Consider the following 72,089-nt stretch of genomic DNA (forward strand, 5'->3'; position numbering starts at 1 on the left):
AAGTGTGCAAAATAACGTACCTGGAAGGGTCCTGTTGGGTAATGACCTTAAAACTCTTGGAGTTGTGTCCAGCACCCCCAGGGCCCTCAACAGAAGGACGAAGGAGCTCACAAGGTTTGCAAGGGAGAGAACCTTAAGAGGCTCTCGTGGGGACATGATAGACGAAGCTATCACCCCAAGTCCACAGGACTTACTTACTGCCATTGCAGGCCAAAAAAGACAAAGGGGAAACCTAAGTCTGCCAACAAGAAAACAGCAAGCACTCCTGTGCCCAGAAGGACATCTCTGAGACTGTCCAAAGTCACACCTGTGACTCCGACACCAGCTGTGGCTGAGTGTGAGGTTCAACCCTGTATGGTTAAACTAGATACTGAGGAATCAGATCTAGAAGAGGCTCTCACCTTGGTAGGAGATCTTGACCCTGTTGACCATCCTGAGCTGCAGTCTTTACTGGCAGAATGTGGACCGAACAGGGAAGATTTCAGTAAGGGACAAAGAGAGAGTCCTACCTTGGAAGGTCTTCACCAACAGGCAACTTCTCAGCTCAATGGGACTAAGCCTGGGAAGTATAGGTTGCACTTGGAAGATGGCCTCTTCTACAGTGAACCAACTGAGTCAACCCCTGGAGACTACAAAAGACTTGTAGTACCTCTAGTGAACCGACTCCAGTTTCTGCAGTTAGCCCATGAGGTACCTTTGTCTGGTCACTTAAGTTTTAAGAAGACCAAAGTAAGGCTATCTCTGCACTTCAACTGGCCTAAGATGGGTACAGAAGTAGACACATTCTGCAGAGGCTGCCACACTTGGCAAACCTCTGGCAAGAGTGTATCCAAGAATGTGGCACCCTTAGTGCCTCTCCCAGTGGTGGGAATTTCTTTTGAGAGGCTGGGGATTGACATTGTTGGTCCTCTTGATCCTTCCACAACTTCAGGCAACAGGTTTATCCTGGTTGTAGTGGACTATGTCACTAGAGTTCCTGAAGCTATATCTATGAGGAGTGTTACGGCTCTGGCTGTGGCTAAGGCCCTACTTGGTATTTTTACCAGAGTAGGATTTCCTAAGGAGGTGATATCTGACAGGGGATCAGATTTTATGTCCCACTACATGCAAACCATGTGGAAAACCTGTGGAGTCACCCACAAGTTCTCAACTGCCTACCACCTCCAAACCAATGGATTGGTAGAGAGGTTTAACAGAACTAAGAAGAGCATGATAGGTGCTTTAGAAGAACCCCTTAGAAGAAAGTGGGACCTTCTACTGCCATGCCTTCTCTTTGCATATAGAGAAGTCCCTCAGGAGGAAGTAGTATTCAGTCCCTTCGAAATTCTCTATGGCCATCCAGTCAGAGGTCCATTGGCCCTGATTAAGGAGCGGTTGGAGAGTGCTCCTTCCCCCAAGCTAGTCAGAGTGATTGACTATGTGATAGGTCTCCGGAGGAGAATGTCATACATGATGGCAGAGGCAAGTGATAACATGAGGGCTGGTCAAGCTCTGGTCAAACATTGGCATGACCAGAAGGCTAACAAGGTTGAGTTTACTCAAGATCAGCTTGTTCTTGTTATGGTCAACACAAGGCAAAGTGCCTTGCAGGACAAATGGATAGGACCCTTCAAGGTTGTGGGTAAACTTGGAGAGGTGAACTATCTGGTAGACTTAGGCAATCCTAAGGAGGCTCCCAGAGTCTTTCACACCAACCGTTTAAAGGCTTATGTGTCCAGACCTGACATAGGAGCTTTGCTTCTAGCTTCAGCTCAGGAGGAGAAGAAGAGTGAACCTCTGCCTGACCTCCTCAGAGGCTTACATTTAGATGAGCAAGGGGAAGGAGTTAATCTCTCTTCCAGTCTCACATCTGACCAGCAGGATGAGTGCAAGTTACTGTTAAATCAGTTTGCCTCCCTGTTCTCACTTTCACCAGGCTTGACCCCTTGGGGCCAGCATGACATACTGACTGGAGACTGTTTCCCTGTAAAAAGCAGGGGGTACAGAATGTAATACAATGTCAGATCCCACATAAGGAATGAGGTCAACAAGATGCTTGAACTTGGGGTAATAGAACCCTCTACTAGCCCATGGTCCAGCCCAGTTGTGCTTTTACCAAGGCAGGATCCAAGGAGTTGAGATTCTGCGTGGACTATAGAGCTCTAAATGCAGTCACCACGACTTGCCTAGGACAGATGCGCTGGTGGACAAACTTGGTGCAGTCAAGCACCTCAGCACATTTGACTTAACGTCAGGCTATTGGCAAGTAGCCTTGACAGATCATGCCAAGGAGAAAAATGCATTCTCCACCCCAGCTGGCCTCTACCAATTCAAGGTAATGCCTTTTGGATTAAAGAATGCACCTGCTACATTTCAGAGGATGGTCAATCAAGTTCTGAATGGGATGGAGGACTTCTGCATGGCATACTTGGATGACATTGCAGTGTTCAGCTCTACATGGAAAGAACATGTTGAACTCCTAGGTTATGTATTGCAGGCTCTTGAACAGGCCCATCTAACCATCAAGGCAAGCAAATGTCAAATTGGTCAGAGTTCAGTGGTCTACCTTGGACATGAAGTAGGAGGGGGTGAAATAAGGCCTAGCAAAGTACAAGCTGTACAAAACTGGGCCACCCCTACTACTCAAACCCAAGTGAGAGCCTTCCTAGGTCTCACTGGGTACTGTAGGAACTTCATAGAGAACTATGGGACCATAGCTTCTCCCTTGAATGTCATCTCCTCTCCCAAATTTCATAAAAAGGTCAGGTAGAATGAGGAGTGCCATCAAGCCTTTGAAGGTCTAAAGAAAGCCATTTGTCAAGCCCCAGTCCTAAGAGCTCCTGACTATCACCAACCCTTCATTGTACAAACTGATGCTTCTAATGTAGGTATAGGTGCAGTCCTTAGTCAACTGGATGAGAAAGGTAGGGAACACCCCATTTATTTCATCAACAGGAAGTTAAAGGATCCTGCGACAAGGTGGGCAACAATAGAAAGAGAATGCTTTGCTATTGTGTGGGCACTGAAGAGGTTTAGACCATACTTCTATGGGTCTACCTTCACCATTCAGACTGACTACCAACCCTTGAGATGGCTGATGCAAATGAAAGGGGAAAACCCAAAATTACTCAGATGGTCAATCTGCCGGCAAGGCTTTGATTTTTCCAATGAGCACAGAGCAGAAAGTCAACTCCAAAATGCTGATGGTCTCTCTAGGATGTTTGTAACCGACTAGAGGTATGAGGTCCATCCAGGAGTGGATTAAATCCTCCTGTCCCTTAGTCTGGAGGGGGCGAGTGTTAGGGAGAATTCTCATCTATGGCAAATTTCCCTCACCTAGTGAGTCCCCCAGCAGCTTTGCTGGACGTCTGGAGTTTATTTTTCTCCACTTGGTAAGAGTGGGAGCTTTTCCCCACTCTTACCTGCGTTTTTGCCATGTGTTTCTACCTGTTTTTGTGATTATGGACTCTGAAGTACACCACTTCAGTAGCCCCCTTCTTGTTGTGTGTCACACAACACTTTCAGTGCCGTGGCACAGGGTTGTCTTAGAGACCTCCCTCGACTCCATTTCTGAGGCAACTACTGTCCCCTAGAAAAGGGTAAAGTTACCATTAACTTTACTTAGTCAATCTACCACAGATCCACTACAGCTCATCTTCCATGGAGTACTGGAAAGTGTTAATTTGTATCCCTTTTTAACTGTACCTCTTAGAGCATTGTTTCACTCTTTTAACATTTAGACTTAGCTGGTGGCAGTGGTACCTACCCTAACTTTTCTACCGCGATTATATTAGATAAACGTGGTACTGTTCTTGGCTACTACATTAGCCTCGAACACAAACCCGCTTGACCAAATCGTCTTTCTTAATGGCTCCGGTTAGGTTTATTCACCATTTCTTTTTGTTAAAGTCCTTCTTGTGTCTTACTTTGTGCAGCAAACTAGGTTCGCCTTCTTTGTTCACTGTCTTTTGGCGGGCTTCTGCTCAGAAGCCCTCCTCAAGGCGCCTGAGTGTCTAGGTGGGCTGAATGTGAGGGAGGGGTGTAGTCACCCCCTACACAGGGTATCCCAGGAAACCCAAGTCACACGCATGATTGGCCCTGCTGGGTGATTGACAGCCAAGCTGTGTGAATGGGGGTTTTTCGCATAAAAGGCAGGTCTCTTGGCCTAGAAGTCAGAGAGTCGCCACTGGAACTAAAAGGAACCGAAAAGAAGAGGAGAAGCCCTGCTGCAGTCCTGAGCTATCTACCCTTCAACGACTTAGAGAAGATCCAGTCCGGAGTCTTCTTCCCTTGAGCTTGGTGGGGATAACAAGCTCACCTTCTACAGCCAGATGATCCTCTTCCTTGGTCAAAATCGTTGCACGCTGCTGTAGTGGTCCGGATAGCCACCTGAAGAACCTCTCCTATTTTTGAGCAGAACACCTTTTCTTCCTCGTTGCTGCTGCCGGCTTCATCCCTGTGTGGTGCAGACCCCCTTCAGACGTCCTCCTTCACAACGAAGCTCCAGGAATCGTGGGTCTGCGGGAAACCATCAGGAACAACTGCCAGGGCACCAGCTGCACCATTGGAACAAGGTACTGTGTTCTACTTGAGGAAACTGGGTGAATCCCTTTTCTTCATTTCCAAGGCTTTCCCTTGTCTTCCCTCCTTCTTATAACTTTTGCTTCCGAACACTGACAATATCGAAGTACTTTTGGCTACGTTGAAATGTGAACTGTCTGACTGTGTGATCTTCTGCAACAGGCCCCAGTGTCTTTCGACCCTGGCTCCGGCCCTTGACTCTTGAACTCCTGTCTCTGATTGTTTCTTGATTTTGCCTGCCTAACCAAAATATTGCCTGTGATTTTTGCTTCCAACTCCCTCTGGGTATCTCAGAGGCTAAGTGTGTTTTTGCCCCGGTAGCATTTCATGTCACGGATACGCGTTTATTTAGTAGACCGAACTGTCAAAAAGTGATCGCAATCGTATTTGCGGTAATGTGTTTTGTTCGTAACACCGGTTCATTCAAATACAGGGTACTTACCTTGAGACTTATTGTACAAAGTGAATTGGTTAGTTGTGGTATATTTCACATGTGGTTTTTATTTGAGTTTAATAGAAGTGTTGTGTTTATAACGAATGGTTTAAAAATAAATGTACTTATATTTTTCTACCTGAAACCTTGAGTCAGTGTTTGCTTGAGTCACAGTTATTGTGGTCCCTTTGTGTAATATCTGCTACTGCTCATATACTCTTGAGATAAGCCTGGCTGCTCCGCCACTGCTACCACTCTGGCATAGTAGTACAGGCTTGTACCAAAGGTAAAACTTGTATTGCCACCTGTAGTCTTAATTGTGTGTAGTGGTCCCTAAGGGCACTGCACAGGATTCTGCCTAACACTTGCCCCATTTATTACTAACCTTATCAATGCTTCCTTCAAAACTGGAGTATTGCCTGATTACTTAAAAGATGCTTGGGTCATTCCTCTGATCAAAAAACCGACTTTGACCCAGCCAACCCGTCTAATTACAGGCCGATAACAAGAGTACCCTTTTTTACTAATAATACTAGATAGAGCAGCCTACCTGCAAATTCAGGCATATCTAGAATATAACAATCTACTGGGACAAAGGCAATCTGGTTTTCTGACCAAGACACGGCACGGAAACTGCCTTGATAGATCTCACCACTCAAATTCAAGCATTAAAAGACAATGGTAAACTAGCACTCCTCCTTCTGCTTGACTTATCAGCAGCATTTGACTTGGTCAACCACCAAACGTTATGCCACCATCTGAAATCTGCTGCACATGTCTCCGACTAAGCCACATCCTGAATCAGCTCCTTCCTGGCGAACAGAACTATGAGGGTCTTTTCTCCTACTGGCTCTGCTGAACCCTCCTCGGTACTCTGTGGGGTGCTGCAAGGTTCTTGTGTGTCCCCCACGCTCTATAATGTCTTTACAAAGCCCCTATTTGATATCCTTGACTATCTGGGTGTCATGTATACTAACTATGCGGATGACACCCAGGTACTCATTCCCATCTCTGGAGATTATGGAACAGACAGCAAAACCCTCAACGAAATCTACTCAGTAATACAAGCATGGATGGCACAACATGGTCTCTGTCTAAACGACGAAAAAACTGAGCTGCTTAACCTAGGCACACATGCTAAACTGAAAAAAACTAAACACTGCCATCAAAGCATTTATAATAGATGGCAACTCCATCACTGTCTCAAACAACACTAAAACTCTTGGCATTTACCTTGATGACACTTTATCATTCTCCAAACAAATCAATGCGGTAGCAGCGTCATCCGCATATACTTGTAAACTAATCACCGCCTGCAGGCCGTTCATTTCCACACCCAATTGCATTACACTTGCTAGAACCCTTGTTCTGTCCAAAATTGATTATTGTAACACCCTTTATTTAGGTACTAGCCACAAAAACATTAAAAAGTTACAAGTAACACAGAATAATGCCATCAGGGCTGCCCGCAACATCCCCAAGAAGTCCCATATTTCTGAGACTTGACGCAACCTGCACTGGCTCCCTGTAGAGCACAGAATATCTGTCAAAACTCTTGCGCTAACACACAAAGTTAGGGCTAGTCTTGCCCCAGCCTACCTCACGAACCAATTCACTTCTCATACGGCCTCAAGACCACTTAGAGTGGCTCAAGCAAACACAATGTCCATACCGAGATTCAAACTCCATAACTCGGGGACGGTAGTCGCCTCAGAAATGGAGTCGAGGGAGGTCTCTAAGACAACCCTGTGCCATGGCACTGAAGGTGCTGTGTGACACACAACAAGAAGGGGGCTACTGAAGTGGTGTACTTCAGAGTCCATAATCACAAAAACAGGTAGAAAAACATAGCAAAAACACAGGTAAGAGTGGGGAAAAGCTCCCACTCTTACCAAGTGGAGAAAAATAAACTCCAGAAATCCAGCAAAGCTGCTGGGGGACTCACTAGGTGAGGGAAATTATCCATATATGAGAATTCTCCCTAACACTCGCCCCCCACCCAGACTAAGGGACAGGAGGATTTAATCCACTCCTGGATGGACCTCATACCTCTAGTTGGTTACAAGTAACCCAGGCAGCAAAGCTATGGAACACACTCCCTTCTTCCTTCAGATCAGAACCCTCCTTCCACTTATTCAAGCGTAACACTAAGCGCTGGCTTCAGGATCTGGATACAACGAGAGTTTAACTTCCCGATTTTAGGCCTGTCGTCTGACTTACTGTATTTATAGTAATTACTATACTGTACTATTTAACTGCATCCTCCTCATTTTACTCTATTTAACTGTAACTTGTATGTCTCTGTAACACATATGTATCTGCCTTATCGATTGTATGTAACTGTAACGCACTGTAACCTGCTTATATTGATGCTCCCGTATGCCCCTGGGCCCGGTTGCACTTTATAAATAAATAAATACAAATATACAAATACAATGTGCCAGCTGTACATACTGTAAATATCTTAAACCATGTATAATTGTATTATGTCGCTATCATGTATCTGAATAATATGTCCTACTTCATGTCTGTCCAGAGCCCAGATATCTACTGGTGTGGCGTGCTTTACAAGTGCCAAATAAAAAATAAAGTACCAGCATTACACAGCATCGGCCTATCAGAACGGGGAAACGAGGAGGGTATCAGTCTCTGTGTCGTTCAGTGTTCAACTTTCACTGCAGGAACAAGTATGTCCTCCCAGTCTGCCGTTACAGGCAGTGGCAAAAGTTGCCTAGCAGCTCGGTGTGATTATCTTCGGTGAAGTTAGGTGATTGATTTGGGTGTTAACATACCATTCAGAAGTAAACATTTGAAACATTGGAACATCTTTCCATGTTGTGTTATTTGATGGATTGTGTATTTTAGAATGCGGCGGTAGTGCCAACAACTTATGATTTGTAGTTCCCTGTGATGCCAGTGTTATTTTTTAAACTTTAACAATCCTACATCTTTTTGGTCACAGAATGTTGTCAAGTGTGCACCAGTTATTGTATTAGTGTATATATGGGATGAAGTACCCTATTATGCTATTGCAAGTCACAGCGGGGTGTCCTGACCAAACAGAGGAATGTTGCCGAAGTGACTTGCAATATCCGTTTTATGTATGTACGTGAGTCATCCATTTAATACCTTGGCTTTTGCTCAGTCTAAAGTAAACGCAGCACAGCATTTCCGGCAAGCTCTTGCATCACGCTGGTCTACGCCCTGCGTACTGAAAATCCCTGCACGAACTACACAACAATGCTGCTCTCACATCTGAATTTCTGTACCTTGCTTTCAGGCTGCAAATGTGCAGTTTGCTCCACATCTGAATGTGAACACTTGCTGGGAGCCAAATCTCTTAGTTGCAGTGGTTTGCACCATGAAACACTTTGAAATACAGATGCCAAATACGTATAATACTCTACGAGCCCTCAAACTCCTTCGGCCACACATACTTTTCACTTCTGCAAAACATGTGCAAATGATCAAAGAAAGGGGCCATTAACTGCGCAGAACAGCACGTTATAAGATTCCACAAATACCTCCATTTAACTGGGCTCAGCAGAGGCACATAAAAGAAGAGGTCTGCAAAATGGCACAATAGCGAGTCCCTCTGTGATTTCGCCAGATTTATTTCCGTTTGATGAATGCTCATGCGGTGCTGCCGGCCCTCTCCCTCAGGAGTCGTGAATGAAAGGTTGCATTCTAATTTGTTTCTTTGGGGCTAATAATAAAAAAACTGCGCAAGAGCTTCAATAAATGTGCACAATGCAAAAATATCACCTACGCCGTTTCCAGAGGATCAAACACTGCTGGAATTCAAACACTCTTTAAAAAAAAAAAAAGATCTAACCGCGGTGATGACGCATGTCAGGGTATTAGATCGCATACTGCACTTTTGGAGCGAGACACTTCTACAGCACATCTTATTCTGAAGATTTTAATCACTGACGCGTCAGTTTCATTTTTACACGTCACAGTAACTATTATAATCTAAGCCTGGTACAACATGTATATCGTTTTATCTAAACAAAAACAGGGGGGCAAAATAAGAACATAATTAACTTGGCGCATTAGCATACGCAACCACACGCTTAGAGCGGGAGATGATCTCACCTAAGTCTTGCAGTGCGCACATTTCCTTCTGTGTTATAGAAATAGCTTGGTCATGTTTTGTTCAAGAACTGAAATATAATTAGTCAGAACATTGATTATGCGGTTCTTCCTTGTAATTGAATGTTACAGCATTGTGATTGGGCGTTGCTTGGATACGTATCTGGACGGAATAGTAAAGTTCACAGGCTCAAATGAGTTTAACGTAGTCAAGAGGAGCAGCGTGACCTATGTACCTGTATAAGCATAGCACAACGTGCCTCCTTATGAGTTTGGTGGTAAATCGGCAGTAAATCTGACGATTTGCGACCCGACTCGTTTAATGTTACCAACACTAGGTCCAGTGGAATTACCACACGATTATGAGTGATGATCTGGCAGCGTAAATGCCCATTTTAGCAGTACGTAGAACTCGATGGGGAATTTTGATGAATTTGCCGCGAACGATAATACTACACATAAAATCCACAGGATTTTTCAGGGAAAGTGGAGGATTTACAGCTAGCATTTTGCTGGAGGCGAATACTCCAATTTATCTCCAAATTCTGAATGTGTGTGGTAAATGTGGCTGTAATCCCATTACCACCAAAAAACATGTTTTTTACTGCACCACCAAACTCATAATGAAGTTATCTGTGCAAAACACGAATCACAAGAAAATACTCACAAGAACCACATCATATTACTGTTGAAGAAAAGTGTAAAGCCATTATTTGCCAGACCAAAGCTTAAGCATTGATAAGTTCAGTAGATTTGGCTTTTGTATAGGCATTGCATAGGAGTGCCCCCCTTCTTCCTGGTTAACGAGAAATGGGAAAACCAGTTATCTGGTGCTGACCTGTACAGCGGTATACCACGCATGTGTGTGAGTGTTTAAATAAATAGTGATAGGGTAAATAAATGGCCTTAATCCAGGGCCTAGGGAGGAGTAGTCCAGATGGCTATGTGACTGGTGCCTTGTCGTTGGGTCTAGTAACAGGGATGACTTCCCTGATAGATATGCTCAATTAAACAGAACGGTGTCAAGATAGAGACATTCCAAAGGAAAGTGTATATATAGACGTGCAGCAACCTGAGAAGGGGGTGTGTTTCCCACTAACAGCAACGTCTTAAGGGAGTCTGTAAATCATGCCATTTCGCCCTGAGAAGAACTGATCCATTTTTATTGCAAGAATTCATACATATGTAAACATACTCTCATGCACGTCACTTTACGCATTGTTCTGTGCTAGTGCAGCTCACTGGGGGCCTTATATCCTAAGGTGATAAAACACTTTCCTTTTACGTTTGTTTCTTCTTTCTTCACTATAATATGGGTGACGAACTACCCTCTTCACGTGTGTTCTTTAGTGTAAGTGTGTTTTTCTCTTTCACTGAGGTATCTGTCTAAGTGATAACGGATGTATGTCCCATGTAGTCGCATCATACGATGTTGTGTTATGTTGAGACCACGTTTAACCTGGGGCATTCCTTCCCATCCCCCTATCAAGGAGCCCTGCAATACTCACTTACATTTTTTAGCACTGGCCTTACTGAAGACTCATATAGAGTCATACAACCCCCCCCACCCCGTGCCCACAGTGAGCCAAGAACCAGGCCAGGTGTAGGAAATATGCTTGTATTTATTTTAATTATGGGTAATATAATTCACGCTAAACTATACACACCACCTTCTTTGTTGCTCACTTTTAACTTCTTGTTACACAAGTGAATCATACCAGTGGGTTAGGAAAAATACAAAATACAATACCTTTCTTTCTACAATTTTCAAATTAAATGGTCATCAACATCAACACCGTTACATGCATAAAATCACTTTACATTTGCAATGCTGTACAATTTTGATGTTCCTGCGCCCTTAAAAGTCTAGCAGTTCGGTTACAGATTTGTACAAATGCATAGGACAATTAGGATTTCAACCACATCTTTGCTTAAAATAAGCACAGGGTGATTTAGCAGTGGGCTTTTCAGACCTCCCTACTTTGGTCTGTGTTCATGTTAATGTTAAGGGATATTTGTACCGCGCACTATCACCACCAGAGTGGTCCCCTGGCGCTCTGGAGGCTCTGAAAAAGAGACAGGGGGGGGTGAGTTAGTGGGAATGAGCTGGAAAAGTGCAAAATAGCAGTGATGTGCTGTTGGCAGCCTCATCCCGGTGGGTCCGTTGGCTGGGCTTGGGGTGTTTTTCGGTTGGTCGTCGTCGTGTGCTGTTGTGCATGTCTATGCGTAGTTTGTTTTGTTGTTGCAGTGTAGTGAAGTTTGTGCGGTTTGCTGCGTTTAAGACTTGTGGTTGTGTTTGGTTTGAGTTTGAGAGGTGTAGGCAGAGGAGTGAAATTGTTAATGGGTTGGTTATTGATTCATGATTGCACGCTTGGTCTAGGCTTGGCAGGAGAGTCGTATATCAATCATTGAATAACATCTTTATCTAGATGCGACCCAGGCTACGTTGAGGATTCCAACTAAGTGCAGCATATGTTGACATTTACAATTCTATCTAGATGTGGTGCATGCTAAATTTATGAGTTCCCTCTATGTGTGCAATTGCTAACATTCACAATTATATCTAGATGTGAGGCAGGCTTTGTTGAGGACCCCAACTAAGTGCGGCATATGCTGACATTTACAATTCTAAATAGATGTGGAGCATGCTAAGCTTAGGAGTTCCCTCTATGTGTGCACATGTTAACATTCAACATTCTATCTAGATGCAACGCAGGCTACATTGAGGATTCAAACTAAGTGCAGCATATGCTGACATTTACAATTCTATCTAGATGTGGCACATGCTAAGCTTAGGAGTTCCCTCTATGTGTGCACATGCCAAATGATGAAATTACAACAGCCACTAGCCTACTCCCAAAAACAATGTAGGGTTCTAGAATTACCTGGTGTGAACATTTGAGAGTGAGAGCCTTAACCGGGATCCAGGACTATATATCATGTAACAGCCAGCAACAGGGGGACTTACTGATTTGAACAAGTGTACATTTGTAAGATATATAGTTACTTGCTTGACTACTGGGAAGATTGCTGGGAAGTGTCGAACCTAATGGACAACTGTGTGTTGAGGAAGTCACACAGAAACATTGCGATGATTGATGAATTTTGGATTTCAGACTAGCCTCCATTTAATGGCCTGTTTTGGGGAAGGTGCACAGCAACAATTGGGGTGATTTCAGAATCCTGGGATTTCAGACACCCCCCTCTACTTAAAGGCCTGTGTTGGTGAATCCGAATAGCAAAAACTGGGATGATTGGAGAATTTTGGGATTTCGGACCCCCCTCCACTTAAAGGCTTGTGTTGGGGAAACTGGCAGTTTAGGCATTTGTATTGTTTAGGGACAAAGACACCTCTTATGAGATGTGTTAATTTTGAATTTTAACAAAAATCACCCTGTGGTGTTTTGCTAAAGGGAATTAATTAAATTAATATTTTTCATTAATTAGGATAAGGATCTACACAGTTTTGCCCCCCACCCACTATAAAGGGAAATTATTTAAGGCAAGTAGACTCCCCCAACATTTGGTTTCCCAGGGCTCATTTCTACTTTCACAGAAAGCCTCTGTTTACTGTTCTGGAAAGCCAGCTGCAATTCAGGTCTCACTTGAAGAATAAGGCAGGTATCTGGTCACTCCACACTGAAGGATGGCCCCCACCACACCACCATAGGACCCAGTCAGCTCTTAGGCTTCCCAGAAACATACAGCTCCACCCAAATGCAATCTCAGCAATTTCCTTTGATGATTCTTTGTGGCTGTCTTATGGTAGGTTTCAGCAGCTCTTTTTCCCACTCTCATAGCGCATCTACTTATATAGCAGAGATGAGACCATCAAGTTTACAATCTCCTCCCACCTCCAGCCCACGTCTAAGGATTGGTTTAGGAGTCTGGAGCAGATGTATGGCAATTCCCATTTGTAACCACCATTTTGCATGGCCGTTTGGCAGTTTTCCACCATTCTTACCAAAAGCATAATAATTAGGAACATGTAATTTATTACCCATATTCATAATTTTGCATTCCACCGGCACTCCAACTCTCATATTTGGAACATGTTCAGATCAGCCAGAAACCCAACTTAGATGGCCATTACAGTTCCCTAACTTGCAGATAGATGAATTTCATATCACCAACAGCGCATGGAAACTATCTAAAAAATTAACATACATGTAATCATTATGACTTCTGGTTATTGAGAAAAAGGCCTAAGTTATAATAGTTCTTTTAAATTAATAGTACATCTTCATTTTGGGTAAATGATAGCTTTCCTGCATCCAGGCCATGTGTTTCTCTGGGCCAGCCTGTAATCAGAGTTGTTATTAGTCTCTTTGTGTTTGAATTTTTGCTGTTTGAAGTTGGTGGCTACAGATTGTAAATGGGGGATGCATTTGCTACACAGAGACCCCCCACTGTAGATAAATGAGCTGGGCCTGCTTGTGTCTTATCTGAAGGGGGCCACCATTTTGATCTGAAAGACTTGTATGTCTTTCAAAGTTTAGCTCCACTTAATTGTAGCCCCATTTTCACACCTCACCTTCACATTCTGGGTATGCCCCAGCCAGGGCCATTTTTCTCTGCACGGAGCCCAGCCATCAGGGACAACACCTTTCAGGCATGCCACATTTTATTGCAGTTGTAAACAGCTGGGGTGCAAGCCAGGCTTTCATTGGGGGAAGTCCTTTGTGAAGTTTTCCCATTGTCCCACCATTTGCCCTTGGCTAAAGGGAAGTCACAGATTGCAATTTCTAACATCAGCCTTTATTCTTTGACATACAGTATGTTTTACTGATCAGGGCTCACTTTGCTTTTGCGCTGAAAGTGCAGGGCTGTTTCTTTCAGTCATTAATAAAATACACTTTTTTATTATCCGCTTTTCGTTTTTCTGCTGAAAAGTGGGTCTGAATTGTCACAGTGTACACTCTTTTGATGGGTGACAGTTTAATTGAAAAATTATGCATTTATTTCTCAGCCCGCAATGTGATGTGCTTTTCCAATCTGCACTGGGATTACATTTTTGTTTTTGCTTTCTCTTGATTTCCCTTGCAGAAAGGCACCAACATAGTCTGCCTAAATACACCCAATTTTGCGTGCATGTATCTGAGTGCTAGCAGGCCATTTCCCTTGGACCCTTCAGTTCCGTGGGTTGGGGCCTTTGATTACACCCCACAACAACAAGGTACTTATACTATTTTACAGCTACTGCCACCCCATTCAAATGCACTGCAACCATTTACCAGGCATTGACAAGATCTGCTCTGATACTACCATCAAACATACGGTATGGCAGGTATTGCTTTTGTATGCATGTTATTGACATACATATTAGGTACCATACTATTGTGAGATATTTACATCCACACGGCATTAACTAACTCTAGTGGAAGATATTGCAAGCAACAATCAATCAATTGCCAGATATGGCCTTCAAATCCAATTCTACCAAAACCACATGTACTCACCCCATTGCCAACTCAGAGAAGAAACCCACAAAAAAGGTGCATGAACATGGCAGTGGGTGCACAAGAGCTATGCTTGAAGCACACACCCTCTGTATTTCCTGCTCCTGCAACTCTCAACCTGCTAAAGGCCTAGGCCTGGAGAACAGCAGGCTCTGGTGCTTTGGGCGTAGGCAATGTCAGGGAGGCAGCAGGCCTCAAAAGTGGAGGTCCCTCTTAAAGAGGTTCAGGTGGTGTAAGTGCAGTGACTCCCAATGTAAATGGAAAAGTTCTTCCTAGCTTTTAAGTTTGCTGGTCTCAGGTTCTAACTCCTGCCAAGCTCAGGCCTTCCTCCTCTGACCACTTTGCTCAATCACTCTTTTTGTCAGGAAGTTTTCATCTGAGCTGAGGCCCAGAAATAAAGCATGTGAGGGAGCAAACCATACAACTCACAGTACCACCAAAGGCACAGATGATGGATTAGTATTTCATTTTACTTCAAGGCACACAAAAAGTGCAGTGACATGAAAGGGTATAATACTATTATGTATTATTGATTTTTTTTCAAACCCACTTCATAATTACCATTTACAAACCCGTTCAAGGGCAAGTGCATTTTATTGATAATCGTTTTACCTGTCTAATCAATAGCAATAATATTACCTTTTAAGAGATAATCAATCTACCTGGATCTCGAGTTCAGATGGAAAATGTAAGAAATCAGGTGTGTGCAGACTTGGGCAGGGTGTGGGTGGTACTTCACGCAGGTCTAAGCCTGGCCATGGTCACTGGATGGGAGGGTCCATATCCAAGGACCACCTGCAGTCTACATGTTCCTGCTCATATGCTATCTCCCTTCTACACACACACTTCAATGCCAAAGGCTTTGTTGATGCTAAAGTACCTGTAAACCAATCTAAAAAAGGCTACAAACTATCAGGCTCTAGATGTCCCAATTTCTCCCCTTGGCTTTCAAAATAGCTGTCCCTTTCATAACACCATCCTGTTGGCTCTAAACTGCAACCAGTGATGAGCAGGATGCAAAGGTGGATAGCTATATGAGTAAAGTGTTGGTATCGGACATGAGGGCAGCTTCCTTATGACACGTTTGAATTTTGAGCCATGGCCAATTTATACTTTCTTTTTTCTGGGCTTGATGAATCAAGTACTATTTGAGAAAAAACGGGGTGATCATAACTTATGTTACTAGAGTACAAAGAATCTGGATGAGTCTGGAAGTTAATGTTATATCGGAATGTAACATTATTATTATTATTATTATTATTATTATTATTATTATTATTAGTATTATTAATGTTATTATGATTATTATTATAAACAAGAATAGTAGATGGAGGAAAAAGCCAAGTCCCCCAACAGCTCCACTAAAGAAGAGTACTGGAGTCCTGCTGAAGTGATGTGGCTGACACCAACATTGTTACCACCTGCCTTTAAGTGTGTAAAATCTTCCTCTGTGGTGTCATCACATACACACGTTGTTAAGATACTAAGGTATCTATCATGATTCCAGCTATATACTACTGAATCCATTTCGGTTGATTAGCCCTTAGATATAAGAACACCACCGACATTCAAGGTACATGGAACCAGCTAGGAAGATAATCTGTGGAAATGCAAATGATTCCCATCTCTCACCTTCACAAGACCCTATGTTTCCTTAAATCATTCTTTTGCCTCTCATGATATTTTTCCACATTTACCCTTACTTTCACTGGCTTCCGTTATACTATTTACTAAGAATCAATATGTGTACAGTTATTATTCTGCTTTTAACCACATTACTCACTATCATATCCCAAATGCTGTTCTACTTATAATCCAGCCTGCTTCCAGGGGAAACCCTCTTAAGTAAAGCAAATACTGTTTGATCATGTCTTCAACACTACTCTTTTCTAGAATCCCACCCTTATCATAAGTCACACATTCTGCCTATTGACCATCCTGAAGAGGGACGGATAAGCCTGCCACCGCCCCCTCCCCTCCTACTAAATTCATGACAAGGAAGAAGGCCAGAAAATACCATAATCACCCATTCTATTTTGGATGAATTCCCATGATTGACACATACGCTGCAAAGTATCCCCTCAGTCAGCCATACCGACCAAGGTACATACAGATCGATCCATGCATGGATGAGGTGCCACAGGCTATGATTAGAGACACCTGTATAGACAGCTTGGACTAAAACACCTGGAAGCCATGTTTCTGATGTCGTTAGAGACACCATGACCTAGCAGCATTAGACATAAAACACATGTGCCATCTGCAGTTCGGGACACAAACACGCATTCGAATACATGAAGAACACAAGCGTGCAGTTCTACAGTTAGAGGACAGATACATATACACACTGTCATTGCTTTTATTATTTTTTCAAATTGCCAAACGCAGCAACGCAGAAACCGTAAGGCACAAGAGATCCCGAGCAGAGCTTGCAGATGCATACACTCAAATAACCCAATGGAACTGAAGGAGCACCAATGGGACATGACAGAGCCAAGTGTGACTAACTTATGGAAATGTAATATAGCATGTGCACTGTAGAAACCAGATTAAAAGGTTAAGGGAAATTACAGCAGGCCTCAAGCCTCTGAGCAAGAGATAAGATGAGCTGATTCAGAAAGGACAGAGAGCAAGACTTGTGAAACAGGACCCGCAGCCAAGGTCAAGAGATATGGATGACGTTCCAATCCCCAGACAACAAAGGGACCATCTGCAGAAAATACAGATAAATCCGCATAATTCAGAGCTGCACAGCTCTGAACACGTGATGCAGCCGAAACTGACAATGGACAGCGATCTGCAGTGGGAAAAGACAGCCGGCCCCAGGCCCCCAGACACAGACGGCAACAAGTATGCAACATTATGCTACAACTGTTGCATTTGTCAGGAGAACACTCTCGTAAGGCAAGTTGTTGCCCACAAGTTACAATACAGACACATAATTGTTCTCATCACCTTGAAGAGGTACACAGTGAGCTGAGAACCTTTGTAGGTCCCAGACCTGGGGACGTCAGCTCTAGCCAATCACAGTTTAATACCATAGGGGTGGGTAGCAATGGGCAAGAACCAATGGTAAGCCCACAACACTGCAACAATTTTATAGTCAGTAACTTGGGGAGGGAACAGGACAGCCACTTGACATGCGAGGGCCACTAGAATAACATCTATGATGTCGTATACAGGTAATAGAATACTTAATAACCAATCACTTGGCCCAATAGGATTTCTGGAGAGGGGCCCAAGTTGTGACAAAGTGCTGCTGCCATTTGGAAGTAAAGCCGGCCTGAGAGCCGAGGAAGAGAATGAACTTCCTTTGTTCCTGTGAGGATCCCTGTTGGTTTTGTCTGTAATAAACCACTGATTGGACTTGCCATTGACTGAGTCCTCTGTGTATCCTGAGGAGGGTGTTGGACCCTCCAAGTCCACGACTTCCAGTGTCCCTCTGGCATACCTGGAGGTCCATACCCAACAATCCCGTTATAGCAAAAGAAGCCTTTAACCAACTCCTATTCACTTTCAACTCTCATCCTTTTTTGTGGTTCTTTATTTTTGTCCCACCTTTGAAATTATTTATCACTATTTTCTTCTTCACACTCCCTCTTACCTAGGCATTTCTGGAATGGTTTATTTTTCATTATTTGGTGACCTATTCCAACTGTCCAACACTTTGTCCTGGGCTGACAAATTCCTCATTCCTCATAGGTGGTTCTCTGTCTTCGCGCCGCACCAAGGCCCTGCCCTTGCTTGTGGTGAACTCTGTTAGTCTAACCAATATTAGTTGCATATGTGTGGAGATGTTGTGAGGTGACATATTGACTGCTTGAGATTCCCATCTTAGTTCAGCTCCTCCTCTTTCCCTATGTAGTTTGATTCAAGTTTTCTGCCCCTGAAGGGGGGGGGGTGAGCAATTGCTACTGGCTCTGCAAGACTGGCCATCCTCTTTTGCCTTAAATGGAAAGAAGCATCTAAGGTGGAAATGTGATGAGTGTCTGCATCCTTTGTGTGTAGAGTGGTAGTGGTCCCCAGGGGATTTTACCCAGGGCACTCCTGAGCCCAGGATCACTTGCCGGGTGCTGCAACCCAACCTCCTTAGAGAGCCTACAATCCAACAGAATGTTTACGTAGGGAACATTGTCACAGTTTCAGTGCAACCCTTCTTCTTCCTCCTATCTCACTTAATTCTTGCAGTTATACATCCCAAATTCTCCTCACCTGATGTTTCTTTCAGCCTCCACCTCCAGGCTGTACCTCTTCTTCCTCGCATTTTGCCATTCTCTATGGTCTTTCATCCTCCTACCTTTTATCATTCTTCTTTCATCCACATAACTCCTTTGTATGTGCATCCTCTCTTCTTCACTTCCTACCTCCTCACCTCTCACCACCTCTTTAGTCCCCATCTCCTGTTCTGTGTTTAATACCTCTCAGGTCCACTACTGGCACTCTTTCCACCTCCTCTTTGACCTTTAACACCTGCCGTTGCTCCTGAATCCACCCCCTTATACTCTACTATATCCAACTTATTCTGATTTTGCTCGCCTGCTTTCATGCTCCAGGTTTCTCTCTCCAAGTCTAAAGCACAACATTTGTCCTCTTTTCAAACATGTCAGATTCAAATGACTGCACAAATATTGCAAGGAACCACAAGATCCTCTGGAATGGAACTCATACCCTGCATCATTAGCATCCAGTGACACCGGACTTCCATGGCTATCTCCCGCTTTAATCACAGTCTGAGGCAGGTTATTTTGTTACAGTGGTTAAGCATTTATTGTAGAGAAGAGTGAACGCCTGGATACTTGGTGTACTCCAGGGTTGAGGAAATTACCTGAAAGGTACAAAGGGGCTCATGTTGGTCATTTGCGGAATCTGATTGCAAAGCATAAAAGCCTTCAGTAAGGCTTTAACATCTTCCAATCACACCACACCACATATTGAATCATATGTATGGCAGAGAGGAGCGGCATAATGCAACTTGTGTTCCCGCTGCCTTCCCTACTCTCTGGCATATGAATGTTCCATCATTTGCGCAGGCATGGATTTTTATGCTGTTGCAAATCCTGGAGATCCCTATAGGGTCTGCATGCGTTATACTCAAACATAAAGCAGACGGACCCCATAGGGATTCATTGTACATGCTGCCTGACATGCTCATATGGCAGGCATTGTGGCATTGTGTATTATTACAATTTAACATTTCTCAACATTCAAGCATGTTCGGACAACATTTATTTGTAATTGTGAGCACCACTTGCCATGTGAGCATAGCAAGCAGTGCTCACAATTAAAAGTATAGCCTGCCTGGTGATTACTCAATTTTCACGGTGGAGTGCAACAGTGAAGGGCAAAAGCCATTTTGCCCTGCAATTTTGCACTCCACCAGGCAAATTATGACAATTTGTCAGTGTTGAGCTGCATACATGTGTGTCAACAAATAATGTTTCTCCATCGCCAAATTACTAATTTCTTTAAAATGAGCTTCAATGTGTGCTGTTTCGGCCATGTTGTTGAGGAATTACAAGATTCAGCATGTGATGGTTTCTTTTAATGTAATGTCCTCCAATCTTTTTGTCAGAATTTCATGGCTGATAGTATCAAATGTGACAGTGATGTTCATTAAGATGAGTGCACTTTGTGAGTTTGCTAAACTTTTTTTTTTAAGAGTGTCCCATATATAGGAGAGAGCAGATTCTGTTTGCCTCGTTGGTCTGAATCCATGCTGTGACTCAAGTAGTAGACTGTTGCTTTCCACATGTTCTCACATTTGTCTGTATTTAAACTTTGAGGAATTTTTGCATAGAAAAGTGGTTTGGAGATTGCTGCATGTTTGGTATCTGCATTGTGTTTTTTGAGAAACCGTTTTATGAAGGTGGTTTTGAAAAAAAGAGGGATGGAGTTTTGTGCAACCAGTGAGTTGAGACAGATTGGGAAGGGGTGTGAATCTGGGCTTTTGAGATAATGTTTTTTAGATGTTGCGTGCATGGATATTCTGGTGGATTACTTCCATTGGTTATGGTTAAAAAGTGATGTAACAAAAAGGGACAAACATGTGTCATTGCTGGAATGAATCATCAGTGCTCTGGTATTTCAAAGGCAGGGATGGTGGTGGTGATGGCACATTCTTAATTAGTTAGCCCTTGGATAGCCATATTTAGTCAATTACCAGTACATCAATGAAGGCACAAATATCTCGGGATGGTGTTGCTGTTTTGTAAAAAGCCGCTGGTGTTTTGAACTTGTAGAAAATGAAAAATGTCATCTGGCTGTGTTGCGCCAACTCAATTTGGTCTACGTAGTGCGCTTTCTTGCTTTTTCCCATTTTCGCTCTGTAGATCTGGAATGGTAAGTAGTACATTATGTTGTCTCTTGGAAGGTCATTCACTCTGCCTGTTCTCTATCCAAGTATTTTTATGCTAAGGGTGTCTGGTTGGCCTGGATTGTCCAGGCTGTCAACAACACTTACAAAGCAAAATGATCAATGCCTTTATGTCACACACAAAATGATTCAAAATGTTTCCACTGAAAGACTTGTGATTAAGTATTGAAAATATAAATTTATTCATATAACAAAAAGTTAAAGACCTTTTTTATATGTACACATTTTACGGACCAGATTTAGACATTTGGACATATTTCTGTAACACACATTGACATCTCATTTGATTTTCAGACACACAAAAAGCAATACTTCCAACTTGAGACCTATATTCAACATAGATCCAGCATATATATAAAAATTGGGAATTAAAAATAGAACAAAAAATGGCACCTAAGGTATCCTGTCGGGCAGAGCTTCACAAATAATAGTTTGTGGCGAGACAGATCTAAACCTCTTTTTCGAATGGATCAATGGATCTGATGTACACCTAAAGTTCACAATGGAGGCCCATGAGCAGTTTCCTTGATTTGAAAATCTAAAAGAGCACCGATGGATAAGCCACATACTTGTACAGAAAACCATCGACAGGAATGGGCTGTAATATTTTACAAACTTCCACCCGGCCGGCTTAAAGCTCAATCTTCCCTACAGTCAATTCCTCCAAATCTGTGGAAACTGCAGTGAGAAGAAGGTGTAAGTGACTTCAATCCAGCAATCCAACTAAGTCAATGCCTAGTCTGGGATGCCCAATGGAAGCCCTTATTTATATATTTTGATGTCAAGTTCTTAAATCTGGATGATGAACCCTTATATAACACCCCTCTCTTTGAATCCCTCTGACCTCACTGAGCCAAGAAGTAGGTTTGTTTTGCAAATTAAAAGGTTTATTGGAAAAATTAAACCATATATATATATCACACATTTATGAATAAATTATTATTTGATAACACACTTATGAATATAATAGTGATCAACAATGGGTAATATTACAAGAGCACACTCTCTTTAATCAATGAGGAGTTGGTATAGAAAGAATAAGGTAGCAGAGACTACTTGTATGGTTTCAAGGAAATGCAAGATGGGAAGCAATGCAGCACAGAAATAAACTTGATATGGTTTCAACAAGAGATAAAATGATCACTTTTTCCCTTGTGACAACTCACTCCCCTCCTTAGGCAATATAAGGAGATGGACAGAAGAGCACACAGTTTTCAGGAATACAATGAAATGCAGTTCAAATTCCAGTTCCCCCCAGCAAGCTTAGAGAAAACTGGTTTGCTTTTAAACAGGCAAAAATACTTTTAAATGTGATTGCAATGAAGTGAAATTATGCTAAAAATAATTTTCATTCACTAAAGGAGATTCAGGGTAGGTGATAGTGACTTTGAATTGGGACAGGTCAACACTAGCAATGATTCATGAGTGATTATCAGGTTGAAAACGAAATTCAGCAGTTGCAAGCAAAAGACAGCAATTTTGACAGGAGCTAATTGTTCAATTCACGGCACTATTTCCGAGTGCGTAAAGCGTGATTATGGAAAAAACTATAAGGAATTGGAATGTTATATTGGGTTTTTGGAAAGCTTAGGATCTTAGCTTTAAATTGACAGTTAAATCACACATCTAGGACATGCGGTTCAAAAGATACTGACGTTTTTGTGGAGGTAGATTTTCAAAAATAAAGTAAATCTTTCAGAATGACAGATGACGCTTTTACAGATTTGAAATCACAGAATGGACACACTATTTCTATGCAATTCTGGTCAGGTTGAAATGGTTTAAATAAGATTACTTCAGACTAAGAGATTGGTTCTGTACAATTCTTAGACTGGATACTCACTCCTAGTTTTGGACTGGAATGGGCCTGGGACTGCACTCTTGCCACCGGACGGTCAGGCACTGGTTCTGCTCACAGCGCACTCTCTGGTCTGCTATCGGCACTGCACAGTGGTCTGGTCGGTCTGGATACAGCACTGCTCTCTTTGGATTTCGGTTCTGGCATGGTGTTGTGGGCCAGAAGCGAACAGCACGGCAAGGCTGTTGAATAGTTTGGTTAGGTTGCTGGATTCTGGGGCCTCTGAAAAGGATTCAGCTTGTGGATTCGGCCTCTTTTCTCCAAGGTTCTAGAGTTTAGTTCTAGAGTTTGGTTCTGGAGTCTATCTGGAGTCTAAGTTCTTGAGCATGGAGCCTCAGGAGTCTGGAGTTTTTGTCTGGATATGGGCGGGCAGCGTGCTGCGCAGGAATCGATGAGTAGTGGAAAACTGAGTGTCCCTATCTGGGTCTCAGTGGTTCTTTTTATGTGTTCTCAAAGGGGATGTGGAGGCTGACTTTCTATGCCCAACCCTCTGAGGATCCTGATAGGTTAAAGGATTTACTGTCCTCTGACTGGAGAAGGGAGTAGTGAGTCAGAATGAGTCATCAGGTATCATCTTTATGGCTGAAGGAAAGAACACTCCCCCTTGCATTTACTTAGAAAACAATTTTTCAAAACCAAACATGCTTCCCAGATACACAAGTTGTTGAAATTACATGTGCACATCACAAATTAATTAAGACAAGTCGCTGTTCAACCCCGCTCTTTCTCAGAGCTTGGGTTCAGAAATGACAACCTATTCGTGATTTTCGTGGGTTTCGTAATATTGGGTTAGCACCAAACCTTACACAGAGGTACACACCCTCTCTGAGCATATTACTGGAAGTTCTTAGGTTTCTAGCATAAACACCGCATCCACAATATTAATATTTACGGGGCTTGGCCTCAGAACATCCCACAGCGTCCAACTTAGTCTCAAACTGTGAGTGAATTATTCATATTAAGAATCTCCAAATTGTACATTTTTGTCCGCTTGGTATAATTAGTTATCAGTATTCTCATAACACATATATTTGCTGGACTCTCTGAATCCACATCAGTTTGTCTCTGCCCCCAGAAGTTTGGCTCTGACTCAGAGATCACATGTCTTGCCTTCCCCCAGAGCAGTGTTGTTCAGGCACCCCCAAATCAGCATATTCTATTCATTTGAAAGAGTCTATTGTTCCTTTCTCCAGGCTGCAGGGAAAATCTCCTCCCTCTTAATCAACAGGACCATGTGATTTCCTGTGCTGTTGCTGAGAAGACTAGGTGTGAAGGCTTCCTATGGACAGCCAGCCTTTGAAGTCTTAGCTACATCAGGTTACTGTTTAGCTCCTGAAATACAGGTCTCCTTATGATGTTTCTGCTGCCATCGATGTTGTAGGGCTTGGATGAGTGGGTTCAAACATCCCACAACGGATTCTACTATACATGCCAATCATCTAATGAAGAGATTGTTAGATAGAGAGTACCCGGCCAAAGTAGTAAAAAACAACCTGAAAATAGCAGCCTATACTAAAAGGGAAACAGCACTTGTGAAACAAATGAGAGAAACACAAGAAAGATTAGCATATGTCACTACCATCACCCCGGTTAGTCCCCAAATAAAAAGGATTATACAAAAGAACTGGCAGTTAGTAAAAAAAGCTGGCACAATCAACAGATTTTACCACTCTGGGGCTTACCTACAGTGAAGGGACACCACGAATGTGGGGGTTGCATAGCTTACAATTTCACAAACACTAAGAAGATGTTTGAACATGGAACAGTAAGATGGGAACTGAGGGCTCTCACAAACTGTAAAAGTAAATCTGTCTTATACATTGTGGTTTGCCCTATTAAGTTGCCATATGTTGGTAAAACTATTCATCAGGTGAGACAGAGGATCCCAGAACATCTATCCTGTATACGGAATCAGGTGCTTGACAAACCCCTAGTGGATCATTACATAGGTTTGAGGCACACAGACCAAGACCTGTCGTAGTTTGTTATACAAATGCTTGAACCACACCACAGAGAGGGTGATCTGACAGTTCAGTAGTACAAACTTGACCAAAGGTGGATCTACAAGCTAAATACAGTAAAAGATGGCCTTAACATTTCAGTCAAATGGACCAATCTTATATTTTCCTGACAGTATAGCACTAGAAAGGCAGTCCAGCAAATGTCGACAGGGTTAAAATAACTCATGCTCTTTGTACATCATGTGTTTTTTTTTATATCTTAAATGTATTTATACTGGAAGACACTTTTGACCAACTGTAACTAGCAAATGCATACAGGATGTTGATATATGTAAATGTCAAAGTGCAATTATGGCACCTTTTGCCTCCTAGTCTGTTAAACACCATGGGGTCAATATACCGTAGTGGTGCATTCAGGTTGGCCTTCAAGTGTATGAATCCATGCTTATGATAAATTTGAATTAGGTTTCTTGCCCCCTAGGTGTGATTGGGGCCACACAATAACCGTACAGAAGTCTGCCCATTTACTTGCCATCAAGTTGCCGGGTGTGGTGGGGAACAGAGTGCCACAGCCAGGGTATTCCCACTATGATGTAATACCGACGGCATACAGAGTACTGTGATGTTTCCATAGAACTCTGAAATATTTCTGTAGTTTTCTGAAATTCCTTCAGACTTGGTTATTATTCTTTCAATCTTGCAGCCACTGCGTGGTTTCAGCGTCTACATCAGACAGATATGGCACACCCCTACTCCTGGGCTATGCTCTGGCCCTTCCAATATGGCCACCGGATAGTGCACAGCCAGTTTAGTTTAGTTTAGTTTAGTTTGTTTATTTATAAAGCACAACCAAACCCTCAGGTAACTGGGCGCATAATCATGTGTACAGCAGAGTTACATATCGTTACACGAACATCATAAATACAACAGACAGAGCGTACATTAGTTCAGGCTCTGAAAGTTTACATACAGGAGTAGAATCTACTGAGAACAGAATGTACAGAGGGCAAGTTACAGTGGCAGAAGCGGACCGGGTTACAGGTTGGTCCTAAAATGCTATGGCTAGAGTAAACATTGCTATAAGTCGAGCGCGGCAGCTAGCCAGTCATGTTGGTGAAATTCTGGGTGTTTAGGCTAGTAGCCATGATTTTACCATGGTTCTGAATGGCCAGAATGCGGTTTCCCATCTAATTGTAGTGGGGAGGGTGTTCCAACATTGTGCTGCGAGCACTGGAAAGCTGGAGCCTCCTGCAGTTTTTAGGTTATACTTGGGGATCTTTAGTTGGTGCAGGTAAGGTGTTCTAGTGGGTCTAATGGGGCAGTTTCTAGAGAATTTGTCAGAAAGATAGCGTGGGGCAGTACGTGATAGGCACTTGTGGGTGATGACCAGTGTTCTTAGCTTGATTCTATCACGGATCGGGAGCAAGTGGACTTCTTTTCTAACCGTGGATATGTGTGCCTTGCACGGGAGGTTGAGGGCACATCTTAATGCATTATTTTGCAGGATCTGGAGTTTGTTCAGGTTGTTAGAGGTCGTGCCTAGGTAGAGTGTGTTGCAATAGTCTAATTTAGACAATATCAGCGCTCTCGATAGGGTGAGGCAGCTGGGGGTGGAGAGGAAAGGCCTACAGGCATTGATCAATTTATTGGTGTATGAGGTAGCTGAAATGGTCGAGTTTATTTGTTTCTTTAGTGATAAGGTAGAGTCGAGGTATACACCTAATGTTTTAACCTCTTTGGAGACTTTTATGATGTTGCCATCAATGGTAAAGGATTGGTATTTTTGGTCTAGTTTCTTGAGGCGAGCCTGGGAGCCTACGATAAGTAATTCTGTCTTATCGTCGTTGAGGCACAGACTGTGTGTGGCCATCCAGGCTTGGATTTCTGAATAGATATCATTAAGCTTTGCCACATCTTCTTCATAGCTACCAGTGAGCGTGATGGGGACCTGGGTGTCGTCTGCATAATTGGTGTAGCTGATACCCAGATCGTCAAGACGGTCAAATAGGGGCTTCGTGAAAATGTTGTAAAGAGTGGGAGAAATGCAAGAGCCTTGCAGCACTCCACATGTGATTGGGATACGGTCCGCAGCTGCAGTGGGGGCGAAGACTCTAGTCGACCTGTCCGACAGAAATGACTTGATACACTTAGTGGCATTCTGTGAGAATGCAGCAGCTGAGGAGAGGTATTGGGTGAGGATCTGATGGTCGACCAGATCGAAGGCCGCAGAGAGATCCAGCAGGAGCAAGATGGCTAGTTTGCCCTTGTCTTTAGCGTCATCCATTTGGATTTTTAGATCCAAGAGGGCAGTTTCAGTCCCATGCCTAGGTCTGAAACCGGATTGTCGCAGGCCTAGGAGGTTGTTGTCTTCCAGATGCTGTTGTATTTGGAGATAGGCTACCCTGTCCAAGATTTTGAGAAGCAATGGGACTGTGGTGATGGGTCTATAATTTGTGGGGATATTAGGATCTAGGTTGGGTTTTTTGAGCAGGGGTAGGACCCATGCTTCTTTAAGGTTGTTGGGGACCACTGAGTTTTTGAAGGATGAGTTGATCAGAGAGGTGATGAGAGGGGCTAGCTCATTAGCACCATCTTTGATGACGGCAGCTGGGCAAATGTCGCCTTTGCAATTGGAAGGTTTGAGGCTGGCGATTATCTTGATTACTTCCTCTTCCGTGACTGGAGAGAAGTGGAAAGATGGGCAGATAGGGGTGGTATGGCTAATTTTGCTGCTGGGATTCTGCTTGGCGGCAAGGCTAGCTTTCTTAGCTTCTATCTTGGTTTGTAGGAGGGAGATTTTGTTGGCAAGGGCGAGCTGGATATTGTTACACCAGGCCTTGTCTTTGATGCAGTCCTCTGTAGGGGGCAGTGGTGATTCAAGTTCTTTTAGTATAGAGAAGAGTTCTTTGGTGCCAGATTTGGCCTTTTGTATTCTCAGGTTATAGGTCTCTTTCTTAGCACTTAGGATGGCGGATTTGTAGGTGGAGGCAGCTGAAGCAAATTTGTCTTTAGTGGAGAGAGAAGGGGCTTTTCTGCAGCTAGTTTCTGCAGTTCTTTTAATATTACGGAGAGCTTTTAGTTCTGCTGAGAACCATTTGTTGGCATGGGCAATAGGTTTGGCTTTACGTTGTTTGAGAGGAGCTATCTGGTTGAGGGCTAGTTCTAAAGTATTGTTATATAAGTCTACTATGGCTGCAGGGTTGTTTTTTCGCGTGGGTAGATTAGCTTTACTGATGGGCGCGAGAAGGGGTTTGAGGTTCTCTATAGTGATGTTGCGGTTATTTCTGGAGATTATTTGATGTAGCTTTGTGGGTTGTGTGGTAGATGGAAAGGATCTAGGTAAAGAGAAGGTAATAAGATGATGGTCGGTCCAAGCACAAGGAGAGATATCAGCCAGTGAGAGGTTGCAATTGGCATCTGCAAGCCAATCCAAGGATCTTCCTTTTGTATGTGTAGGTTGATTGATGTGTTGGGTGAAACCTAGATGAGTAATCGTGTCATTAAGGGAAGTGGCTTGGTTGTCATTGGGGTCATTGAGTCCCAAGTTGAAATCTCCCAGAATGATGATTTGGGATTTCGGTTTCAAATTGGTGGTGAGTAAGAGAGAGATATCCTCTTCGAAGGTGGAGGGGGGTTCTGGGGGTCTGTATATAATGTGGAGCAGGATAGTTTGTGTGTCAGATAATGGGAGTTTGACGGATAAGAGTTCGGCTGTAGGCAGGGGTGTACTAGTTACTTCTCTAATGTTTAGGGTGGATTTCGCAATAATTGCTATTCCTCCTCCTATTCCATTTTTCCTATCAGCTCGGATGATGTTATAATTGTCTGGAGTGGCTAGAGCTATTGAGGGACCGGCTGCTGGGTAGAGCCATGTCTCTGTGATGGCGATGAAGTCTAGGTGGTTGGTGGAAATAATTCGGCGACATCAGTAGCGTGGGCAACCAGTGAGCGAGCGTTGATGAGGGCTCCCTTGATAGAGGTCTGTGGAGGGCTAGTTTTCGAGTGTGGTGGTGAGTAAAGTGTAGTGAGGTTGTGAATAGGCGGAAGTTCAGTCAGTGAGGTATGCTGCTTGTGGTTCTTAGTCTGATTGGTGAGCATTCTGGTGAGTTTTGTAGCAGGATTGGTACGATAGCTTAGTCTCTCATTTCTGGTCATGGTCGGTGGGGCTGCGTTCAGGCACGTGGTAGTGGGTGCAAGAAGGCGAGAACCTAGTCTAGTATTTCTAAGGTGTGTGGGACAGAGTATGCAAGGTGAAGGTGGGCGGGCGAATCTGTTTATCCATTCTATTGGAGATAGTAAGTCTGGGTAAAGTGGTGTGGATGTGTGAGCACGGAGCAACGGGACGAGGGTAGCCATAGTTAAAGTGGCGCCTCTAAGTGTGGCCATTGTAGGAGGCTTGGCTCTGATGGTGGCAGTGAGGTTGGTAGGTTATTAGCAAGAGTGTAGTAGTAGCTACAGGTAGGGAGCAACACAAATCAAGTACGGACTATTAGCGACCATAGGGCACAACACAAATCAAACGAGGTCTATGGGCGACCATAGGGCACAACGCAAATCAAATGAGGTCTATGGGCGACCATAGGGCACAACACAAATCAAATGAGGTCTATGGGCGACCATAGGGCACAACACAAATCAAATGGGTCTATGGGCGACCATAGGGCACAACACAAATCAAATGAGGTCTATGGGCGACCATAGGGCACAACACAAATCAAATGAGGTCTAAGGGTGACCATAGGGCACAACACAAATCAAATGAGGTCTATGGGCGACCATAGGGCACAACACAAATCAAATGTGGTCTAAGGGTGACCATAGGGCACAACACAATTCAAGAGGTCTATTAGCGACCATAGGGCACAACACAAATCAAGAGGTCTATTAGTGACCATAGGGCACAACACAAATCAAGTGTAGCACATGATGCAGTGTGGTCGCATCTAGGTCAAGAAAAGTGCGTTGGCTGCATTGGGTGACGCCTAGGTTCGGGTGGGGTACTTAAGCCAATTCACTGAAGGGCAGCAACTGAGTAACTCGAGCTACAGAGCTCATTTGTCATGTGTATAGATAGTGGTGGTGTGTCGGAACGCAAATTCTTTTAGGCATAGGCTGACAGGTTAGAGAACTGGGCTTAAGTGTTGATGAAGTACAGTATCCTGGTGTGAGCCACTAGATTTCGGGGTTAGGCTGGAGGGAGTAATTACAGATAAACAACCTATATTGTAAGTAAAAATGGTGTCACACGTGTATACAAGACATGCATCAAAATATCATTTGATCAAAATATAGCAATAGAACATTGACCAAGGTCGCGGTAGGTAATGGATGACTGCCAATATTGCGGGGTGCAGTTTCAGGGAGCTGATGCATGTGCAGAAAGTAGGTTGAAACAGGCAAGGGTGCGTTTAAACTACTTATAGAGGAGCGCACAAACAGTAGTACAAGTTTAAGCACAGACATTTGCATTATGCACCCTCTTACTAGTAGTCCGTGGCACTGCCAGGCTCGTAGGCAAGAGGCAGAAGTAGCACTAGCAGGCGAGGGGGGACTCCTATTTTGCTCCTTGATGCTCCATGTCGCGAACAGGGGGCAAACAGGGGCCTTTGTGCGGGCCTTCGTCGGTGGCCGGCGTTTCTGCCTGCCGGCGGAAGTGGAATGATAAAAGGCTTCAGTTGCCTAGCAGCGAAGCCGCGCGGCCAGAGCCTCACTCTGGTGCCGCGATGCGTCCGCCATCATGCAATCAGGCGGAAGAAATGGATAACGTCAGGCGGTTCCTGCACTCGGTGCGTTTCTGGGCGAAGATGCGTATAAGCTAAATATGCTTAATACGCATATGTAGAAGCAGCTGGTCCAATCCAGCTGGTGGATGCCTCACCCTTGTGGAGTCCAGGGTGTCGAGGCAGTGTGGGGCACGGCTGGGCTGTGGGTCGTGGAGCCGTTCCAAGGCTCTCGGGAGGCTGGGCTCCTGCCCTCCTCGATGGTGTGCTGTGCCTAGAATGGGGGAACAGGGGGCAAACAGGGGCCTTTGTGCGGGCCTTCGTCGGTGGCCGGCGTTTCCGCCTGCCGGCGGAAGTGGAATGATAAAAGGCTTCAGTTGCCTAGCAGCGAAGCCGCGCGGCCAGAGCCTCACTCTGGTGCCGCGAGTCCCTCTTCCATCTCGTGAGCAGAAATATTGTGGGTTGTTACTTAGCAACCACTCTTTAGCCGTGGCCGGTGTACATTGTTTGGCCAGTAGCGCTCTGGTGGATACGCATCTTGGAGAAGGTGAGCCCCTTCCCCCTGCTTTTTAATTTCAATGAGGGGGCCTCTCCATTTGTAAAATGTATAAAAATTGATGCAATTTCACGAACACTAAGATGATGTAGTCCATAGCATTGGGTCTTTAGGGGAAGCCGGGGGGCACTGGATTCCACAATGTGCGTGCAGTGCATAGTACAGTACTGTAGATGTGCCTCTGACTCTAGGTGCTTACTAGTTACTTTGTAATACTATTTAATACAGGGAATCCCCTGCCCAAAGTAATTTCCCCATTCCACCTCTTGTTGGTATTCAGGGGGAAGCCTGGGATGACATTGTACCCAATGTTTTACAGAGTGCACACCCCCTGCAAGGTTGTAAAATTAAAAATTGAACTAAAAATGGCACCTCACGCTTTGCCTGCTCCCATTTTATCAGATATTCTCTGGGATAACGCTTCACAAATAATAATTCTTTCATAATGTGTGTCTCTGGGATTGCAGTCCCCGGCTAAAAGCACTTTTCATTTTTAGGATTAATCCGCTGGGTAGGCCCTGCCCGTTCTACTCTAGAAGCACTAAGACCAATGAGAAGTAGAGGTCAGTGCCCGGTGAAAACGACCTGCGCTCAGCAGGTAAGCAATGTGGGATATACTTGTGTACTGAGACATTTGCAACAATTTGAGTCTCTAATTCCTGACATACACTCTATATTTATCTATAGGCTTAGGCGAACCACAACCTCACTCCCATTCTATACAAGCGGGCAACCTGGACCCCAACTAGTCGTCTGACTACTACTCAAGGTAGGGAGCACAGCATTACATGTTGTGACTATCTAAATAACCCAAGACAAATTAAGTTGTCCTATTTGAATCTATTTGTCACACCTCAAACCTTTTTAACATGCCCATACATATTTGTTTTTTCTAGACACAGAATATACTTTGTTGTATCTGAATATTGGTCACGTCTTGATGGCGGCTGCAAATGCTTGGAACCACAGTTAATGTTCAGGAGACAGCCGAAAGCCGAAACACACTGTGTCAACTTTCCATGAATAATAACGACTCTACAAACAAAGGGCCGGCCATATATATAGAAAAAGTATAAACACGGATTTGTTCACAATTGTTATGTATATGTTGGATCTATGTTGAATATAGATCTCAAGTATTCTTTTTTGTGTCTGAATATCAAATGAGATCTCATTGTTTATTACAGAAATATGTCCAAATGTCTAAATGTGGTCTGTAAAATGTGTATATGTGAAAATAGGCTTTAACCTTTTGCTATATGAATACAATTATATTTTGGATACACAATAACAAGTCTTTCAGTGGGAACATATTAAAGCAGTTTGTGTGTGGCATACAGGCCTTGATCAATTTGCTTTGTAAATGTTCTCTATCCAGTCGAGGGTGTTGACTTTTGTGGTGAACCGCTTTACGACTTGCTACTTTTTTGAGCATTACAAGGGCTTTTTTTGGCCAGTATGTTGAAATATTCCCTTGAAGCTGTCCGCATGCACGCTTGTCCAGCTTCCTTCTGGGTGCCACTCTTCGAATTTTAGCAGCACACACAGACAATTCCCATCTATTGAAAATATTTAACAAGGTACAAGCCACAGCAGTTACCTAATATTTGCTTTCTCTCAAAATAAAGCTAAATTATGCTAACCGGTTTTGATATTCTGGTCTAGACTATTTCCATTGCCCTACTATGCAAGCTTGACCTTAAAACCCTAAAAATAGGATACTCCAACAAGAGCTTAAAAACGAATATGAAAAAGTGGCTCCATGAATAGAAGTTATAACTAAGATATACATGCACACATTAACCAAAGTATCTCATCTCGACACCCATGACACCTGTACTTGACTCTACCACACTTGTACCTTATGACTCGAATCATCGTCCTAGGCCACATTCAGATATTACCAGACAACATTGACTCTGCCTTCCTTGGCCCTGCAAAAGATTACCAGACGTGTACCTACATTCAATTGTGTTATGTTTGTTATAATATTAATGACGTTAAAGCATTAGAATTTCTATTACTCATGGTGCTTAGCAAAAGCATCACCCAAACTATGTAACTCAAGTGTCAGTTCAAATAACAAAGGCTGAAAGTGAGTAGGCAGGCTACTTGGATGTATATTCTCAGCCCATGCTTCCTATTCTTTGTACATATGTCACACAAGCACACCTAACACCTACAGATCTCCTTTGGCCTCACTCTCTCCTTTGGCCTCACTCTCTCCACTGCTACCCTCCTAACCCATATACTTCTATAACATGCAAGACGCAGAAAGGACTGCAACAAGGAAGAATAAGGGCGGCTATCATGATTATCAAAGCCAAGAAACTGCGACGAGAAAGAGGCATGGATCCACAGGGATCAATTGGAGGAACTTGCATGAACGGTCTAGTTTCCAACTACAGACCGTACTAAAAACTGACATAAAAACTGACAACGGACAGACCAGAGAGGCAGATCCTCTCTGGAGGAATCAAGAGTGTAGCAGATGCTCGCCATGGAGACTGTGAAGGGAAAGAGCAGTAAGCCGGAACGCAAGGCTCAAGGTATCCCTGGGACACGCAAAGAGATGGCTGGCTGCAGAGAATGCCAGCATTACAGCCTTGCATGACCAGGCGGGGTGGCAGAGAGAGACCCACCCGACAGGGTCAGAAGCCGTGGAGCCGCTGCAGCATGCCAGAAAGAGGTGCAGAGCGCTGGTGAGCAGGAGAGAGACACAAAGGAGGGAAGGCTCTGGCTGACTAGATGCCTGCAGTCAAGACCATAAAGGTATTTGGATGGCTGATCCTGTGGTTGGAGGTCCCCAGAGGATACAAGGAGCACTAAATACAATAGTGCACGGAAAGTTGAGCAAAGAGGATAACCCCTACGAGACATTAACAAGAATATCATTAAGACACTTTAAGAAGAGAGTGGGGTCTGGGACCATTACAGGAGAAAGACATATCACGTAACAAAGTTACCTAATTCTCTTCATGACAGTACTTGGAAAGAAGGTGACACAGGGCTGTCAAATATCATAAGAGGGTGTGAATAAAGCTGTTTGATTGATTCCTGTGAATGCAGTACTTGGCAGGATAGCAAACCAAGTCTGCATGTGAAATTAAGAGACTGTAAAGAGAACTGTTAAAGCAATAGATATACGCACAGACATTGGCAGGTGAGAAAACCAAGTCCGTGTTTGATAATAGGTGCCTGGTAGAAGGGAACCAGGTCTGCCAACCAGGGCCGGGGACCCACCACGGTTTGGAGATGCATCCAAACCACTTTTCTTTGTCCCAGCACCTAGTAGAAGGAGACCAGGTTTGCTAACCAGTGTCAAGGACCCACCACAGTTTGGAGAAGCATCCAAACCACTCTTGGCCATACCACTGTCCCCATGTTTGTATGCCCCAACTGTATGTGTTGGGTGAAAATTGCTCCTAAGCAGAGTAATGCATGCCAGTGCACTTGAGCTTTGAGCACACTGACATACAGGCATGGGCTGTCCTATATGATATTCTGCCAATTCCCTGTAAAGTTGACACCGATTGTGAGTTTTTTCCAGCCAGTGTGAGGTGCGCTGGCTTTGGTGCCCCCGCACCATTGCACTAAATTCCTTTCAGTGCAATGTGACTACTTTGCAATCAGTGGTAAGGCATGAGGCATGAAAGTACTTCAGAAGTTTACGCAGTCCTGCAATTAGCCCTTCTCGCTGATATACAAAGGCCAAGACGCCATGCCCTGTCGGCCATGACACAAGAGGTGTCACTTGTGTCAGAAAGTTTGCTGCAGCCAATTAAGTGTTCTGAAATTTAGGTCATCCAGCAGCCTACTGCTTACATAATTCTTTATGAGGAGCGGGTGCGGCTGGATGTGCCCACATGCTGGAGGAAATTCTAGTGGGGTCCAGAGAATGAGGAACATATTTCACTTGTACTGATGTACACTCCACTGATGTGCACATCATAATGCTAACTCTCTGTTGTCAGTGCCACTTCATGTCTTGGGGAGAGTCCGGTATCTCCTCAGTCTCAGCGGAATCACCAGCTCAAAATCAACAGCACCATCATTACCAAGTACAATTCAACATTGGTTATTTGTTATTACAGCACTTGGAATTAGAAGGAGCCTGCTATTAAGTGCTGTTTAGGACACATTATTATTAATATCACCATCACCATGCTCATTTGGTATTATTGTGTATGAGTAAGGACTTCTCCTTCTTAATGACAACCAAGAAACTCTTACAGGAATTTAGCAATACAAGCAGAAAACACGTGCAGTGATTATGAGCTGCTTTGCACAGTATTTGCTGACGCTTTGCTGTGGGTAATATTGAGGAGCTGGAGACCAACTGTGTGGGAGGAAACCTTAGGGATTCATTCAGCAACTATGTTGTAAAGTCATAGTGGTAGCACAATTGAGAAGCAGGAATGCACAGGTCCTCACAACTATCAGCCAGACACACTCTTTGCTACTAGACACTAGTGGTGCTCGACATTGCCCTAGGCACCATACCATTTTTAAAACGTCTGACCATCTGTGTTAGATTCAAAGATGAGACATATTCGCTGGGACTAGGATAGCTCAAGGGACACTACTATCTTGAATGTTCCCTCTTTGCCCGCGTACACAGCTCCCATCTTGTTCAAGATTCAAAGATGCAGCTGTCCATGCAAATCAGTGGATCACAGTATAAACCCAATAATATCACAAACAAAAAGCTTCACATCCCATCCCATACCTAACATCCCACCCCAAACCAAACTGCTTCAGCATCCAATGACAATTTTACAAACCTGCATAACATCTTATCCTGTCTCAGCTTCTTTGCTGTAATGTTTATAATGTGGGTGCAACGTGTAATACAAATGTCAACAATTGAGACAAGGGTGTTGCTAAAATGAATCCACTGTTATGAGGTGTCGTCCCCAAAAATGACATTTTGGTCAGGATGGCTAATTGACTGCATATAGAAATTTTCGGCCTAATTTAAATGTAAACTTTTTAAAAGAATGAAAATGCATGTATTGCTCAATTAAAACAAGTAATGTTGTTTCTCAACGTAAACTGGTTCAAATATGCAAAATGCATTACAGATTGACACATGTGCTTATACACATTCCTATGTTTCTCATAAAAGGCATTCTAGAGCTAATACATTGAGGTGTTTGTTGGTTTGTTTTTTTATTTATTTGTATGGCACACCCGACCCAAGGGTATCTGGGCGCCTTTGCACAGTGAATTACAGGAATACTTTCAGCTTAGTAACAACAGTTACATTGAATGGAGTGAGGACAATACTACAGAGGATACAGTAGGAAATGCACTTAACACCATACATACAAGAATGTATATACATAGATGCAGTGTGAGGAGAAGAACTTCGTGGTCATCCTAGAAGACTGGTTGGAATCAAACAGAGGGATGGCGAGGTCTAAGTTCTCATATGTGCATGACTAAGGCTGACCTTGGATATCATTTGTGATGAGCCAGTTTATAATTTTAAGCCCGAACAAGTAGAAGGGTTGGTCTGCTCTCAGTGAGGGCGGCGGGAGGGGTAGGGCATTCCAGGCCTGAGCTGCCATGACAGGGAAGCTGGTTCTTCCTGCTGATTTTAGTGTGATCTGGGTCTGCAATTAACTCTGCTCAGATATTTGATTGAGAGACATTGGTCTGTTCCCTAGAAACGTCATACAATGGGATGCTTTTGTTCTGAAAATTTAAACACAGGGCCTGGACCTAGCATCAGAAGGATTGTATAACCCTGCGAAGTAAGTATTTTGTGAACAACTGTAGGAAGAAAGCACCAATATATCTTGCATTGTGAAATTCACTTTAACAGCACAGATACATTCACTCTTTCTAGAGGTCCTCCTGACTTTTCCAATACCAGATTTTCCAATTCGGCTGACAGGTATATGATGTCAATATATCAAGTGCCCTCAAAGAGAGGGTCTTTTCGAATGTTGCGATTGGTGTCCTGTGCCCTTATGCATCCTCTGGGGCCTGACCTCCTGCACCCAATTGGCCCAGCTTCTGTCTTACACCTTCCGCCCTGGTGGCTCGCCCTTTCACCACATCACGGCTCCAGGCCGTGTAGCAGTCAACATGCAAGCACTTCATCTGTGGCTCACCCATGAGCTCAGACTCTTTCCCGCATGCCCTATTCCTTGCTGCTCGTGCACGTTCTGAATACTCACAAGGCTTAGTAGGATTGTCCTCTTTTTCTTTTCCCCCACTGCTCTTAAATATTGTGTTTTTAATGTATTTTAATGTATTTCCCACTCCTGTTCCCTCCCTTGCACTATGGGCACTTTGAAACAGTATTTTCGTGTTGCCTAACAAGTAATATGTTACATATGACCCCTAAGATCTGCACAAGCTAATACACTCATCATTCCTAGCTTCAAGCTCCAGACCGCCAGAGGCTCGAGCTTCCCAGTCCTGGCAGCCAAGCTCTGGAACTCACTTCCCAATGATCTCAGGAATGTCCCCTCCCTTCATTCCTTCAAAAATAGAGCAAAATAATGGCTTTATGAGCAAGACGAAGCCTCAGCCTCCTTTGTGTAAACACTCACTGCACCCTGCAAACACGCTGTACCAATCCTATCATTGCTGTCTATATTGGGTTGACTAACGACCTTGTAAATATATGTATATTTCTTTGCCCTATGTTTATTTATACTTTGTAATATGTAACTGCCTTCCTGTAACTGCCTTTCTGTAACCTCTCATTGTAACCCTTCCAAACATGCACCCTGATGCCCGTGGGCAGGCTGCGCAATATAAATAAATAAAATACAAATACAAATACAAATAAACAATATCATAACATTTTTTTTTATTTTTTATTAATCTGGAGACATTAAGGGTTTGTGTATTCTGTTTGCACGGAGCAGGGAGACATGTCAAGACCTGCTGAATATGTGAATATTGGTGAGGCTTGTCAACTTAATGTATAGTCTATGATGGATAAGGAAGGATCTGAGGTTTAAAAGAGCATTTTTATCAGAACTCCAGGTGGGATTGGACAATGCAGAATTACATCAGGGAAACCAAACTACCGCTTTGTTCATGCTAAATGGGGGCACGAACATCACATGATGTTTTTCACGATGACTGCTTTGAATGTTAATAATGGAATTCATAAATGCATTAATGACTCAAGATCTGAAGTCTGCAGAAATAAATTAAATATGTTGGTTCGGCTGCAATGAATTGATACTATAAAAGGATAACATGGATAACTCTTGTGTTTATAAAGATGCAGTCCAGAGTATTCTTATGAATTCTCTTAGAAACGGACATATTGTCTCAGATCATCCATAAACCTGTGAGAAAGTAGATGTATATAAAAGTTAATTATAGAATTCCATTATAAGACCAAAGAACATCATAGCAAGGGTGGGGGAGGAACCTTATCCTTTAACAAACCTTGGGATATCCCATGTAGCGCCATTTCCATGCCAAAGGCAGAGGATGTGAGGAGAGGCATCACTAGAATAAGCGGATATCCCGATTGACCATACAATGGAAGCTGAGGTACAGACAACAGCTTTAGAAGGTGCAATCCACAGTCTATGTGGGGCCCAATACAGAACATTCTGAGGAGAATCAACTCAAATTAGGTGCATTGCAGTAGGAGTGAGCAGATTGAATTGAATCCAATGCCGTGTGCATGTTCCACTTTATCCTAATGTGAAAATGCAGATCCATCGCCCTAAAGGAGGGCGCACATTGAAGCTACGGGAGTAACGTGGTGATGCAAGGGTCACAGGTTTTGGTGACTTCAAAACAAATTTAGGGTACACATAGTTGTGCCACACATGAGGGAGCTGTCACTGTGCAGAAAAACACACGCACACAAGGATAGGTTTCACAGGATAGTTCTTGGTTCTTGGTAGGTAAAGGGAACATAGGTGGGGTTTATTTGTATTACATAGTATCTAGAGGGGTAGGTGTTTTAGTGAGCAAGAGGATGGCCATAGCTGCTTTGGAGAAAAGCACACGTACAACAGAGAAATATTACACATGCAGCAAAGCATTTCCTATGTGCTTCCTTCCTTTACTGTTTTCTATAAAGCGATTTTATACACGTGTAGCAAAGCTTTTCTTTCTACGTTCTCTCATCAACGCATGTCTTTTTAGCTTTTTTAGCATGCCCTTTGAACATTGTTTATTGTAACATTTATTGTATAGTTAGGTAGGGTTAGAGTTATTAGGTAGATAGAGTTGTACTAAGTATATGCAGTAGTGAGCAAGAGATATGCCATATTTTAACAGGCCCATGTTAAAAGCTGCAGAGCGGCCATCTTTAGTTAAAGGCCACAGCTTGAATTTAATGGAATCTTATTTCTGCTGATGGACCGAGAAATGCTGAGCACCCAAGGTCACAATAAAACGAAGAAGCCTGATAGTGTCCAATTAACTGTTACAAGGGAAAATGTTCTCATGAGACAAAATAACCCCCAGACAGCAGGTGCAGTGCGAGGAGATACGGGGCAATTCACAATGGATACGAAGGACACAGAACTAGGGTTGATGAGGCCCAGGGCACAGGCTCCCCAAATATGTAACCTGGATAGGAGCAACAGCGCTCCCAATGACCATAGGACATTTTGCAAGGGAAGGGGGGCCCCGGGGGGAACGCGTAGCGTTTCCCCCCGGGGAGTATTTTGGCGCTGCACACGGCCAGCGAGTGGCCGCGGGGGGTAGAGCGCCCCTCCCGGGGTACTTAAGGGCTCAGGGAAGGTTCGGGAGACAGGCGACGGTTAGGACTTGGCGATTGCACAGGTCCCGTTGCCTTCTCCCGAGCCTTCCCTGTGTCCCCGGGCCTAGCTGTCGGTTAGTGCAGGTGAGATAGGGGATCTAGGGAGCGAGAGGGCGGGTAGGTAATTATTAAAAAAATAAATAAATAAATAAAAGTAAAAGTTGGTTTAGGTAGCTGGGTAGGAGGGGTGCCGTAAATAAGACACCCCTCTCGGCTTAACGGCCTATCTAGGTTCCTGTGCTTTCAGGCGGGCGGCCCGCGAGCGGGGGAAAGGCTTTTGGGGCTCCGTGTCCTTTTGGCCTAGCGAGGTTCCTGTGCCTGCAGGTGGGCGGCCCGCGAGCGGGGGAAAGGCTTGTGGGGCTCCGTGTCCTTTGGTCGGTTGAGGATTACTCATCCTCTTGGTTCGTGTCAGCGGTGGGGGCTAAAGGGGGAGCGGAGCCGCAGCTGATCCGCGGAGTTGGTTACGCGGGGCTCTTTTGAGATCCTCCCGCTCCGCTCCGATCGTTTCGTTCTGCGTGCGTGGGCGTTTTTCCCAACGCTCGCGCATATAGGGGGCTGGGCGGCAGGTTTAAAGGAGCCGCGCCCGATTGTTAGTGCGGAGTGCGGTGCGCTCCGGACACAGCCAGGTGGCAGTGTTCTGCCTGTTAGCAAGTGCTAACAAGGGCTTGCTTCTGGGAGTTTTTGTAGGGCTCCCGCTTCCGGAATAGGGGTGGGGAGGGGGAGGGCAGGGTGATAAGGGGTAGTGGGGCAGGGGGAATAAAAAATTAAAAAAAAAAAAAAAAAAAAAAATTTTTTTTTTTGGCTAATTTATAATTTTCAATTTAGCAGTAGGGAAGCAAAAAAAAAAATATACAGTTAAGGAAGGTTAGTTAAATTTGTGGCCTGTTATTCATTGGCTCTATTAGGGAGGATATTTTCAAGGTTTCACACTAGGTGTGTGTGTGGTTTGGGGTTTTTTGGGGGCGCTTTGCTCCTTTTGAGTTGGTTAGGTTACAAGGCCGTAAGGGCTAGTCCACGGGTAGGTCCCGGCTCGGGGGCATAGATTATTTAGGGCAATTTCTAAGGGTTGTATTGGCTGGGCACACACAATTTAGTGTGCACAATGACAGGCCGGGGGGCGAGCAAGAAGGGGCTGGTGGATGCCGGGGCCTTGAAGAAGGCCCTGGAAATCATTAGCAGGGCAACTAAAGCCCAATTGGGGAGTGCGGTAGGGGAAGTTACGGGAGAGGAAGGGAACGGTGGGGGCCGGCCGCAGCGCAGAGCGGCGGCAGACGGTGCATTGGCGGCGGTGGTGGCTTGCACCCCTACGGCAGGAATAGGGGAGATTTGGGAATCTAGGGGCAGGAAGATGAGGAGGGAGATAGACATGAGGGCAGATGGGGGTTTAATGAGTTCACGGGGTCAGCCAGAAAGGGAGGAAGGGTATGATAGCTCCAGGGTAGAGGGGAGCGCTCGAGTGGGTAGAGACCGAGGGAACAACAGTGGGGGCAGGGGTGGAGGGCAGGTGGGTGTGGCAGGGCAGAGAGGAAGAGGGGGAAAATACCTGCAGAAGAGCGCGGGTGGGAGAAGGAGGGAGAGGTCCCCATCAATTGAGGAGGGTAGGGTGGGGCGCGGAACGGCCCCCCCGGATAGGAGGAGTGGGGGCGGAGGGCGCTGCGCAGCCCCCGCTGTGCAGATGGAGGATGAGGGTTTTGGTACGGCCCCTCCTCAGTCAACGCAAGGAGAGCCTAGAGGGCACAGCACAGCCCCTAGCAATGAGGATGTCAGGGTGGAGGTCAGAACGCCTCGCCCAAGAGAAGAGGACCAGACAGAGGTTCCCACAGCCACGCCGAGAAGACGTCAGCGGAGTGGCGGGGCGGACGCCCCGGGCTCGGAGGAAGATCTGCAAATCATCTCGGGCAGAAGCCCGCACCCTCAATGGTATTTAAGGGGTGATGAAGTTGGTTGGGATGAATACGGGGGGCAATGGGAATTTGAGGATTACAGGGCGGAAAGGGGAAGGGCGGAGGAGAGAAGAAGTTCAAGATGGGACGGGGAAAGGGAGGTACAAGGGGGTCGGGGCGAAATGGGTCGCGGAAAGTATTGGCTGGGCGATTGTGCTGACATGTTTTGTCCCCGCAGCAGGAGCCCTCTGAGAATGGAGAGGAGGAGCAGCGGTGTGGAGGCCAGGCCACAGATGGCAGGCGTGGAAAGAGGTGAGGGGGAAAGGGAATGTTCATCTGCATGGCAGAGAGGGGTCACAAATAGGGGTTTGGGGGATGACCGGGGTGGTCTACAAGGTGTGATGAAGGAAGTAGGGGTGCAGGCTTTTGGAGCTGAAGGGGTTGGAAAGAACATTTGCTCAGTGGAGGTCGAAACGGACAAGGTGGTGGAGCCATTGGGGCTCGAGGTGCAGGCGGAAAAAGATAAAGAGGTGGAGGTAAAGGGAAAGGAGAAGAAATTGCCATACATGGGGACAACAAAGCCATTGGGGGCACATTTGATGGCAGCAACCAGGGAGAAGATACGGGGAGGTGAATTTGTGGATGTCTTCAAGTTGCTGCATAGGGAGGTGAGAGCGAAAGAGGGGTCTAAAGAGGAAGAGAGAGAGCTGGCTTCACGCCCGAGGGTCCCGGTGACCATTGAGAATTGGACGTCGGCGTTTATCATTTATGCCAGCGTGTATTGCGAAAAATTCCAGGAGCGTTGCGTGGCCCTGCTTAAATACATGGATGTAATAAGGAAGGCTTTCACGAGCTTTGGGGGCTTTGCTTGGGTAAGGTATGATGAGGAATTTAGAGCGAGAATGGCGGAGGACAGTCAGGCGGTCTGGGGGGAGATAGATATGGATCTTTGGCTGCAATGGATGGCCCCAACGAGGCCAGCCCCGACATTGCACACGGCGAGTGGGCTGCCTGTGCCTTACCGGCCCTTTCTTGGTCGCCCCGCCCATGAGGGGGTGGGGAGAGGAGGTGGAGGGCAGCCCTCAACTGCATGTTGGGCGTTCAATAAAGGAGGCTGCACGAGGTGGATGTGCAAATTTAAACACGAGTGCAGCAGGTGTGCGGGTCGGCATCCGGTTACAGAGTGTTTGCAGGCAGGGGACAGTGAGTCAGGGTGAGGAGCGGGGCAAGGAAGTGGGGGGGAAGGACCGCATACCAGGTAAATTGGGGTGTGCTGGTAGGTCGGGCTCAGTTTAATGTAAAAGGAGGGGGGGCACAAGGTTTGATGAAAGATGGTTGGGGGCAACTGAAAAGGGGGCAGGAGAAGGGTGAGGAGGAAGACGCGTAGGTAGGGGAGGGCCGCAAGGGGGATGTAAAGGTGGTAATTGTCAAGGGGAGGTAGCTGTCGTTTGGAGGGCAGGGACGACGGGGGTGAAGCTCTCACGCTTGCCGCACGACAAGGTGAGTAGGTTTCAGGCTGCATGGACGGAGGTGCGGGAGCGCCTCTGGTGCAGCAGGGGGAAGTGAGGAGTTGGGTCTGCATGGACGGGGGTGCACTAGGGCCCCTGGTGCAGCTAAAATAAAAAGAAATAAAAAAAAAAAAAAAAAAAAGTGGAACAGAAAAGCGAGGTGCCGGAAGAGGAATTTAGGTGTAATGGTCTGCATGGATGGGGGCGCAGGTTTGGCCCCTGGTGCAGCGGTGGAGAGGAGTAAAAAAAAAAAAAAAAAAAAAGGGGGGCCTGCATGGACGGGGGTGCACTAGGCCCCCTGGTGCAGGTGGGAAACAGGTGGTAACGGACGCAAGTAGCTTGAAGATGGTGATATGGAAGGAACTGCATGGACGGGGGCGCAGTTTTGCTCCTGGTGCAGCGGTGGAGAGGAGTAAGGCCGAAAAGGGGTCGGCATGGACGGGGGTGCATTAGGGCTCCTGGTGCAGGCGGGGAAAAAAAAAAAAAAAAAAAGGTGGTAATGAACGCGAGGAGCTTGAAGAGTTATATGTAAGGGACTGCATGGACGGGGGTGCAGGTTTGGCCCCTGGTGCAATGGCGTGAGGAGGAATAAACTAAAGGGCCTGCATGGGCGGGGGTGCACGTGGGCCCCCGGTGCAGGGGGGACAATGCAGGAATGTAAAGGAATAAACTGGGCACAACAAGTGGAACAAATAGTTTATTGCTTGTAGGGGAGCTGTCTGCGACTTGTTTTTACGTGGTTATTGTGTGGGGGCTTTCAGGGTTTTTTGAGTTGGTCGGGGGGAAAAGGGGGGGTAGTGGGACTGTAGTGGGAAGATGTTCAAATTACAGAAGAAGGTTTAGACATCAAGATTAAAAGGTCTAAGACGGATAAGAAGGGAAGGGGCTCGTGGTTTCGGATGGGTCGTGGGAGCAAGGTCTTATGCCCAGTTCCAGGTGCTAGGGGTATCGCGGAAGGAGTTGGTGGCAGTGGGAGAAAAGGAAGAGGATTTCGGGACTCATTACTTTAGGAGGGGCGCAGCATCTGAGGGTACCGGGCTGGGTTTTTGTCAGAAGACAAGGTGAAAAGATTGGGACGTTGGAGGTCTGGGAAATATAAGGGGTACGGCAGGGAGTTTGATAATGGGGTTGTTGGGAAGGTGGTTAGGATTTGGTGGGCCAACTGTTGTTGAAATAATTTTGACTTGTCAGTGATTTTGTATTTTCTTTTTCAGATGCTGCGCGGAAGGAAGGGGAGTTGACGCAAGTTTTGATTTGTTGGCCATTGAATTGTTAAGTGGGCTGGGAAGGAAGTGGGGAAAGAGGGTTTGGGAAGGTAACAGGGGTGCAGTTACAAGGAAGGGGGGGTGAGACGGCACGGGTTGGGGGGCCGGCGGGGATCTGCTGCTTCCTATATTGGCAGGGATGAGGGAACGCTTGGGGTTACAGAGGTAGTGATTGTGCATGCAGGGGAGAATGACCGGGTGAGGAATACGGGTGGCTCTTCTTAGTTTATGGGCTGGGAGACTGGGTAAAAAGTTTGAGGTGGAAAAGTTTGGGGGGGGGGGGGGGGGCAGAAAGAACTCCTCGGGGGAGGGTTTTTCTGGTGCCGGGGGCATGGCCCCTTTTGATGTGGGGGGGGGGAAGCACAATGGGGGAATGACACGGGAAAGGAGGGGGTGGCGCTGTTTGCACAAGCAGGTCACCCCGGGGGATCAGGTATTGAGCCTGGAAGGGCATGGCCCCTGGGGAGAAAGCGGGACGCCTGGAAAAGGGGCAAGGATTCGGTAGGATCCAAGGGATCATTAGGGAGGAAATGGGTTATTTAATTATTTAATTGTTGGGGGAAAATGGGAAATGTTTAAGTTATTTAATTGATTGTTCAAATAGCTATTTAGTTTGTTAGGCCATGGAGCCAGTTAATGCGTTGTGATTGTAAGCTTTGGCCTGTCACATTAAAGCGACCTTTTCCACTTTTAAATGAGTCTGGGTTTTTGTGCAGTAAGCCAAAAGGGGGACCCCGGGGGGAACGCGTAGCGTTTCCCCCTGGGGAGTATTTTGGCGCTGCACACGGCCAGCGAGTGGCCGCGGGGGGTAGAGCGCCCCTCCCGGGGTACTTAAGGGCTCAGGGAAGGTTCGGGAGACAGGCGACGGTTAGGACTTGGCGATTGTCCCGCCCTCCCACACCTTCATTTTGTTTAGGGAAGTTGGTTATGTAATGGGGGGCGTAGTTCGTCAGTGGATTATGAGGAGGAGGGGGCGGGGGGTTTATGGTCTAGGGGTCGGTTAAGAGGGTAGGGATGGTAGCTTTGTGTGACAGGTCTGGGCATCGGGGAAGTGTGTGTAATATTGTTGCTGATGTGGCAGGTCAGGCTGGCTGCAGGTCACAGGTAAGAGGAGTTTGGTGTAGAGGGGAGTTCGGGGTCAAAGGTGGCCGGGGCGCCGGGGGCATGGCCCCTTTTGATGTGGCGGGGGGAAGCACAATGGGGGAATGACACGGGAAAGGAGGGGGTGGCGCTGTTTGCACAAGCAGGTCACCCCGGGGGATCAGGTATTGAGCCTGGAGGGGCATGGCCCCTGGGGAGAAAGCGGGACGCCTGGAAAAGGGGCAAGGATTCGGTAGGATCCAAGGGATCATTAGGGAGGAAATGGGTTATTTAATTATTTAATTGTTGGGGGAAAATGGGAAATGTTTAAGTTATTTAATTGATTGTTCAAATAGCTATTTAGTTTGTTAGGCCATGGAGCCAGTTAATGCGTTGTGATTGTAAGCTTTGGCCTGTCACATTAAAGCGACCTTTTCCACTTTTAAATGAGTCTGGGTTTTTGTGCAGTAAGCCAAAAAGGAAGTTTCATGGTAGAATGAATAGGAGGAATTGAGTTCCAGCAGCTGGCCCTAACAAGTGTTTTGAAGATAAATTGGCACAGGTTCGTGAGGATGGAGCTGGGGAGGTAATGGCTGAGCAGGTGAAGAAGGGTGAGAGACCAGTAAACCAATTAGGGGAAAGAATTGTGTGTTCCAGGGGACACAACAATGTCTTTGGCTTGCTGATGTCATTGCGCAGTTTCATTGGATGGGCTTGGTGAGATGCGATTGCCTGTGCTGTCTCCAAAGCAATTATCCAAACTGCATCAGCGGGTTTATCAGAATGTACCATGAGAAGTGCTAACCAATGGGGAGCACACAGTTTATGTTGGTCATCAAATTGTGATGTTATTGAGGGGTGGTATGTTTTTTGATCCAAGAAGTGAAACATCCAATGGGACTTCTTAATGTGCAAGTCTTGCTAATGAGCAGCCAATCAACATGGTAGAATTTTCCTGCAGCTGCGGAAATGATAATATTATGTTAATGTGTTTGTCTCCTTAAATATTGTATCCCGGAAGTGGCAAATTGAGATGGTTTTCAGTTTAGACTGTTTGTCTTTCTCCTGGCCATTTAGAATAATACATCTTTGTTTTTTCTTGCACCATGTACACTCAATTTTTGAGTATTTGGGATTCTTTTTTGGGCCACATGACGGAGCGTGCCCCTTTACACTGCCCATAAAGACATCTCTGACAAAGCCCCTCATGTTTAATTATCATTGATCTGTGAAATGAATGCATAGTCATTCTCAAGGTAGCAAATACTGCATTTCAAACAGCGTATGCTTATTTGAACGCTGCTTCTGTTTTTCATAAGGATGCTCGGGAAAGACAGGTGAAGGAAGAAAACCCTTTGAGCAGCCCATATGCCCCAATCAGATCATTTGGGTGGAACATAAAACAACTGTTTTATTTTTCCTGTCACGTTTTTCAAACCGCAGTAACAATTGAAGGTCCAGCCTGCATACCCACATGCAGTGCACCCTCTAGTGACACTGTCATTGTGACCTTACTGGGATTTTCAAACACTGATACAAGGGAAGCAGTGAAGACAAGCTGAGATGGGCTAATGTGAATAGGAGGCCTGAAAGCATCATCTGCACACAACTTATTATACTGGCACATTGGCCGTGACTGGACCTTGATAAAGTGCTATCGAATCGAAACACCTGTTGGTAACAACGGTGCAATATGTATACTTTGAGAAACTTAGATATAATATTAGAATATAAAGTTTGAGTTGAAATAACAGTGGTAAGTTTCAGAAAAGAATGTCAGGTTCATGTATCATGAATTGCGTTAACTGCAAGTCAGTTCTACAAAAAAAGGGAACCTTAGTTCGTAGTAGGTACGCCAAATATTCACAAACGAGTGTATAGTAATGCACACAAAATAGCTGGGAAACAATGTGGCAACGTGCTCCCTATATGTCCTTTTGTTTGAAGTTCCCTTACAGTCTGTAATTTCATACAACCTTATGATTGTAACCACCTCAATTTGTGCTCACCTGCATCCTGGCACGTGTATTTCTGACAGAGCCCCTAATACATTTATAGAAATGACTTATTCCTTATCAGTGTCGGAATAAGATATGGATGTAATTCATTGCAATATAAACATGGTGAAGAAAAGCGTAATTGGCTGGCGCAGCCCGGAGCTTCCCATACATTGTTTTCTTCAACCGTCGTCCGTGTTTGATATTGGCTGTGATGGCTGTGGGAAAATTAAAAAATACATGAAACACTGATGATTTTTTATTAAACTATGAATATTTGAAACTGATTAAATTCGAAGCAGGTCCAGGGTTTAAAACATGTATTCAACATGAAGAACAATATTTAATTCCAGACAAACCTCAAAAATCATTCCATTCATCTAAAATGTGTCTCTTAGCTAACCTATCCCGAAAATGGCACAATGGATTTTGCGGTTCTATGTAGTGATGGAGGCATGGTGTTCATACTCACATAGCTTTTAAAGTTAACAGCATGCAGTGCTGGTACTGGCTTATGCAGCCTCTTTGGCAATTGCCACTTTCAATCACTAACAGGAAGCTCAAGAGATGGAGTATATTTTCTCAGAATGGTGATGGTACCAATTTTCCTCGTAGATGAAACAAATGGCAGCTGGTGTGCTGGGGCAAAAGGGTTCCTTTACCATGTATAAGGTGAAGAGTTTTTTTTCAGGTAGATCATTAGATTTGCAGACTAACATGCATGCATTCTATGCACTGGAAATTTGACCAGAGTTTGCGGCGATAAAAAGCAGCTCATCTTGAAACAATTCAATGAACCTAATGCAGACCGTGCATAAGACGAGGGTTGTAAACTTGAAACTTGCAATACTTTTACAACTTTATCCATCATACCACTGGATGGTTTGGCGCTGCAGGTTGTTTTCTGATGCCACTGTTTAGACATTGGCGCTTTTGTAAGAGTCGGAGAAATAGTCTCTGTCGAATAACATGAAAACATAGCACAGAAAAGAATTACACTCAAGCTTTACTTGAAGATTCAATTAGATTATGTTTCCTGAGAATAAATAACTGACCCTTTATGTCTTGAGTCAGTGAACCTGAAAGTTGACTGCTCTCTATAAAAATCTTCATAAACATATATCTATATATAAATCTCTAAAAACTATAAAAAATCACCTATGCTGCAATTCTAGCTGTACTTTGGTGGTGTGCTTAAACTAAGATGTTTCCTTCTGTCATGCTCATGCATATTATGGTATGTCAACCGTAGTCACGATTGCTCACTATTCGCTTCTATTTCCTTCCATGGCATCTTGTGGGTCACAGAATGAGGTCCCTGGCTGGTTCTTGTCCCGGTGGGTATACACATACAGTCTAACCATATATTTCTTTCCTGCTGCTGGTCTGTCCCCAGGGCTTCTTCCCCCGCCTGTGGATTCGGGCCCTGTTTGGGGGATTAACTCCTATGTTCATGATCCACCACACCCCTCGTTACCATAGAAGACTGTGCTAAAGGAGAGTATACATATATATGTACTTCCAGTGTGACTATTGTTAAATGTCTTTTTCTCGTTTCATCTCTTCAGCGATGGAGAGAACTTTGTGGTATGTCTCACTATTTTTGCATGTTGAAAAGTGTGTCTCACTTCATTCTCTCTTGAGATGGCGTATTGAGGGAATGGCCCTTTGCTATTCTTGTAGAATCCTTTTGCTTTTTTCTAGAGAAAGGCTTCACTATGTATCAGTGACTGAAATTGGCTGAAAATGCTCATGCATGTAGCTTATGATACACATGGTGATCTGAAAGGATTGCAAGAAGTACAGTGTGCCATGTTAAAAGTGGGTCACTGTGCCTTAGGTAGGAAAATAGAAGGAGCATGCAATTAATTGCTATCTGGTAAGTGTGTGAAAGTACTGTCTTTTTTGATTTGTATTAAAAAATAAAATGATGCTGGTAATTCAATCTCTGAAAGGGCAATCTGCTGTTATGATTCCCCTTTTATAGGAGGCCTGCAAAAAGCATAGTCTAATCTGTGACCTGCTGCATCAGTATCCTGATGTACAGTGCCTGCTCTACAAGTGGGAGGAGCAGGTTCAGAAGTAACAGCTGCAGTGGCAGCTAAGTGTCTGCAGCACATGGGCTGCATTTCAGATATGCACTTTGTTTTGTACCAAATCTTTAATGACCATAAGTAGCTATGATTGTGTCAGAATAAGCTGCCTGGATTAAGGCATGGCTCATGACCATACTTATGATCATCACAGCCACATTAACCGCATACTGCAGATGTGTCAGCCCTGTGGTCCCATTTCAGCTGTGGACAGGTTATGTGTATTCCCCAAGACCCTGGCCTCTTGGCAGAAATGTAGACTGGTGGGGTATCCTCTCTTTGTTCTTTTGTAAGGGCAGGTGTGTGATACTGGAAATGCATCGGAGGGACATGGCCTCCGTATCCTTGTCCTTTACTGCTTTTTATTGTGTGTTCTGTCGTGTTTTCCGCACAGGAGTTCATGTGGGACTCCTGGCGGTGCAGCTCTCTCTTTTGGTTTGGTGAACAGACCCATGGCATACCTATATGGCACCCATGGGTGGGTGTACAACCCTGTTCCCCTAGTGTATGTTTTTTGGGCACCTGTGGGTGGCCTACAGAGCAGGGTATGGGCTGATGGCAGCTCCATGCTTAATGTGACAGGTGCTCTGAGTATCCTCCATTTTGGGATACCCAGGCCCTGCCATTGGAATACGTTGATTCATGATAGGAAACAAGATGGCCCCTGTGGCCTCTTGCTTTCTATTGCCTGTTACCTTGTTTTCCGAAGTCCTGGGAAGCCCTGCCTCTGTCCATTTCCCCTGACCGGCTGTTGGGTGGAAGTTCCATATATGGTGTTGTTGTGAAGTCCAAGCCAGACAATTGGCAGAATACTGGTCGCAACCGTTAAACACAGCACTGTGTGGAGATCCCCCCCACCTGGGCAACCTGTAGAATAAAGATACAAGCCCAGTCCATATATTGTTCACAATAAACTTCCCAATAGATCTGCAACCCCAAAGTACCTGGCGTTGTAGCGCCCCTGGAGCCTTCCCAGTGACTGTCAGTTGTGGGTCCCCCTGTGGGTAGGACCTGGGTGAATGGAGTGTGTGACAAATACGCATTCTGTGTTGTTGGTGTCTAGTATCTGGTGTTTGGCACAATGGCTGAGACAGCCCTGCCTGAAACTAGTATGAATGCAGTGTAAAGTGTTGAATGGCTGGGTACGTGTCCCAATACACATAACTTGTTGTGAGTGTCTGGAGAGGAGTGAATGGCCTGAATGCACTATGCACCTGATTGGCTGCCTGCCTGCATGAATGCCCTTCTGACCAATTGGTTGACTGAGTGTAACCCAGCAGAATGAATGGGAGATAAACTAGTATATCTGGGGGCCTCTCACTGCTAGAATTCGTGTTCAGAAGCTGAAGAGAAACCGGAGTGAAACTGAAGCTTGACCTTGAAGCCCTGCTGGATGAGAAGAATTGCTGTTGCTCTCCTTCACAATCTGAAAGCTGCTGTGTCTCCAAGAATTGACCCAGAGAGAACCTGGTAAGGCACCCTCTTCCCGAGCTACGAGGGACCATCGTGCACCAGTTGATCTTTGCCAAAGCTCCTTGGTAGACAGACCTTCGACAGGCTGCCGACCCGAGACGGGGACTGCTGCGGAATCCCAAAGAGAAGCGCCCGGACTGTTGTCCGCCACTGTCGATGACCGCCACCCCAGGCCGGAGCCGCCATGCTCCCTTTTGCCTAAGAACTTAATTTGATCTAAGGACGCTCTCGTCTGCATCGTCGCCGCTGTATCCTGCTGGAGAAGGCCTGACTGTCGCTGCGCTGAATAGCGTCCGCCGTTGGGTTTCCCGCCACCCAAAGACCACAGAGAAGCCGACGACTCGACGCCCTTGCCGGGCCACAGTTCTTCAATCTCTTTACGGGCCAGAACTATCGACACCGAGGTGCCCCGCACGCCTCTTCCTTGCAGGACGTTTACGCTTCCCCGTCAATGAGCACTGCTAGGAACGAAGCTGCCACTTCACCGTCGTAGCTCACCCTCTTCTCCGTCGGACGTTCCACGACCCGTGACTCCTGCCTTAAAGGGAGGGCACTCAAGAAGGGCCGTCGATTCCCTGCCGAGGAGCGCTACAACGCCAGGTACTTTGGGGTTGCAGATCTATTGGGAAGTCTATTGTGAACAATATATGGACTGGGCTTGTATCTTTATTCTACAGGTTGCCCAGGTGGGAGGGATCTCCACACAGAGCTGTGTTTAACGGTTGCGACCAGTATTCTGCCACTGCCAATTGTTTAACCGTCTCGCTTTCCTTCCTCTACTGCTGGTTTCCTTTTTATTGATCTGTGTGACATTTTGACAGTATAGTTGATGCACTTTAATGAGATCTGATCATATTTGTGGTACCACTGTAGAAATGTATATATTTACCATTGTTGATTTTCTGAGCACAAAGTGTTTTATCGTGATAGTGTACATAACCTTGAATATTAATTACATAAAGACTGTGTTTTAACCAATACAGTGTGTGGAAATTCCTTTGTGGGAGTTTGCGGACTACACTGTACTTAAGAACCAGCCTGCATCACCTCCTGAAAAGCTAGGCCTTGATTGCTTCGACCACGATACCAATAAAAGAGAATCTTGGCTGGGGTCCTCTGTGCCTCTCCTCTGCCATATAGAGTGCAGAAGTACAGACACCCCCCTCCAGTCTTTACAAGGTGACACTCTTCTCCCAGCGACAGCCACTCCACAGGATGCTGGTCTAGGAACAAGATTCAAAGGGCAAACCCATTCACAAAGAGCCAGGCTTCACACCATGGGGCTGCATTTCTAAAGGCCTGTGTTTCCACCGAGAAGGGACGGCGGCAGCGTTAGAGTAGTTAGAGTAGTTAGGGGAAATCTGTTCAAGGGAAGGAAACTTACACCATTTTGAATCTCTCTGCCTCTCTCTTTTCTTCCCTGTCCCCTCCACTTCCTGTAGCAAAAATAACATTTGGTGTGATGTCAGAAAGGCACAGTCCACCCATTTCAAGAGTAGGGACTAGACCCCTAAAGTGGGCTAGTTCAATCATCTGTGTGCCTTTGCCTTTAAAAGAAGGGGTCCCATACCATTTCTTGGAATCATTTTGAAGCATTTTCGGATCATCAGTTGAGAAAATATGTGGGAGATATGGGAGAGCAGGCCTTTCTAGAGTCCTCCAGAGGTGCAGGCAGTTGTTCCAAGGGAGAGGAGAGCTCTCCCATCCACAGTGACTATTGGGGTGAAATACCGCTGGAAAAGGACCTGTGTCTCTGCGAGCCAGCCACAATCCTAGTTGTGTATGCCACTTAACTGCTTGGAGTGTGTTTTAAGAACTGTTCAATACATTTGAAACAAGCACCAAGAAGTCCAGTTTGACTCTGCTGAACCACCAAAAACTGTAAAGAAGTTATTATGGACTGCTAACTGCACCCTTGGTCCATTTATACGTCTTAGAAACTTGTTAGGTCAGTTTCAAACCTATTTGTTCCCCAAGTAAATATCCTTTTTCAGAAAAAGTTGTTGATTTTGCTTGCCTTTCACCCCTGATTCATTACCCAGCGTGCTGCATCTACAATATTTAATTATTCTGTGTTCTTTTCTCAGAGGTGGGGGTTATGTAGTGTTTTTCTAATCACCTATTATTGTCCATGTTGTGTTTAATTAAAGTGCATATATTTGTATAGGACCATGATTGTACGTTCCTTTATTTTGGATTGCAATACTTCACTATTGTTGTTGCTACTGAACCACATTCACACCCTCTTAAGAGTATAGCCTTCTGTCGCCCCATGTTACCACAAAAGGCGACAGAGGTATATCTCTTGATTGTGCCTATTTTACTTTTATGATTGTGTTGGCTCTTGGTTTGTGTGATGGCTGAGTGGGCCTTTTAAATGTCTACTCATTCTTGCACTCCTGCAGGGCATAAGTCAATTAGGCAAAGATCAGGAATCCAGAACATAACAGTAATACTTTTTAGTGGCATTTACTACTATTACAGACAATCACCACTGTGATCACCCACTAAAGCTATGACAGATCAGCATGTTCTACTATGACTATACAGACTGAGGATGATTGGTTAACAAGCTGCCTTAGATGCTTTCTGTGTTCCTCTCCATCCATCGCATGTTGCTTTACCTTATGACAATCCAAAGATATGGAACCTGACTTGGTCCTAGAATTTTTAGCAGGCACTCTGACAAACAAGGAGTATGCCCCCCTTGTCCCCCAGGTGGAGCAACCCCCTGTGAGGCTAGAGAGGTGTGCCCGCTCTGCAAGACTTTGCATAGGGATCTGAGCAAGTGGGACTTCACTGGGAGGTAATGACTCCCATTCCCAAAGGGAGCTTTGCTGCATATACAGAACCACCTTTTATCAAGAAAGTGTGTTTTACTCCTATTTTAATGCAGACAATGCTGGCTCCAGCAAACGGAGGTTGAAGAGGGGTACATCCCATTAACTACAAATCACTATAAAAGTATGACAAGGGAGGCCGAAAGGAGGAGAGAGACCATTATGCAGGCGGAGCCCTCTTGCATCAGAGCACCTTGAAGTGGAGAAGCCATGCAATGCCTTGCAACCCACAGCACTCCATGAAGTGGTGAAGCCCTATCAGAGATACCGTTGGACTGGAGAGGTCAACAGCAGGGAAGCCGCTGTCCGAGCAGACGGGCAAGCAGCATCCAAAGTGGTGGTGTGACCATGGACATCCTGTGGTGGGCCGGGTACCCATACAACAATTCTGAGACCAGTAGGTCTGTGAGCAGCACCAGCTCTCAGTGACTGCCATAAAGTGAACGCAGCAGTCAAGAAGCATGGCGGGCCAGGGGTGAGTGAGAAACCAGACTGGAGAGAGGCGAGTGAGAAACCAAAGCGAAAAGACGGTTGAGAAAGTTGACCAAGGAACCCAAGCATGTGCCGAGCCCCACAAGCGCAAATCCTGAGGAAAACAATATTGGGTATGCTGGAGTTGTGGGAGACCACTGAGAAGACTTGAACGAGTTGGGATGATAAAAGTCATAAGTGTGATAAAGGAAGAGAAAACCACGTAATTGAGACAGCAGAGGAAATATTCAAAAATAATGATGACTGTGAAGTATTAACTTAGAGGAGAAAGACATTTGGGGTTAGAAGCACCTCTGAGAGAACTAAAGGAAAATTGAAGACAAGTGGATAAGCCACGTAATAAAGAGTGATTAGGCACATTGAGTAATAGAAGTGTTCAGGGAAATAAAACAAGACAGACAGGATATATAAAAGTGTTCCCAAGAGTGGAGAAACCTCAACGTTTATCAAAAGCTTGAACTTCAAACCATATACAATAAGAGGAGGAAGGTGGAGAGCATATGTGGAAAACATTTAGGACAAGATTCCTGTGAATTGGAACTCATAGATCAAACTCATTGGTCTCATTTCAAGAGATCACTGTAAAGAGACCTATTGAGGAAGAGAGACATATGTGTTGGCAAGAACATTGAAAAAAGAAGCAACCCTGAGAATAAGCCACAAGACAAAAAGGCAAAGGGGAAGCTATGTAACAAGAGACATTAGTCTGGCGGAGTTTAGTTATCAGTTATTAGTTGTAGGGATATATATACAGATAGGTTAGGACAGAGGACATTTCCGTTATTGAAATCCTGATGACAGACAAGCACGTTTAGTTTAGTTGGTGAAACTGGAAAATACCCCATAGAAAGAGGGAGAGTTAGGTCTGTTTTTCTTTATCATTTAAAGAAAATAAGTGACCATGTCAACCTTGTGTCCATATCCTTCTTTTAACGCACCACAGCACCCAGTTTACTTGCACAGAGTACAGAGTACAGTGTATAGTATCACCAGACTTTGAACTGCAAGATGGAAACACAGGCAGCAGGCATTTTCCTGCTATACACCATGTTTTTGGATTAAGTTACCAATGAAAATTAGTTAGCCCCCTCAATACTAGATGTCAAGAAGGACCTCAAGACCCTAAACCTTCAAAACTATCTCAACAACCACTGATCACTCCACTCAACCCTAATTATCCACCTCCAAAGCTGCCCTCTCTTCTGCTCTCTTTATCCAACCTTGATCCTCTGATGCATCGGAGCCTTACTTCTTAACACATGTGTTTCTCACCAATGTGCAATACTCTGTGGCTTCCCATCTAGGTTTGTGCTGTATGCATTCCATACATCCACATCCCATAAATACAGTTGGTGGGATGCTGTCATTAATAGTCCTATATTATGAGGAACTTGGGGCATGCTTGCTGGGCCAAGAAGACATGTTTTACAATACCCAACTGACCAATAGCATGGTCTTGGCTGAGTTGGTGCTGTAATGCCACACACCAGCGTTTTGCACTTTCAGATCAGACAGACTGCCTTTGAAACACACAGTACAAAGCGGTAAGCAAAGCTTTGTTTTAACTCCGGTCTCTACTATTATGGAACTGTCTTCTCAGCATCACTATTAAGATCTGCCTTGGATTGGTCATCTTTATCTTGCTCATCATCATCATTCACAGATATATTATCAGTAGATGTGGGTGGTAGTGCAATGGACGTGCAAAGACTTCTTACTTGCTGTACCTCTGCACTGCATGTTGTGTCTCCCAACTCATCAGTAACACACTATGCAACCCCTATTCCCCTTATACCACAGAGATGCAGGGCAGATCATCCGCTGCATGCCGCCCATTCTACCTGGCACTTTTAGGTGCCCCAGATATGTCACCACTCAAAATTGTCAATTGTTTGTAGTCACCAAAACATGGTATGTGTTGTTTCTCAGTGAGCGACAACATTGAATCTAATCGACCCGCCACCTCCAAAGCAAATGCACACTTTTATCCCCTCAGAAACTAGGATTTACACTTAACAAAAATAACGACACCTTGAGGCAATGACATTCAATGAAATATGATGCCTCCAAGCTATGCAAGACTTTTTCGCCAGCGGCGGCGGTCAGCAGCGTGTGTTCCGATATGCAAAAAGGGGGAGAGAGCATCCGGCCAACTATTGGACGATATCATTGTTGGATAGTTTGTGGAAAACCTCTGCAAAGGTGTTCCTAAGACATATCCAACAATGGACTATTGACAATGGTATAATTCTCTCCAGCAGGGCAAGAGCACATTAGATCAAAGCTTCTGTTTGCATCTACTTATACAGAAATATACAGTATTGTTCAAGGTTAGGCTTTATGCTGTCTTTGTAGATCTCAGTGTGGCTTTTGACAGGGTTCCCGTGATTTGCATAGTCAAACTATAAGTAAAAGAAATATGCCCCACCCACTGATAAGCATAGTGCAATCTTTATACTTAGATAACATGGCAGTTGTCTTTTATGGCTTAGCTGGGGAAGTAACGTAAAGATTCCAAGTCACCAAAGGAGTGTGACAAGGTTGCATACTTGCTCCCCTCTTGTTTTGCATATAAACTGAGGAGGTTATTTCTGCACTGTTGACTGGTTGTATGGACCCCCCAAAAGATGGGGTAGGAAAGATATCCGGCATTGTTCTATGTGATGATGCTGTGCTTTTTGCTACATCGCACAGGGATTGAGAGTCACATCAGCATTTTTCCTGAAGATATGTGGGGATTTAAAACTGGTCTTCAACATCGAAATCTATGGTTTTCAAACCTAGGATATCAAAACGATCTTATATAGATATTAGAGTAGAGGACCATATACTTGAACACGTCACTTTCTATGACTATCTAGGGGTAATATTTCATAATTATGGCTTTTGGTCCACCCAACTGGATAAAGCAGGATCTACCCTAGAGAAATATAGCGGACCAGTTAAGTTTTTTTTAAATTTTATTAAACATAGAAGAGGAGCGGTTTTGCCCACTCTAGAAATTTACAAAAGACTGGCTATTACATTATTTTTGTTTGGGGCAGAAATGTGGGGTTATGTTAACACCATGAACTTGAATATAAAAGAAAATACATTCTTAAACGGTCTATTAATGCTACTGCAAGAATCATCAAATGCGTTAGTTAATTTGGAAACTGATGTTCCTCTTATTAGTGAGAAGGAGGCTTTTAAGCCAGTTTTATACTGGTTAAGGCTCTGCCATAGTGAGGGTTTTAAAAAATATTGTGGTGCATTGGCTCACGTGCTGACCCTTGGTGGGGACATGAGCCTCCCATGGGTCAAGCACGTGAGAAACACCTTGAGTATTGTGAAGGAATCCTCACTCTGGAGGAAACCTTCACGTGTTAGCAGGCTGGCTGCTACAAAGATCAAGAGAGCTATCCCTATCCTGTTAAGGGCACATTTGGTGGAAGACAGCTGTAAGCTTAACCTAGGTGTTGGATATTTGTTAGCCAAATCTGAGTTTGATTGTGAGAGGTTTCATGATACAGTTAACCCACCTTATGGATGTGCATTATTTATGAGCTGCAGGATGGGTACTCTTAGAGTTGCCATGTTTACGAAACTATGGGGTAACACAGATTTGGACATCTGCCACCTGTGCGGATTAAGTGAAAAAATGTGGATTCACTTTATGTCTGTGTGTCCTAGGCTGAATCGCTGAGAAATTGTTATCTAAAACCTACGCTGCGAGCTGCAAGCAGCCAAACTATTGAACATGCTGCGCAATTTTGTAAAAATACTTGCAACACGGATTTTGTGCACACACTGCTAAATATATTAATCAAGGTTGGCTGTCAAGATTGAAACACCTTGCGACCAAGTAAGATGGAAAACGTTCATTGTAGTGTGCTTTATTTGAGAGAACATCTGAGTATGCATTGAATAGGATTGGTGAATACATTAAACAGAATATGGTGTGGGGATGGTTCCCTGGTATGCAGCGGTCGTCTAGGGGTCTGCCTAACTCAGGGGCCAAACAACCTTCCCCAGAATATAAACAGAGGACTCAGACAATGGCAAGTTAGAGATGTGGTTTATTATTAAAAAAAACAACAGGGATCATACAAGACAATCAAGATTCTCCAGTACTTCTCAACTTTACAATGCGTGCTCCACAGCACGCATTGGTGTGACATTGGTGTGACATTGCATCATCACCTGGGCCCGTCCCAAAAAACCTATCCCCGGTATTGGATTGAGTGCTAAGAGTGGTATGCCTTTTGGCATACCCTATAGAGATTATTCTTCTAGTCCTTGCATGACAGGTGACTGGCCTGTCCCGTCCCCAAGAAACTATCTATTACATTGTTGCAGAATAGTGGTCTTACCATTGGTTCTTTCCCCTTGCCATCCACCCCTCATTTTCTATTTCGTGATTGGCTAGAGCTGATCTCCCAAAGCCTGGGACTCGATTTGGTTCTCAGCTCTCTGTGTACCTCTTCATGGTCATGTGAAATGTCTATGTGTCTGTATTGTATCTGTTAATGTACCGCCTTTGCCTATGAGAATGCGTCTCCATGTTGCAATACTTGTTTCATTCTGCGTCTGAGTTGCTGGGATCAGCTCTCCTCTCCCACCATGAGTGAACGCCCATTGTCTAGTTCGGCTGCATCATGTGCTTGCAGACCACAAAATCTAGTACTTGAGTCTGCATTTATGAGGATGTATTCAATTATTCTGCAGCCGGTCCCTTGTCGTCTATAGTTTGGAATGTGCCTATTTATCTCTAACCTTGACTGTGAGCTTGATTCGCGCTCTGTGCATCCTGAGCCAGCTCCTCTCATTTCGTGTTCTGTGGCTTAACGCCTTCTGTCATTTTCCTTAGAGTTATAATATGATTTATACATGCTCATGTTATACTAAGTAACCCATAAGTTAGTTACACATCGTCCTACCAGGCTTCATAGATACTCCTGTAGTTCCACAGGGTTGTTTGTCAAAAGCATATGCAAGCTTGCTCAGAATCTTTTGTCGCCTTGCATTTCTGCGTTACTACATTTGGCTAATGAAAAATAATAAAGCTTTGACAGTATGTATATGTATCCATCCTCTAACTATAGAACTGTTTAAGCATATTCTTTGTGTATGTGAATATGCGTTTGTGTGATGCATGCAGGGCTGTGAGTGTGCTATGTCATGGTGTCATTAATGACATCAGCATAATGGCTTGGTGATGCTTAATAAAGACTGTCCATTAGGGTATTCCAATCAACAATCTCTGTTGAGTACCCTATACCTGTAAAGATATGTACTAGATTAGGTCTGTAGGGCTGGATGAAGGGATTCATTTCCGTGTACCTGTCAGTGAGTGGTGCACTTGGGATTCGTCAAAAATAACATGGATAACTTTGGGCATTCCTGGCTCTTCCTCCTGTCATGTTCCTGGGGGTGAGATGGGGCATTCCGGGGACCCTCTCTTCAACAGAGTTAAAATGTCCACTTTGAGGTGTAGGACCAAATGATAATTGTGCCCTTTTGTATCCTCTCCCTTGGGTTGTCCTAGGTAGGTTTTTATGAACTATTGTATTTTATTAAGATTTTTACATGAAATTCGAGATGCTGGTTTTATTATTTGACTGAACTGTATATCAAAATATGTACGTAATCAATTGCATTGTTTTTATAAAGTTTTCAGGGCTTTACTGCCAAATCAAAGTATTTGATTGATTGATTGACAATTGTATTTCATTTTCTTACAAAAAGATAAGCTGAGTTACATTCAATACAAATTCTAATTCTATATGTTGTCACATTACAAAAATGTTTGATGAATTATGTCACGGAATATAATCGCTTCTATCCTCCAAATAACTCTAAGAGTGTTTTAATCACTGTTGGTATTTTGTTTAATCAGAAAAGGGTACAGAGTCTTAACCACTGCATATAGTGGTTTCAAAATGTTTGTTGTCCCATCACACAATTGGCAACCCTTGAATATGTCTTCCTGTAGCAAAGCGACTCTAAGAAACATTCTCTACAAGTTGCATTTTCTATCATCACAATAAATTACTTACTGAGCTACTGCCACTGAAAGCACTCTCCAAACATCATATTATTCTTAGCCTTTTCTTGCAAGCATCTTCCTATATATCTCACTGGACATAAAGGCACACAGAGTTACAATCATGGAATATAATTACCCCATGCCCCAAATTATTCTTAGACTTGGATTGTCAGTACTAGAATGTTATCTTGTCACAAAAAGGTTGTCTGAGTTATAGCCACTGAATATGACCCCCACTTGCCTCTAAAACCATTAACATTTTATCTTCAACAAGTACATTGTCTATGGAGAAAAAAGGAAGACATAGTGACCAATACTGAATACAATCTTCTGCCTGCCTCTAATCAATGCTTGGATGTTCTTTTTCCAAGATTGTCACTGATGTGTAGTAGCTAGTAGTCATATATTGATGGCCTCTCTTATTTCACATATATTTTGATCAGATTGCTCCTACTTTCACTTTTTACCTGATTGGTATTTGGCTACTATTTGTATAGAGTCCTAAGTACATTTTTGGCATTGGGCCTCATTACGAGTTCAGCGGTAGCCGTGCTGGTAAAACCGGCAGGCTGCCATCAGACTCGTGAATTTTTCCAGCATCTGGCTTGCCAGTAACAGCAGGGGATTCTAACCATGCTGATCGGTGAAGTCATTCAATGGAAAAATGGGATTCCACATTCCCATTGAGTCCCATAGGACTCCCATAGGACTCAATGGGAATGGGGAACACAGAGGCACTGTCACCGTAAATAATGGGGCCAGTGTCTTCATAAAAGTCTGCGAGCGGCCGCCGTTCCATCCGCCAGGTGAGACCTGGCAGGTGGGACGGCAGACGCACGCAGACTCGGTGTGCATCGGTCTAGTAACAACGGTGCTGGTAGGATTACCTACACCGTTGTTACCGGACGGCATGCTCGTAATGAGGTTCATTGTTTCTATTTTCACTTGACATGTAGGCATTGAACTTGCGTGAGCTAGTAAAAAGGAGACAAAAGCACACCAGAACGAGACATGATTTACCTTTATACTTGTTGAATGTTTGCTTAGGTAGGTTACACCAGATTGATTAAACATGTAGTACCAAGTCTATCTCTTCTATAGGTTTACTTATAGACCATGCAAAGGATAATTAAGGAAGGCTCTTTGTGTGTGGTGGTCTCTGTTGTCATCTCCTTTAGGTAATGACAAGGTATATGGCAGTATTTGGCATTCTTTTGTAGCCTCCAGTATGTATCTGGAAGGCAGGTAGAGCCACATAAAGGCTGGTGGTATGCCTACTACCATAGGGTAATTTTCAATAGTCATGTACTGTAGAACAATCATTAGCATGTGTAATTGGAAGAAGGAGCCTATACAGCTGACTTGAGTTTTACAATAAATAACGTAGGCATGTGGATTGGTAAAATATCACTTGAGGAAGGTCATTTCCATGTCTTGAAGTATGCCTATTAATTAATGTATGTTTGATTTACTTTGGATATAAAATACCTTTGTAAAATCCTTTTAAGGTTTTTTTAAAAGCCACTTAGAGAACCACTCATTCTAAAGGAAGCAGAAATAGCCATGATTGAAATAGAACATATGAACAATCAGAATAAAACTTGTCAGTGCTGAAATCACAGCTAAATGCTGAGGAACTCACCATTTATCTACAAATCACTGAAGAAATGGAACATGGTTTTAAACATGAAACTAAAACTTGCAGCTGTGAAAATCACAAACCTCTGCTCCTGTATGTAAGTGGTGAAGCTGGTTCTGGTAAAACATTCTTAATTCAAATCATCAACAAATGTGTACACAACTTAACAAACAACAACTTTTCGGCTGTTGTAACAGCCTCCACAGGTTTAGCTGCCTACAACATAGGAGGTATGACATTACACTGACTAATGCACCTTCCAGTAGAACACCAAAACAAATTACAATAGTTCAAATTATCAGCAGAAGCTGCTACTGAAGTACACGGAATTCTGAAACAAAATGAAAGAGCTCCTAATAGATGAGGTAAGCATGATTTCCAACCTCATGTTTACTTTAATACACCTCAGTATGCAAGAAGTCCTAAAAAAAACTATGAAGAACTGTTTGGAGGAAAAAAACAGTATTGTTTTCGGAGACCTCCTACAGTAACACCAGTAAAAGGTGAACCTATTTTCACAACATTAGGAAAAGAAACAATGCTGCAACACACTCAGCAGCATAGGAAATGTAAATCTGAATTGACTCAAAACATGTGTCAGTCTGCAGACCTCACCTATGCTAATATTTTAAAAAGAACTAGAACTGGTCTGTTTACTAAAGATGCAAAAATCATCTCAAATAGTAGACTAATCCATGAGCTATATGGGCATAACATATCAGCTCCTGATGTAATGAAACAATTAACTCAACAAAATATAAAATGCACATCCTTAATGCCAACCCTAGCAAGCTGTAGTCAATTGAACGATACAATGTTAAAAAAGAAATGTAACCCATACTGCATATTAAATCCATAGACAAAGTAGAAGTGCACAGTATGATACTCCCTTTATGTCAACAAGCAACAGCATGACTAAATAGCTTAGCAAAATCTATCTCCAACACAGCTGGATTGGAGAAAATGTTAATGTGGTGTCTAAACTACAGAATAATTCTTAAACGTAACCTTGACGTAGAACAGGGTTTAGTCAATGAAGCAATTGGTACAGTTGTTGGCATCCAATCATTCAGTGTGTCAACATCTACTTTGACCAACTTACAGAAATTAAAAGAATAGGCTGTTCAACAGCCCAATTCCTTCTTTTCAAAGACATGTATGTACACAGAGAACAATTCTCTCTTTCTCTTGCATATGCTGTCACTATTCACAAATCACAACGTCTAACCCTAGATCAGGCATGGATTGACATTGGCAGTACAGTCTTCGGTATGAGTTATGTAGCACTGTCACATCTACATACACTCAAAGGACTATTCCTAGTCATTTTTGATGCAAAGCTGACATTGCTAGTATCCTAGAGTACAGCAGAGTACATACACTCTACATAACCCATCTAGCTATGGACTCTGTTCCTCAAAAGCTAAGAAAATTAATACAAAGATATCTTGTAAAAGATCTCCCAACAATACCACCCAAAAAAATAACTTCTCCTCCATCAAGCAGTTCAACCACAAAACTGTCTAGTGCAAACAGTCTGCACACCCATCTGAAGGCACCAACCCAACCAGCACTGCCAGTTGGACCCCAAGGCAACCAAGGGAGTTTACTGGGGTTACAGGGATGTGCAGGGGACAGCACAAAAGTGTAACTAAGCACATGGGGCAGGACCCAGCACACGGAACAGGCAAGAAGCAGGGGAGCGCCCAACGATCAAATGGGGCAATGGTCACCGGGGACAGGAAACAACGGGCAAGTGACTGAACAATGGACAGCAGGGCCTGGAAGTATTGGCCTGGATGGGGGCCAATGGAACAATCAACCGGAGGCACCTAGGGCAACATGGAGATCCATGGTACCAGGACAAAGTACACCCACCCAGAGTTTGCCAGTTATATGGTTGAGGATGACAGCAGGGAACTATGGGTTAACCTGGTTAACACACTCCATGCTTAATGGGAACAGGGGTGAGTTATGATATGGGTGGCAAGGGGGCACCAGTGAACAGAACTGGCTTGATAGGAGCGCCTGGAGATACGGGTCTTCTGGCGATGGGAACATAAGTGGGAGATGTGAGGGACCAAACGGCCCCTGTCAATAACCCTTCTGGTATTCTCACATGGCACATATAGCCAGAATTAAGAGAAAATATTTGGAAGGATACATTTATAGATATATTTGCTTTGTCAAATTACACAGTTTCTGAAGAAGTGAAGGAGGCTAAAGGGGAAGCGAAGGAGAAGAAGGTGGAGGTTGAGAAATCAATTCTTAACTGTACCACAGGTTTTGCAATATTTGCGGCAGTTATGGTAGAAATGTACCCTGAGTTACAATCAAAGCTGTTGTCATATTTACACCTAATAATGTTCATGTACCAGGAATGTGCATTTGGCACATGGCTCAGTTATGATGAGAGGTTCATGATATCCAAGGAGGGAATCGTGTAGCTCAGCTAAGGGACCAGGGCAATGTATTCATGGGTCAGTTGAACTTTAACCCACCAGCGGGGGGGGCTAAAGGGGCTTGGTCACAAGGGATTTGGACACCCAGGCAAGGACAGTCCTTTTGGGACCCCCCCAAAGTGGGGTTGGAAAGAGGACATGCTTGGCATGCAACTCCAAGTCATGTACCAGGACAATATGTACATTTAAACATGCATGCTCTTTCTGGGGGCTACCAGGCCACCCGGATAAAAGAGCAAAAGAGGGGGAACACAAAAAGAATGACTAATGGCCCAGTACACCAGTACACCCTCACCAATCAAAGTGGACGTATTCCACCTATGGGTGAACAGTTACCTTGTAAAAATTGAGGCAAAGTTTCTAATTGAAGGTTTCTCAGAGGGTTTTTGCATTCTGGGAATCGGTTTGATCCCGCCAAAGATCCCAAAGGACCAGTTCTCAGCAGCAAGCAACAATTGGGTTTTAATGGAAAAAAATGTAAAAGAAAAGAGATTGGGAGATTAGGGGGCCTGTTTGATGACCCTCTTTCCCTTCTTTTGTCTGCTCCCAAATAGAAATTGTGCCCAAAAAAGAGGAAGGGAAGTTTAGAATGATTCACAAATTGTCTATTCAAAGGGGGCATCAATGAATGACGCAATCAGTGAGGAAATATGCTCAGTAAGGTAGGCCTCTTTTGATGATGCTCTTGCACAGCTAAAGGAGCTGGGAAAGGGGCCTCTGCTGGCAAAGGCCGATATTGCAGAAGCATTTAGGATATTACTGGTCCATGTGGCTGATTACCGACTACTAGGTTTCCAATATGGAGGAAGTTTAATTTCCTACAGTTATTTTGAGGCATTCAGTTCATTTTTGGAATGGGTCACAACATTGCAGTGGAAAGAGGCAAGGGTGGTACACTACCTGGATGACTTCTTATTCTTGAGTCCACCTCAATCTAATCAGTACGCAGGCCCATTAGAGGCCATTCCAAAAATAACAAGGGAATTGGGAGTACCGTTGGCAGAACACGAAACAGAGGGTCCAGTAACCACAATCACGTTCTTGGGGATCAAGATTAACTCAGTGCAAGGGAAATGCCACCTCCCAACCAGGAAGGTGGTGGAATCCCGGGACTCAGTATACATATGTTTGCGGTCCAAGAAGGTGACCTTGACCCAACTGCAGCGTCTAGTAAGGCGACTGAACTTTGCCTTGAGGATCATACCGGTGAGGCGCCCATTCTCACGCACCAGAGCTGGTGGGATTCCGGTCTCATGGAGAAACATCACCATACCAGACTGTCAGCTGAGTATGTACGGCTTCCAGAATGTGGGACAATTTCCTATCAGATTTTATCGGGTTCCAGCTATGGCCAGAAAAGGCATGGCCAAATGAAGAGATTGGGTTGTACACATGTGCCGCAGGAAGTGTGGTGTTCTGGATAATTTGGGGAAACAATTGGTGCGGGGAAAAGTGGCCAGAGGAATGGGCTAGCAGGGGACACACTAGGAATATCACATTTTTGGAATTGTTCCCTACTGGGGTAGCACTGACAATATGGGGTGAAGGACTGCAGGGAAAGCATGTGGTGTTTTGGTCAGACAGCATGTCAGTAGTTATGACAATAAACAATGAAAGGACATCCTGACCAATAGTACATAGACTACTGTAGCATATGGTATTGGTATGTTTAAAAAAGGGGGTTCAACTTGAATCAAAGCATGAACCGGTGGTGCTAAAAAATGCTGCAGACACTTTTGCCTCATTTTTAGATGCAGACATTCCACAGATGGTTGCCCTAGACAGAGATGCCACCTTTCCCGACACACACAGGAGTTTTGGTGCCCTGTTGTAACACCCTTGATGGTGGGCGCCTTGACCAAGAAGACACAGACAGCATATGAAAAAGTGTTTCAGGAGAACAGGGAATTTTGTGGGGATAAGGGACCTGGAGAGTTATTTCACCGAGATACCATGATCGCTTTCTGGGGCATTTATATGACTGAGGGGCATCGACAGGGATGGCAAAAGGGAAGGTAGCTGCTATCAGGTTTGTGGCGGGACTTCATGGGGTGGTAAGGCCCATCAAAGACTTGGCAGTCAAAAAGGCTTTGGCCAGGTGGCGCAGGTTAGGAGTAAAGACATCGGACATAAGGCGTCCTCTAGAACCCCAGATATTGGAAAACAAATGTTGCATGCTTTACATGTGATATACAGGGACCCCCTACGAAGTGTCTTTGTACAGGGCCATAGTCATCACAGATTTTTTTGGGGCATTCAGATGGGCTAGCCTTATCAGACATTTGCTTACAGGGGATTCACAGGTTACAAATATATGTGAGGAAGTCAAAGACAGATCAGGAAGTGAAAGAGGCGACCTAAACAGTAACGGGAACAGGATAATCTGTCCGGTGGCCACCGTGGTCGACTTCGTCATGCTCAGGGGAAACACGGAGATTAACTTTTCAGGCACCTGGATGGGACCAGTGCCTCACAGTTCCAATTTGGGATGATTTTTCAGAGATGCATTGAAGCACCTGGGTTGGGGGACTAGGATTCACCCCACATTCATTCTGAATTGGGGTTGCCACAACTGCAGCTTTTCGCAGGCTACATAATCGAAGTGTGTGGGAACGGTTGGGAGCAGTGTTCCATTACTTTTATTTGTTTCTGTTTACCATTCCTCTACTTTTTACGCCCATATTCAGCATTCTATATAGAGGATGTGTCCATTCATGTCCCTGGGCAAGTGTAAAGTTGTTATAGGAGCCTTAGTTACTCGTCACTTAAAACTATGGCATGCCCGGCCTCAAGACTTGTCACATGTTGCACTATGATTCCACCTACCGTCTCCCGTGCCGAGACCACAGTTCCACTACGTTTTTCAGTACACTTCTACCACTGGGTGAGGAGAGCAGAAACTGGGGAGATGAAAGACTAGGGCATACAAGGGATAGATAAGGACGCATTTTGCCTGCTAAAAGAAAGGAAGCAATACCAAGTTAAAGGAGCTTGGAGGGCACAGGCAGGGGAGCAGGAACAAAGGACGACCTGGGGATGAAAAAGGAAATGTAAGGATAGCATGGTTTATATCATGCATAACATTTCACTCTCTTTCATTATCCATAGAGGATGCCACCAGCGCGGGCGGTCTGGGTGATCAGTCACTCCTTATTAAGGCAAATGGAAAAAAGACTGAGGGAACACCATGGTGGGCACCGACACACAGAGCCAGCAATACACTGCATTCGGAAAGGGGGATGAGGATAAACAAAGTCTGCAACATCATTGCAAAACACAGGGTGTCACACTGACTGCACAAGCAGTATTTGGTAATTCTGCACATTGGGGGAAATGATCTGGAGGCGATGGGGTGGAAAGAACTTCGAGTGGCACTGGTCTCCCTGTTTGGTTGGATGGGAAACATTTGCCCACAGGCAGAGATCGCCTGGTCACAGAGCATCCCAGGGATGAGATGGGGAGTTACAGGCTTAGCTAGACCCCTGGACATTTCAGCTAGAAATCTAAATAATGAACTGGCACATTTGGCAGGAGGGCGGCTGAGTATGGTGGCCAATGGACTGGTGAGAGGGACAGAACATGTGTACCATGATGACACGCACTTGTCAGAAAAAGGAACAGACTTATTATTTGAAAACCTTTTGGCGGTAATACACATAACTCAAGCGAGGGGGAGTACCCCAGACTGGTTAGTCAAAGGTCCTGTGGCAGGTGGGGCTGGATCATGCAGTCAGTGATTTGCCCCTCCCGGACGTGGGACCCAGAGGCCAGTTAGGTTGATTGGCGAGGGCACAGACTGCCTCTCACTGGGTCGCTTCAATTTAGTGGGGGTCCGAGGACGAGGTGGCAAAAATAGGAGTGGTGGACCAGGGGGCGAATGGTGTTGGACAAGAGAAGGGTGCCTCCTGGGATCACCCGCAAAGTAGGGTAGGGCAGAGAGGTCCGCAACAACGTAGGGGGAACCTCACCGCTGTACAAACGCACAGGGGTGGAAGTTGGTGGTCCCACCTGGACCACCTGTCACAAGTAAGAAATAATGTAGAGATGTATATATGAATTTGAGATGTACCAGTTATGATTATGCAGTTGCTCATTTTTGGGTCACGTTTGTATTTTGGTGTGTTGATTTTTTAGTAATGTTAATAATTAAACATGGCCCTATATTTACAAAAAGGAAAGTGTCTTGGCTGTTTCTTCCGCTGACTGGCACTGCCTCCCTGCTGAACCCATGATGGTGGGTCCCCTTCCTCAGTGGAGGGGCCCAGGGTGGGCTGGGCGGGAGGCACTGGAAAGGTGAGAGAAACTTGCGGCTGCAGTGAGCAGCCGCCGGAATCTGACTGGGGTTTGGAAACACGACCCCCACGCAAAACAATGGCAAAACAACACAGGCCGCGTTATGGTGCCTAAGCAGCACCATTACAAAGGCCACTGGGGAAGGAGAGAGAGCAGCAGCTCTTCCACTCCCGGACCTCGACCCTGCCAACATCTGTGGAATCCTACAGGACCCACTGATCAGCTCTGCCTGCCTCCACCCAGGGACCCGCTGCCCACCCAGTATCTAGTGTGCAAGTTTCCATCCCACCCTCTCTTTAGGATAGCAGGTGGCAGAGTGTTTATTTTGTCAGGTGGGGGTGGTCTATGCAGTAAGTGATTTTCCCCTCCCGGGGGGGACCTGGAGGCCGGTTAGGTGCAGTGGCGAGGCCACGGTCTGCCTCTCACTGGGGGGCTTTGGCACAGTGGGGTGCCGAGGAGGAGGTGGCGAAAATAGTGGGGGCAGGAGGCGGAAGTTGTTGGACAAGAGAAAGGGGCCTCCTGGGATCAACCTCTAAACCAAGTTAGGGTGGGGAGGTCTGCAACAACATAGGGGGGGACCTTACTGCTCTACAAACGCACAGGGGTGGAATTTGGCTGTCCCACTTGGACCACCTGTCACAAGGAGTAAACAATGTAAAGATGTATATATTAAAATTACATGTACCCGTTATGAATATGCAGTTGATGATTTTTGGGTCACGTTTGTATTTTGGTGTGTGGATTTTTTTTAGTAATGTTGATAATTAAACGTGGCCTTATATTTTCAAAAAGGAAAGTGTCTTGGCTGTTTCTTCCACTGACTGGCACTGCCTCCCTGCTGAACCCACTCTTTCCAGAACTATAGCTTATCAGCATGCTTGAAGGAGGGACTCTAAACGCCAATAAAATGCTGAATTCTTAGAGCCCGTTCGTGATGTATACAGACAGGGCAATGGAACACTGGACAAGGAGGCTAGGGCACGCTCCATCACAGGAAACCCCAGGTGAGACTTCCCTTGTTTTCCCGTGCACTAGCTCAAATGGAATCAGAGCCCTTATACCAGGTTCTATTGTGTGCTGGGGGATCTTCACTCTCATTAGAAGCCCTCCCCTTTGACTCAGGACTGCCAATTTGAGCAGCGGTCACCTACAACACAACATAGCACTTCGGTGCGGGCCCCAATGCTTCACTATAAATCACTCAGGTCGGTTAGATAAAAAATGAACTCATCACTTAAAGACATTTTAATGTATTTTATTTTAATGGTGTGGCTTTCATATAGTGCCATATACAACTAAATGCCCTCCTCGTATCTCTATCCGCATTTCCCTCATTGCCTTCTAGTAGTGCAGCATTTTGTGTACAGCACATTCTTAATCATACCTTTTATTGGACTGACACCATTTCAGCAACATTAATAACAATCGCATTGTTTTCATACACCAGCCGACAGGAAATCATAAATTAATAAAACAGCTTATACAAATAGATTGTGCCATTGAACGCATAGTAGCAATTATTAAATAGTTGTACTGTAAACAGGGATTTTCGCTTATCGGACATAGAAATGTCATCAGTGCGAATTGTGTACATTCTAAAGAGGATTATGAAGGGTTGCAGGCTAGGGAATGCAATGATTTACATTATGGCTTTAATTTGAGACAACGGGAATGGCCCAGGGTATCTTGAGAACGGCTAGCCTGGTCAGGACATTAATAAGCACAGTTTTAGCTGCATACTAATGTTGCATTATTCCAATGAAGGTCAGTGTTTACAGATGTATTAGATGGTGATTGTGGCATTTAACTGTGGTTGAAATGTTTCAAAGTGTGTGCGGTGGCTTGTATGAACATGTGTTTTGCCGTGAGAGGAGAACGGATGGAGATTGCAGCATTTTACATGAGGGTTGTAACGTGTGTGTTTTATGTGAGTGTTGTGACCTGGGTAAGCCCTATGATGGCGTGCGGGCCCCCCAGGGTCTGAGCACTAGCGCGCGCGGGCAGGCGCGCAATAACGCACGCCGGAGACGTCTGGTTGTTCCCGTGCTCCGGCGCGAACTGCCCGGGCACCGCCTTTATTATTTCAGTGCGCATGCGCCGGCCTGCAGGGCCGCGCATGCGCACCTCGTGTACTACGTACACAACATCCCTCCTTTTCCCCCCAAACAACAAACACATTGAACAGTGGAGCCAACGTGGCTCAAATCAAACTGTACTTAATAGGGCTTGTTACTCATGCCGCTGAGTCCATGATGAAATCCTGGAATCTTTGCGGCGTCCTTCCCTGCGCGGGTACCTGGGTGAACCTCCCCCGGGGTCCTCTGGCGGTTCACCGCCTCCCTGCGGCGCCTCCGCTGTTTGTCCTTGGTTAGGATTAGTTTTTTCTTCCACTGCCACAGGCCCTATGCGCTTGAAGAAGGATACGTTTCTGGTTACTGTACCCCGCGCATTCGCAGCTGTGACCATTGACCCTTTTACATGAGTGACTCCCATTGGTTGGGTTTCGTAAGTCATCGAGAGTTTTCCTTCCGGTTTCCTGTTCCGGACTAGGACGGTGTCTCCTACCGCTATCTCCCTTTCTGGCAGCCTCTGCCTTGTTGTTTCGTTCTCGTTTCTCGCTGCTCTTTCTGCTGTCACCCGTGCGCTATCGATCACTCCTGGGTGTCTGTCTCCCGCTTCGGGTATCAGCCCTCTGGGTATTCGCCTGAACAGTGCCTCGGCGGGTGCGATTCCGGTGGATCGATGTGGGGTGGACCGGTATTCACAAAGAAAGTCAATTAGATTGTGTCGTAGGTCCTCCCCTCCATTGACAGAAATTCGAAAAATCTTGTTCAGTGTCCGCATGAATCGCTCAACCTCTCCATTGGCCCTTGGCCATAGCGGGGTTACCTTCCGGTGCTTTATACCTCGTTCTTCGCAATACCTAGCAAAACGCTGTCCTTGGAACGGCGCTCCGTTGTCTGAGCAGATCTCAAAGGGGAACCCATGGGTGGCGAAAATTTTGTCCATTGCTAGGATGGTGTGATCACTGGCGGTGGATTCTACGAGCTCCACCTCCGGATACCTCGACCACTGGTCCGTGACCACCAGGAAATATAGGCCCCTTCCGGTCGAGCCGAAGTCTGCGTGCACCGTTCCCCATGGTACGTCACTCCGCTCCATGGCCTGAACGGGTGGGCCCCTTTCCACAGGACTCGTAGCTTGGCAGGGAATGCAGGTCCTCACAAACTCGGTCACCCTGTGCTCCAGATCGGGAAACCAGA

Source organism: Ambystoma mexicanum, chromosome 6q (assembly GCF_040938575.1).
Source record: "Ambystoma mexicanum isolate Mex_15411 chromosome 6q, UKY_AmexF1_1, whole genome shotgun sequence".
Classification (NCBI taxonomy): Eukaryota; Metazoa; Chordata; class Amphibia; order Caudata; family Ambystomatidae; genus Ambystoma; species Ambystoma mexicanum.